Source organism: Acartia tonsa, chromosome 2, assembly GCF_053477335.1.
Source record: "Acartia tonsa isolate MP-2025a chromosome 2, ASM5347733v1, whole genome shotgun sequence".
Classification (NCBI taxonomy): domain Eukaryota; kingdom Metazoa; phylum Arthropoda; class Copepoda; order Calanoida; family Acartiidae; genus Acartia; species Acartia tonsa.
In genome coordinates, this window is record NC_137261.1 from 34,145,809 (window position 1) to 34,217,897 (window position 72,089).

The 72,089-nt window shown below is 33.5% G+C and overlaps 1 protein-coding gene across 1 annotated transcript; it reads right to left on the bottom strand.

Moving 5' to 3' along the window:
• Nucleotides 1-10,523: 10,523 nt before the first annotated feature.
• LOC145312324 (uncharacterized) lies at nucleotides 10,524-53,214 on the bottom strand. The gene is made up of 11 exons (XM_080151568.1): nucleotides 51,784-53,214; nucleotides 33,442-34,508; nucleotides 31,968-32,125; nucleotides 31,541-31,733; nucleotides 31,361-31,364; nucleotides 30,869-31,164; nucleotides 30,368-30,478; nucleotides 28,242-28,321; nucleotides 27,130-27,845; nucleotides 20,167-20,293; nucleotides 10,524-10,659 (listed from the first exon to the last, which is right to left on the bottom strand). The coding sequence occupies exons 1-11, from the start codon at nucleotides 51,851-51,853 to the stop codon at nucleotides 10,599-10,601; spliced, it is 2,883 nt and encodes a 960-aa protein (XP_080007694.1). The 5' UTR covers nucleotides 51,854-53,214; the 3' UTR covers nucleotides 10,524-10,598.
• Nucleotides 53,215-72,089: the final 18,875 nt, after the last annotated feature.

Sequence of the window (72,089 nt, forward strand, 5' to 3'; positions counted from 1 at the left end):
GTCCATTTGTTGGTTGATAAGGCTGACAATTCTTGCTCAAGTGGAATTGTACATTAAATTATCTTGTTGTATGGACGTAAAAAGCCTAGTTAATAATCATTTACAAACTTTTTTTAAAGGCTTCTTTTGATTTTGTTGTTGTTTTTTAAGATCAAAGTTAATGAAACATCTTGAGTAATTTAGGCCATGTTTAACAAAAAAATGTGACACAAGTTTCAAGTATTGTATCTTAAATTAAAATATAAATGACAGACTAGCAACTTAAATCATGAGATATGAGGATTTCAATTTTGTTATTTTGTTGAATATATTGTGATTTTCGTAGTGTTCATAACTGAACTGTGCATTGTCAATCATAGATAAACTTACTTCTTACTTAATTCTGCTCATCTCTTTTTATTTTTCATTATAATTATAATTAACAAAACCTAAACATATGCAACTTTTTATTGTACATATATATGGAAATGACCCCTACAATTCTTTATGCTAGGGTCAAAGCAACTAATGATCAATATGTGTTACGTAAAAGTACATTGAACAATATGAAGATAATTGACACAGCCAGTATTTTAGAAGTGGGGACAAAACACCTAATTTAAAAATATGTATGAATGTATAAGTATGAGTGCCTAATTAAAAATACCTAATTTTGAAATTAGCTTATGTTAAAAAAACCTTCGTTAAAAACACCTAATTTAAAAGCACCTGATTTATAAATGCCTAATTTAAAAATGCCTTATCAAAAATACCTATTTTAAAAATGTCTGATGTTAAAAACGCCTAATGTAAAAATACCCAATTTAAAAAAGTCTAATGTTAAAAATAGTTTATAGTTCACTGTCAGGGAGGGGGGGTTGCTCAAATTTTTAAAGTTAAAAAAAAATGTTAAAAAATGTTTTTTTTTGGGGGGGGGGGGGGGGAACTCAATTACCTTCCATTTTTAATTAAGTTTAAGAAAAAAAATTTTCTTCAGGGGGTAATTTTTTTGAGAGGCGATTTTCCTTCGGGGGGGGGGGGGGATAAGGTTTCCTCCTTCTAAATATTTATAAACCTTCCCAGGACCTATGAGAAGCTACATTTTAAAGCAAAACTACATCAGTTCATTAGTTAGCTAGATTCTTTTGTATAGACAATTTGACACATAGATCCTGTTACCTTATTTTAAGGACTAGCGGATTTGCCCCTAGAGGCCTGTAGGGCCACTTGAGGTTGTAAGGGTTGAATTCAACATCCCATATTTTATTTGAATTTTTGAAATTAAACTTTTTTTCTGAGGGGGGGGGGAGTTCACACAACCCAGATTTTAAATTTTAGTTTTAACCCTTACAGATCGGGGGGGGGGGTGGGCTCCAAGAGCCCCACCCCTCTAATTTTCAATCTCATTTTTTTTCTAGGTAAGATGGAGAGCTGTAACTTCATGACTTTTTAAGTTTAGTAATTATACGTCGGCAAGAGTTGATTTTATTAGGATATCTGGTCTGTGTCGGTCGTGGTGTCCGGTCAAAGTCGGTTGGGTAGCAAAAAAAATTAGAAGAAAAAATTCTAAATAGATCTTAACTTTTACATTATGACTTTTTTGTATAAGGTAGAAACCTTAAAATTTTTTTGGTGAATACTTAGATATCAATGACCTTCTGAGAAAAGTGGTGTTATGACCGTTTGACCGCTCCCTGACCGACTTTATGACCGATTTTTGTCCGGCTTTTACTACAGACATATATCATAAATATCGTGGCTTCTATTACAGCTAGAGACCTATAATTTTTTTTGGTAAATCCTTGAGCAATAATAAACAGATAAAAATATCAATTTGCGCCGCCAACCGCCGTTTTACCGCCGTAACCGCTGAAATTGGCGGTTTCCGTTATTTGCCGTTTTTCGGCGATGATCAGAAAAAGTAATTTTTTGTTATGAAAAATAAAAGTTCGTCCTAAAATTTGGTCTTCCTAGCTGCAAAATTGGCCGCTCTAGAGCTGTTTTAAAATTTAGCGGCTGGACGCTAAAAAGCGGCTAAGGAGTGGTCTGACCGCTATGGCTAGAAAAAGTAATTTTCTCTAAAAATACACATGAACCACCAGAAAAAAATTTTACGTCTTTATCTGTACCAGGAGCCGAGATAGAGGGGGGGGCTCTTGGAGCCCACCCTCCCCCCGATCTATAAAGGTGGGAATTGGGGCCCGATCTGTAAGGGTTAAAACAAAATTTTTTTGAGAGGGGTCATTTTTTTCTCTGGGTTATTTCTCTTGGAAAGGCGGTCCCCTCAACCAAAATAGTTATAAACCATCCCAGGACCTATGAGAAGCTACATTGCAAAGGAGAATCATATCAGTTCAGCAGTTAGCAAGATCCTTTGATAAAGACAGTCACAGATCCTATCACTTTATTATGAGGAAGACAACAACAGTTAAGATATGCTTAAAATTAGGTATTTTAAAGTTAGGTATTTTTAGTTAAGTGTTTTTAAAATTAGGGGTTTCATCACATTAGGCTTTTTTAAAATTAGGTATTTTTAAATATGGCATTTTTAAACTAGGTATTTTTGAATAGGTGTTTTGTCACATTAGACATTTATAAAATTAGGCATTTTTAAATTAGGTATTTTAAATTAGGTGTTTTGTCCCCACTCCGTATTTAAGGTGCCTAACATAGTGTGTGCATACGAGTGTGTGTGTGTGTGTGTGTGCGTGCAAACATGATGGTAAACCTCTGTGCTCTGCTCAATCAACTAAACTTTCACATGAAGCCATATTTGGCAAGTTTCACCAAATATCAATACACTCCCCCTTCTTTATTTTTGTTGGATCACAATATATTTTTAGTAACAAAGCTACTCTAAAATTCCAGATGTCTGTTTTTCGACGCCGCTTAGAGGGATAAACTTTACTTTCTTAGACGACAGATTTTTTTTGTGAAGCTTCTGTTCTTCATTTCATTTTCATATTCTGCTTTTTAAGATACTAGCGGCTTCGCCCCTAGCCTCTAGGGGCTTTGCCCCAAGAGATGGTAAAAAAAAGTGTGGAAACCTTCCACAAAGTTTACAAAAAAAAAAAAAAAAAAAAAATGCAGCCTGCGGCAGCCTGTAGCAGAGCAAAATAAAAAATAAGGGGGGGATTTTTTTGTTTTTGGGGGGGTTAGGGGTGTCCCACCCCCCAAGAAAATAGCTTAAAACCATCACAGGACCAATAGGTATATACCCTCAAGAGTAGAATCCGATCGGTTCAGTGGTTACCGAGATCTTAAGCTTCAGACGGACGGACAGACAGACAGACAGACATCGTACTACTTTGTATTATTGAAAAAGTCAATCAGTCGGTCTATCCGTTCTGCCAAAGATATTGAATCTTCTTCGAAATATCATTGACATTGCTAATGAAAAAATAAGTAAATTTTTCTTACCCATCACGAACTGCTAGAGTAATTTTCTTAATTTTTATTTATTAGCTTTGGTTTACATATAAATGTTGTCATCTTACTTGTTTTAATGTGACTTTTAACTAAAAGTTAAAACAATTAGGACAATTAGTGCAGCTGAACATCTAATAAAGACAAGGATGACATCACCCATAAAAGCGAAGCTTAATATAAGAAGGACAAGCGAACAATAAGTCTTGTAGAGTGTCAGCAACTGTCAAAACTAAATAAGCAGATCATGAATTTGGAAGACTAAACAAAATTAAACATAAATTTTTGACACAATTGCGTAAAAATACTGTACAAGTACATACTTTCATTTTTATGATTTAGGTATAGAGATGCTTTTCTTATTTTGTTGGACCTTGTTGTTCAGGGATTATTATAAAAAAACCCAGATGAATAGGATAATTATATCATACAAAAGTTGTTGCAAAAAAATCTAAATTAGCATGTTTAAAATGGACATACTGACTTTCTAGTAACGCTTCATACGCTTCCTGTAACGTAACTAATTGTTTAAGGAATCTTCAAGCTAAATTTTAAATCAACTGGAAAATCCAAACATGTATAAATTAACGAAAAGAACTTTACGTTATGGAAGGACGGACGTACGAACGAACCTTAAATATAAAAAAGCCTCGCTTTAAAAAATGGAAAGTATACATTAACGAACATGATAAATAAATAAACTATTGCTTTAGAATCCTGTAATATTATATTTATTGCTAGATGGTACTGACATCTTGAATAGCATACTAACAAAACTAAAAAGTTTAGATTAATAATCGTCCTTTGAGGTTAAATTTGATGTTAAAATTATACTGTCAACAAAAAATGACAACTTCCTTAAAAAACTTCCTTCTATTTATTAAAAAATTACTGATTGTCAAAAAGATTTTTATTTTCCCTAAAATTTCAATAGAAGAAATAAAAGTTTTATAAAAAAAAATATATATAAATTACTTAGAGTAAATAGGTCAAAACTCATAAAAGTTATTCTGAATTTAAATATCCTAGGCAAGAGAGACAATTGCAACTAGGTGGTTAGTATTGTTTACAGATAAAAAAAAAACAGATAATGAAATTTAATATACAATATGATTTTCTTTCATCCTAAACTTAAATATGTGTTTATGGTCGGAAACTTTTAGGCCAAGGACTAATAATGGGAGTGGTTCATGAATATTTAACTTTCCTTTTTTTTGGTAAAGCACTTTTTTCAATTCTATATTACAAAGAAGAACTGTGTCTGTCTGTCCGTCGGTATGTCTGAAATATCAGTCATCACTGAACAGAATTTAATAGGCCTGTACTGCATTGATTCCTAGATATTTTCATATTAATTGTGATATAAAAAGATTGAAATTGTTGCTGTCTATTACACTCCCTTACACCTACTGCTAGTTGGGTTTAAGGGTGACAAATTTCAGGGTGTGCTTAATGCACCCCCCGGCAAAACCTTGTGCACGTCACTGCTTCACTGTGTGACATCTTTTAACGTAAGTATAACCTTGAGTTGCCTGAAGCGTAAACTTATATTTTAATAAATATATTTGCCTTGAAGTATTTTTTATATTTCATCTAAAATCGTGCATCTGATTTATCTAAAACTAGCTTCTATCATTAAATTTTATGGTTGAAGAAAAAAAATTTAAAAACAAGGATGACAACTTAACTCATAGTTTATTACCACCAAGCTTTGTTTTATACATTGAAAATTACAGGGACCAAAATTTAAGATGGGGTACAAAATCACATGATGTTGGGAGGGGGGAGTTTATTTTTCACATGGTGTAGAATCTCACTCCTCAACTGGGATGGTGCCAAATAAGTCATTAAATTTTGGCTTTTCTAGCAGACAGAAAATTATTTGTTATTATTCCACCCTCTTCTTTTTCTAGGCACTGTTGAATCGAAACATGGACTCGAAAATGAATTCATCTTTTGAGAGATTAATTTTTTACATTCAAATATTCATTATTTATTTAATTATACATTTTATATCTGCGGAAAGATTTTTTTAAGATAAGATAAATATCTCAGAAAATATTTCTTATTGGCAATGTTTCATAATGGCATGGTTTAATAATCAATTTAAAATTAATCTAATAATTTTTACAATCTAAAATTTTTTAAAAAAAGATGACATTAAATATATTTGACATTTTGAACTAATACCCCAACATGTATAATTTTTTGCCGCGACAAAATATAAACGACGCCTTCCCCCTCACCCACTAATTCATTCCCCTTGCCTCTACCTCCCTTCTCCCTTTCTCCTCACAGGCAACAGCTAAAATTTCCTCCACCACAGTAGAATATTTTATTAGAGTTTTAATAATTATGTTCATTAATTAAATTACATATGTAAGATTTATTTTCAAAATAATGCTTTAGGAATTTGTATTCGAAAACATATTTTTTATTATGCCCAGCTATTTCTTTCTGTATTCCCCTCCTATTCAATTTACCCCACTCCTAATTTTCTCCCTTCCCTATTATCCCCTTATATTCCAACATTCCGTCTGACAAAAAGTTGCGAACTAAGAATAAATAAGTACATTTTTCCAATAATGTAAAAAAATGTGGTATTAAAATATTATTTGTAAGATATAAAAGAAACAAGGATGACAACATCCATAAGTAGTGAAGCCCAAAAATTCATGGATGGGAATACGGTTGTTTCTTAAAACGACAGGAAATTCAATTTTTATATCCTTAACTTGAAAAATTTGGAAAATCGGACTATATACATAAGAGAAATGGAAAAATAAGGAAAAAATTAAAAATAGCCAAAAACCTGCAAAAAGGCAGTTTGACTGTCATGGTTGTTCTCTTTAAAAGACAGGAAATTTAATTTTGATATCTATAACTGAAAAAATTTTGGAAATCAGACCATAAACACCAAAGATATAGAGAAAAATGTGAAAAATAGCCTAAAACCTGTTTAAAGGTAGTCTGACTGTCATAGTTGTTTTCTTTAAATGACAGAAAATTAAATTTTGATATCTATAACTGAAAAAATTTTGGAAATTGGACCATAAACACCAAAGATATAGAGAAAAATGTGAAAAATACAAAAATAGCCTAAAACCTGTTTAAAGGTAGTCTGACTGTCATAGTTGTTTTCTTTAAACAACAGGAAATTTAATTTTGATTTCTACAACTGAGAAAATTTTGGAAATCGGACCATAAACACCAAAGATATGCAGAAAAATGTGAAAATACAAAAATAGCCTAAAACCTGCTAAAAAGCAGTACGACCGCCATTGATGTTTTATAGTTAATTGTGCTCCTTACTAATAGGAATGTTGTCAAAAAATTTCAGCATTCTATCTTTTATAGGAGCTGAGTAAATCCCATTTCCCCCATAGCATTACAGACTGACTGACGGACAGACAAAGTGAATTATAGAGTAGCTTCCCTACTAAAAAGAAAGCTAGAAGGATTAAAAAGAGTAGATTATAAAAAAAATCTTAGAAAATTGTTCATATATTTTCCACTTTTAGTTGGCAACTGTATGTTTAATGCAAGACTATGTCCCAGCATGCCTGTCTGCCTGGCTAGCCTGGGCAAGAATATGACCTATGCCTGCCTGCTTGGCTACATTGGCTTTTTTTTACTATTGATACTTTCTTCATAGCTCATTTATAGAATGTTGATTTCCTTATCCGTATGTCGTGGGTTTGAGGCTCTCTGAGAGGGGCAGGGATTTTGTTGTTGTTCAAAATTAGGAGTTTCTGTGTAGTAAAAGTTGTCACAAATATTAAATAAGTCTAAACAAAATTGTAAGTAGTTGTTGCAAAACCTCTTGATACAAGATACTGTTTAAGGACATACTTACATTTTTAGGACTTCATTATAGAGATGCTTCGCATATAACATTGTACCTTGTGATAAAAAGGAATCAGTATTTCAAAAATCATACATAAATTTGTTCCCAAAAAAGTAAAAACTCATGCGTTTAGTCCGCTATCACTCCAGTCGGACAACAATTTTCATTGTCTGAGATATATCCAGCTGCCTATGGACATTCAGGGATCAATAAAAGAGTTGCTACGCTTCCTAAATCATAGCTAATTGTTATAGGAATAATTATGCAAAGTTTGAAATCGATAGGACAATTCTAAAAAATCATCATAATAGAGCTAACTGTCCGTGACAGACGTACGGACGGACCGACCCTAATTATATAATTACTAGCGAATTCGCCCCTAGCCTCTAGGGGCTTTGCCCCAAGAGTTTTAACCAAACCAATTTTTCGTATTTTAGATTTAAAAGAAAATTTTTAAAAAAAATTGGGGGGGGGGGAATAGTCGACCCCACTATTTAAATTTTAGTTTTAAAAAGAAAAAAAAATTCCTTGGTGGGGGGGTATTTTTCATTTTTTGGGGGGTTTGGGGGTGTCCCACCCCCCAAGAAAATAGTTATAAACTTTCCCGGAACCTATGAGAAGCTACCCTGCAAAGGAGAACCCGATCGGTTCAGCAATTAGCGAGATCCTTCACTACAAACAAACAGACAGACATCGTTCTACTTTGTATTATCTATATATAAGCTAACTATATTTAAGCAATATTTAAATAGTCACTCGTTTGGAGTTATTGATGAAACAAAACATCTGTTTTGCCTAACGCGAATTCGAGAAGGGAATGCGGTAACTCATTTGAAATTTTTTTTTGCATACAGAGGATCGCAAAACTGAGGAAATAACTAGTAGATATATAAAAGCTTCGCTTTTAAAAGCTTTTTGAGATGTAAGTATTTTTTCCAGAAGCTTTTTTCGTTAATTTAGGCATGTTGATTTGTCCTATCGATTTCAAAGTTTGCATGGTGATTCCTGTAGTACTTAGGTACGATTTAGAAAGCGTAGCAACTCTATAATCATAACCAAATTGTCCGTACGTCCATTTTAAACATATGATTTTTTTACTTTTTTAACAACAAAATTTTATGTGATGTAATCATACGATTGATCTGATTTTTGGTATATTGATTCCTGGGACAACAAAGTATAGTATTATTAGCGAAGCAACTCTATAATCAAGTCCTAAAAATGTAAGTATGTCCATAAACATAATCCTGTATAAAGCAGTTTTTCAACAAATCTACTTACAACTTTGCTTCGACTCTTATACATTTATATTCTGATTATTCAGTTCTGACACTATATAAGCTAGTGCATAAGGAAAAAGGATAAGAGGATGAATACTCACCCCTTTTTCATGGTAAAATACTACTTCCCCATCCCTAAATTTAGAAGCAGACGAAAATCAAAAACCGCCCAGGGCTTTTTGTAAGTCAATCATAAATAATAATGTGAATAAAAAGAAAAGCGATATTTAGCAAACAGCCGTGGGCGGTCAGAATCAGCTGAATGTTCATTATGAAAAAAATTTCCCCCTTTTTAGAAATAGAAGGATTCATCTTTCATGAACAAATTTTTTTAAATTAAAATAAAATTCTATGTAATTTTTAATTAAAACATTAAAACGAAAATATCTAATCTAATATTCTTGCCCTAAATATGGAAATAGTAAAAAGTAAAAAAATATTTTTTTTAACAATTTTTAATCCTCCCATTTGAAAAGTAGTGGAATAGCAATAAATTTTAGCGCGGCAACAGCGCTGAGTAGGCCTCTAGGCCCACTGCCTATTTTCATCTTCTAGTTGCTTCGATTCCTCTCTTTTATTTTTTTCTCTATGTATAAGTGTTAATGTCCGTTTGTCCTACTGTTTCAGTGCTTCGCTTTTATGGATGTTGCTATCCTTGTTTTTGTAAGTCTTACTGTATTAATGGTGCAAACTATGAAATTGGATTTAAGAAGAATCATATTTATAAACATACTAAAACTGAAATACTTGGTAAGATATAGTTGACTCCACGTGTTGAGTATACGTACATACAGTTATAATCCATATAGTCTATCATTAAATCAAAATGTTTGTAAGATTGCATGCAATTCAGATGAAACATACGCATCACAAGATACGCTTTTAAAACCTCACTTCACGAAAACAAAACTTACAGTTTAAGAAAATAATTTATAATTTGTATTTTTTTCCAAAATAGCAAGCATAAAATCAGAAATAAATTAAAAAGTTTAAAATTTTAACTTCAAGATCATCGGAGCAATGTACAACAAATTTATTTATCGCTGTAAACTTAATCTGTGTCTTCCTTGTTTCAACCCTTGACTTGTCTTTAGAAATAGTTATTTCTCGCAACGTATTATAAACGGCTTTCCGGGATATAGAATGTACAATTATAAGATTAAAACGAGTTTTTTAAGACCCGAGGTGCCGAAGGCACCGGCTAAAAAAACTGGTTTTAATCTTATGATTGTACATTTTTACATTCGTAAAAATCTGGATATAATACTATGCTAGACATAGCTTTTTCGTATGGATGAGAATTGGTTCCTATCCACCGGATTCGAATAAATACGAGAATAGTTATTTCTCGTATCGTATTATAAACGGCTTTCCGCGGATATAGAATGTACAATTATAAGATTAAAACTAGTTTTTTTAGCCCCGTGGTGCCGAAGCCACCGACTAAAAAAACTAGTTTTAATCTTATGATTGTACATTTCTATATTCGTAGAAAACTGGATATAATACGATGCTAGACATAGTTTTTTTTGTATTCATGAGAACCGGTTCCTATCCACCGGATTCAAATGAATACGAGAAAAATTATTACAATAGTGCAACCTTGACGAAAAACAACCAATATGGGATATTTGATTTGTGGACGTTCGCGTTTAACAATGATATTAATTTGGAATTAGACTCTATATAACTTTCAAGGGAGCCTATGCTGTTAACGTATCACACTATTTAGGGTTTTAGGCCAAGACGATATCATTATCAAGAAGAGAGCCAAATTGAAAAAGCTATTACAAATATCAGTTTGGCCAAGGTAAAACAATTAATGATATGAAATGGAAATCGTCTTTAGCATTAAATTGTTACAAAAGAGTAATCGTAGATTATATTTCTTCTTTTAGGAAAACACATAGGAGGGACGGCATAGGCAAAGAAAAGAGAAAACTGATAGCTAAGCTTTATGGAACACCTTGCGATATTAATAATGCATAGAATATTATTAATATTATATTAAGTAAAATAAATATTTACAAACTTATCACATGAAATTTGACTGTCGGATAAATACGTTAATCATCAGAGTTAGAATCCAAAATGTCCTCAAAGGAGCGAGATTTGGGTGTAGATAATCTAAAAAAAATAAATCTCAAACAAATACTATTTCAATTTGTGTTGAAAATGAAACAAGGTTGACAACAACCAGAAATGCATAGTTCCATAACAAAATCATACAATCCACCAAACTAACATTGACGTCTTTGATATTGAAGGAACTATGAGAAACTAAATATTTATATATTTTAATATGAACAAATATTATGATAAAATCTGTCGTAGAATTACTTAAATACAGGATGCTTAATACTGACATGCTTACACTTAAAGCAATGGCGCGCAAATGCATTGACACCTCTCAAAAACCTATCAGTTTTTGACAATGGGGTGTGAAAAACCACTCAAAAACCGTATTCTACAATCTTCTAATTTTAAGCCTTATATAGGTATACCTAAGGATTCTGAGATTGTACCAAAATGTGTGTCAATAATAGTGAGTGAACTCTTGAGGATTTTAAGAATAAGTAAACCAGAGATGAGTTTCAGAAGAAAAAATGCCGCGTGTACGAGTAATATTTAATAAAAAAACAAAGCTAGAAAAAATATTGAAAAATGTACATATTTTGATTTTTAGTTGACATCTTGATTTTTACAATTGTTATAATACAAGCGGCAATTTTTTCTTATGAAAACTCATCTCTGGCGTCTGATTTATGTAGCTACAATGCACCGCTACAATTTTTACTGACAATACCTTAGAAAAATTGTCACAGTAAAACATTAAGAGAATTTGCTAATATCTTGCTGATACAAAACGAATCAAAATCAATAATAAAGTCATTCCTTGCTTAAACTGTTTTTAACCTATTTTTAAAACGTATTTAAAAAATATACTATGTACCAGCAAAATCAGACTGCAAGGCCTAAATTTGAATTAAGTCCCCAATAAACTTTTTTGGGGGGATTTAAATATTAATTTTTACTGTTGCCGTGGTCATTTTTACCAAAGCAAAAGGTCTTTTTTTTTATTTGGGTAAAATTCGTAGCTTCATAAATATTGTATTCTGGTATAGAGTAAAATTAGACCTTATGATTTTACTATAAAAATTCACTAAAAAGTTCAATCTTTACAATATACCAATGAATTAACATTAATATGTTTGTGTTCGTTCACCTATTTTAAACACATAAAAATTGGCTGTAAAGGGTTAAATTTGATGACAAGATGACATGATGTCAACAAATGTTTATGCAATACAACAAAATTATTTTTGACACATATACAAATATGATATAAAATAAGATTATTCAAACTTATTTTTTAAAATATTTTTATGTGAAAACACTCTTTCGAAAAATTATAATAATTGAAATGAAACAAGATATCTTATTGGTTTGACTTTAGCATTATGTGTTTTATTGTATTATGTTAAATTTTTTACTGAAATTGATTGTTTTAGAAAAAAAATTATTTCCATCAGAGAAGAGTTTTTTATATTTTATTTTATCATATAAAATTGTTCTGTAAGAAACAATTTAACCCCAAACTAAAAGTTGCTTTTGCTCCCGTCAAAATGATCACAGCAACATATAAAATTAATTTTTAAATCCCCCCAAAAAAGTTTATTGGGGACTTAATTCAAATTTGGGCTCTGCAGTCTGATTCTACTGGTGTCATAGTATATTTTTGATATATGATTAAAAAATAGGTTAAAAACAGTTTAAATTAACCCACTTAACGTTGACAGAAATGAATATCTCTTTTTCTTCATTGGCTCGGAGAGTTTCATATCAGAAAAAAATACCACATAGTATATGATTTTGGAAATATTAATGGACCAACAACAAAATCAAGGGTTATTGCTTTGACTAAATAACTTTAAATGCAACACTGTGCGTTTGAAGGTGCTTTGACTTTTGTGTCAGAACCTAAATTGGGACATAGTGCATTTCAATTCCCTAGGTTATGTAACTTCATTTCACTTTTCAATAAAATCTAAAATGCAGCCGTTTTTAAAAAAAATTAGATTTGAAAAGAAGGCGTCTTAACTTTATTGCTTTTTATTTAGAATAGCTAGTCAGTATTTTTAATAAGTAATAGATGTAAAATGGTTCATAGAATTTAAATATGCAATCGTTTTTTTTTGCCAGTATGAACAAAAATAGTAAGATCTTTAATTTGACACCTTACTTTTTAAATTCTGTTGAGTTATTATTGAAAAAATCTATTTCTTAACCTTGGTTTAATCAAAACTTTAAACCTAAATATTTTCTCACACAGGCATAAAAAATATGTGTTTATATATGACTTTAGAATGAGAAAAATATTACGAATCCATTCTAAGCAAAATTGAAAAAGTTTTATAAAACTATAATAAAAAATATAAGTTTATTTTAAGAATCATAATTTTTGGCTTTAAAGGGTTGACTTGAACAAAACCTGAACAAATGTACATTAGGGCGGGTTCATATCGAAATTAGACAAATTTTTAAATAATAAAATTAATAAAAAATATACAAAGACAACATTCAAGTCCTTCCACTTATTATCTCCATTCATATTAGTGCTAGAGGGCTAAATATTTTTGTGCATTTCCCCAGTTATATAATGAATTTCCGACTATAAGTCAGTCAAAATCATATTTCGCTTCCTTACCCTTTATTTACCAACCTTTTACCAATGACCAGACATATAATTGTATAGCTAATTGTCAATGAGGGTAAAAAAATTATTGAATCAGAACTATGGCTTCATGGTGCTCCCAGGAAAGGCCTTGAGGAGTAGAATCAGGAACTTTTGTCTGTTTCGAAATATCTCGTTCCTAGCCTTAGAAATTACTAAAAACCAACCATTTTTTAAGGTTTATTGAGATATGTCCAATTTGTAGAGGTTTTGTGAGATTTTCTTAGGCTAGGAACAAGATTTTTTGTAACGGTCAAAAGTTCCTGATTCTACTCCTCAAGGCCTTTCCTGCGAGCACCATGAAGCCATAGTTCTGATTCAACAAATTTTTGACACTCATTGACAAATAGCTATACAATTGAAAGTCTGGTCGTCAGCGGTTTTAAGACTTAGGATAAATTTTAAATCATCCAGAGGTGTATTATACTCATAAAAATCATTTGCAGATCCCTGCTTTGGTCTCAGAAAAAAAATGTCCAAAATCATCCCATTCTAATGTACATACACTGTAACAGATATTTTTTAAACACAAGAAACAATAATGCATTTTTAGCTGCATTGTTTTGAAGTTTATAAACAGACTGAAGCATATTTGTTCATAATTTTTCATTCTTTACATGTTATGTAAGTATCACTATTTTTATTGTAGTATCTATTGTATGAACATTATCCTTCTTTTTGTCAATTCTATTGGTTAAGTTTTGAGGTGAAGCTTCCTGATATGTCAAGTTTTGAGATTTTTGATTGGCTAGTTTAATAGTTACAAATAAGTGTTGCCTGTAAAAATATAATATGTTAGGCCATTTTTATTTTTTAAAAGTTTTTACTTTTTTTCAATTTTGCTTAGAATGGATTCATAATATTTTTCTGATTCTAAAGGTATATATGAACCCATATTTTTTATGTCTGTGTGAGAAAATGAGCGAGCTATCACTTACACTGGTACTCAATTGACCAGTAATAGGGCATTTAAAATCCCTCCCCCCCATTTTAAAGGTTCAAGGTTAAAAATTGGGGTATTAACAATCTGAAAAGCGTTCATATGTGATGTGATTGTGCCAAAATAATCATATATGTTGGAAAAAATATCTTGAGTTTAAAATAAAAGATTGTTAAAATATTCAAATATGTTGAATTTAAAAAATAGATAAAATATTATTTTTTCTTTATCATTTAAGAGTTATTTAGCTGTCTTATGTGACGCTCTCCCTCACCTTATCGAATGTGTCTTTCATAATTATCCTCATAATAAAATATCCCTGCTACCCTTCACCAAAAAGAAAACCTCAAATTTCCAACTGTGTCGACTCTCCCCCCCCCCCCCCCCCACCCCCTCCATGGCAATAAATACATCATGCTTGGTGTTCATACATTACAATCTAAAAAAAAAATGGGAAATGATCATAGATAGAGTTATGAGAAAAAAGAGTCTAAAATATCTAAAATATATAATACTGTTATTCTTCTAATATTTGATTCAACAATATTGTAGAGTCCCCAATAGAATATAAATACTTAAATACTAAAAGCTAGAAGTAATGTTATTACTTTAAATATTTCTTATTCAAATTCTGTGGAAAATATAATTGACATGGGCATAATCGATTAACTCTAAGTCTATTAATGCTGTAATGAATTGACACTAATTATTAATATGATGAGCATTAGTAATATGATTAGGATGGATCTTGGACAAAGTAGCTTCGGACAAAGTAGCTTCAGACAAAGTAGCTTCAGGACAAAATAGCTTCTGGACAAAGTAGCTTCAGGACAAAGTAGCTTCCTAAGAAAAGTAGCCTCCACTGTTAATAAAGGTCATGGCCGCAGCGCTCGGCCCCCTGGCCTGCCTAGCCGCGGGCGCTCGGCCCCCTAGCCTATAACCTAACCTAACCTAACCAAAAAATTGTAAAAACATTATTAAAACTTGTAAAAACAATATTAAAAATTGTAAAAATCTATCAACCACTTTTTGCAAATCCACCAAATTCTAAACCACCTATGTATTATTAGTTGATGATATTTTTCTTAAATAAATTTTCTGAGGCTAACATAGGTTAGGTTAGGTTAGGTTATAGGCTAGGGAGCTGAGCGCCCGCGGCTAGGCAGGCCAGGGGGCCAAGCGCTGCGGCCATATTAGAGACTATTTTTCTTAGGAAGCTACTTTTCTTAAGTAAATGTCCTGAAGCTACTTGTCCATTAGGATTGCATACAGGTCAGCAAATATTCATCTACCGTTGTTATACATAATCATGAAACTAAATTAATTTAAAGTAATTAAATTAATTTTTTTTCAGTAAGAATAAAACATCAAAAAAGATTTTTTTCAAGTATTACAATTCCAAGTAAAGAATGGGGCTACTCCATAATTTCCTTTGAATTACAAATTACCCTTCTGTAGATTACAATTAGTGGCTGAAATGTGTGAACACTCAACTTAACTAGTGTAATAAACATATCAATGTCCATCCTCTCCCTGCATTATATAGTTTTTTACCTCTTTCCTCAACCTCCCCCCCCCCTCTCATGGCATATATAAAACTAACAACCCCTACACTCATTGTTTTGTTCTATAGAAACTCCTCAACCCCCTCCACTTAACACCTTTAACTTTTAACAAAATCTCCTCCCCCTTAAAATTCTTTGTGAGTTTAAGTCAGGGTTGTATATTCTGCACAAGATTTTACCACTGCTGCAAAATGTTTTTTTCCCATACTAGTTTTTTACATCAAGAAAATTGAAAAAATGGAGAAAAAAACTTTCAGAATTCTTAATTTTATTCATATTATTATATTATTCCACATATTCTTTTAGTTTTTTTTCACTAAGGAGGAGGAAAATGGACAAAAATGTTTTCAGTTCTCTTAATTTTTTTTTACATTTTTTCCCCCAACCTTATATTAATTATTCTTCCCCCCCATAGGCGTCCAAGGGGGGGGTAATGGGGCGATTACCCCCCCCATTTAAAATTTACCCCTACCCTGGGGGTGCCGTGGGCACCCCCAACCATTTAGGAGCGGGTATTTACCCCCCCCCAAACAATTTTGGGGGGTAAATACCCCCCCCGAAATAGAAAATCTCTAACAAAAAAAATTTTTGCGCGCTTCGTGCGCATTTTTAATACTAAATTTTTGATAAAATTTAACTTACCCCCCCAAAAAATTTTACTCCGGGGGTAAATTTTGGGGGGGGTAAACAAATTTTACCCCGGGGGTAAATTTTGGGGGGGTAAACTAATTTTACCCCAGGGGTAAATTTTGGGGGGGTAAACAAATTTTACCCCTGCCAACAGATTTCAGGGAGGGTATTTACCCCCCCCCAAGCAAATTTTACCCCCGGGGTAAAAATTTTGGGGGGGGTAAAAAAAATTTGCGTCGCGCTTCGTGCGCCATTTTACCCCCCAAAAAACCGAATTACCCCCTTAAAAAAATTTTACCCCCCCCAAAATAAAAAGCTTGGACGCCCCTGTTCCCCCCATTTTAGCAGGGTCAACCATGCAGAATTTATACCCATGGTTTAAGTTTAAACGTGAATGATTTACCTTGAAATTGATGGGAATCCCAAAATATTAACTTTAAACTCTATTACTGGATTTTTGAGGCGGGGCATTTAAATGTTAACCCGAGAAAATATTTAAGTTTAAAGTTTTGATTGAACCGAGGTTTAAAAAAATAGATTATTTCAATAATTACTCAACAGAATTTAAAAAGTAAGGTGTCAAATTAAAGATCTTACTATTTTTGTTCATACTGGCAATTTTTTCTTTTATTTTGTTGCGTTTTAGTACCTTAAAACCAATTTAGGTTCTGACACAAAAGTCAAAGCACCTTCATGCGCACTGTGGCAATAGGCTCCCAAACGGCTCGCAGTTTACCACGCATATCATTAGAACTGGAATTAAAAGGTTTAATCAATTACTAAAACAGAGCTCGATCTTTAAATCATTTTAATGGTGATTTAGATTAAGGTGCGCGAAATTTCAGCCAATCACTGCGCGGCATTTTTAAAAATCTAAATCACCATTAAAATGATTTAAAGATCGAGCTCAGGAAGTACACAGGACACCAAAACGCGCCAAAAAAATTAAAAATTATCGCGCATTTTGGTTTGCTGCGCCTTTCTTGTGAATTATTGATATTTAACTATTTCTACTTTCTTTTTGATCTTTCGATTTCGGTTTTAATGATGTGTGAATATTCAGCCGTTTGGGATCTAGCTGCAATTAAACAACAACTAAAATTACGTTAAGGTTTCCTGGTTGGTATAAGCTGTGTTGGACTAATATTTTTCAAAATCATATGCAATGGAAAAACAGGGTTTTGTTGCATAATTTTTTGAAAACTGATAAATATCTTTTTAATACAAAACTCTTTGAGCCAAAGAAAAAATAAGATATTGATTATTAATTTCTATCAATGATAATTGGGTAAAGTTAAGCAAAAGTTTTTGCTCAGTAAAAAAACACTTGTTACTTACAAACAATGTATATTTGAATATGCAATCAAATATTTTCTAATGTTTCAATGTTCGTGTGTCCTACAGTCTGATTTTATACTTCACTTTTATTGATGTTAACATGCCATCAGTGTTTCCTTGAAAAGAAGTTGTCTTAACTTTTTTGCTTTTTATTTAAGATAGCTAGTCGGTGTTTTTATAAGTAATAGAAATAAGAAATAAAAAATCAAGTCGGTTTTAAGGAACTAAAACGTAACAAAAAAAGAGAAAAAAATAGCCATAATGAACAAAAATAGTAAGATCTTTAATTTGACACCTTACTTTTTAAATTCTGTTGAGTAATTGATGAAAAAATCAATTTTTTTAACTTCGGTGAACGAAAACTTTGAACTGATTTATATCCTAATTGGCATAAAAATATGTATTTATATATACCTTTAGAATTAGAAAAATATTACAAATCCATTCTAAGCAAAAATTTTAAAAAATAAAATTTAAAAAATTGTATTATATTAAAAATGGCCAAAAATATTATACATTAAAGACAACCTTTACTTTCATTAGTCAGCTGTGGATTAATTTAGCCCAATCTCAATTTCTATTTTGCATTTGTTTTGTTTTGAAATTAATATTTAAAGAAACACTTTTTTACGATTTATTATCTTTATTATTTTGTAATTAAAGTATTTGATTTTTGTTCTAAATAATCATTAATAAGACATCTAAAATGAATAAAAATGGAAGTTGAAAGCTAGAAAAAAAAGTCTATATAAGTTACCTTTACATGGCAGAAAGAAATTGAGGCATAGCTTAAGTAAGTGTTGCCAGTAATTTGTAATATTTTGGCAATTTTCACATAATTTTTATCATAGTTTATTTACTATTTTTCAATTTCGCTTAGAATGGATTTGTAATATTTTTCTAATTCTAAAGGTATACAGGGTGAGTCAGAAAAAACTGAGATTTCGATTTTCAGAAACAACCAGAAGGAATACAGAAAAAATAATTATATGTCGTTGTTATCTGCACAAAAGCACATCAAACTTGTAAAAGGTGTTTTTCATCATCTCTAAAAATGCGGCCTCTATGATAGGTGTATGGTGTCAAAAAATGCCTTGTGTGAAAAATGTTGATCAAGAAAAATTAAAATAACTCATCTATTTTGTATAAAAAAGAATCTTAAAATTTCAATATTTATTTAGAAAAAAGGTCTAAGAAAAGTACTTTAATGAGTTTTAATGGTGAAATGCTTTTTGGCTCCTCACAAAAGCATTTTTAGAATACTGCAATTTGTCATTTTTTCATATTTCTTGATTGTGATGCATGTGGTTTAAAAGAATCTTCTATAATAACGTAGCTTATAGTAAAAAGGAAAAAAAACCTGTTTATTTGACAAAAAATCTCATAAGATAAAAAAGTTATCAAGGTTTGAATTTTTAAAAGAAAAATGCTTTTTAGAAACCCTACCCTATCTAAATGAAGTTATTATGATGGATTATAACACACAAGTATAATTTATCTGCAAAAGGGGGCGGAGATTTTGGAGATTAAATCCAGTCTTGCACCAAATATAGAGGAAATTCAGAAGAGGGGGGAGGAATTTAGATAACAAGATGAAATATTTCCGGTCATTAGCTGATTTTCCGGTCATGGGGTATTAAATCTTAACAATAGATTACAACAAAACGTTTGATTTATAATGTGATAATTTAATTTAAATAAATTGTATTTTTAAGATGTTAAATATTTACAATCTGTTGAATAAAAATTTTAATAATCAAAAAAATAAGTTTGTTTATCTTTTTAGAATGGTAGACATTTTTTATTATAAATAAATCTACCTAAAAAGTACAAAATAATGGCCGAAAAAGTCATCACACACACTTTTTGAAATCTTTATGCTCTAAAAAGCGCCGTTGTTTTCAGAGATATTCAAAAACACCTTTTCTAAGTTTAATGTATATTTTTATAGAGAACAAGAACCTATAATTGTTTTTTCCATATTCCTACTGGTTGTATCAGAAAATCGGAAAACTCAGTTTTTTCTGACTATATATATTATATATACATATTTTTATGCCTATTTCAGGATTTTAATCAGTTCAAAGTTTTTATTCATCAAGGTTAAAAAAATTGATTTTTTCAACAATTAAAAAAGTAAGGTGTCAAATTAAAGATCTTACTATTTTTGTTCATTATGGCTATTTTCTTCTTTTTTTTTGTTCCGTTTTAGTACCTTAAAAACGACTTAATTTTTTTTTTAAAACTTTAATTACTTCAAAAATAAGAGGTCTACAAAAAAAACGATTGCATATCTAAATTCTATGGACAATTTTACATCTACTACTTACTAAAAACACCGACTAGCTATCTTAAATAAAAAAACAAAAAAGTTAAGACGCCTTCTTTAAAGATTTTTGAATGAAAATAATTAAAATTTATCTTACCTGGATCTAGTTCTCCTACTTGCATGAATGATAACTGGGCCACTTCTTATTTTCTTGAAAACAGAAATTGCTTCATTATGACTAAATCCATGGAGACACTCACCATTCACTGACAATATTTCATCGCCTAAAAAGATTTAGAATAACAGTTCAACAACATGAGGGTTATACAATCTCTTACAAAATAATTACATTAATGGGATCAAGTCAAGCTGAGTATGCCAATAGCCTGTTTTGGCACACGCTACTTGACTTGGGGGGAATATTGGCATACTCTACTTGACTAGGGGGAAAATTGGCACACGCTGCTTTACTAGATGCTAGGGACGCACTGCTAGTTTATATATTTTACGTACATAAAGTAGTAAATTTGTAGGTTGAATTATTATAATATAAATCAGAAAATATGTTAAATTCATCTTTTTTTATTTTTTTGTCATGCTGCTTTGTTTGATAAACTATTGGCATACTATGTTTTACTTGGGGGAATATTGGCACGCTCTGTTTTACTTGTTGCCATTGGCACACTCAGCTTGACTTGATCCCATTAATGATGTAATTTGTACTCAGTTATTTTTTTTTAAATGAATTTTTTAATGTTACATAATGAGAATGACAATTGCTATGTAAAATTTTACAAAACTCTGTTGTATTTTGTATAAAAATTAGAAACTATTCAGAGCGAAGCTTTTCTACATTTATGGTAAGTTCGTACGTCTGTCTGATCGTTTTTTTATGAAGGTCAGAATTTTTCTATAGATTCTTGGAACAGATAATCCTGCAGCAATTAGGTGCAATTTAAAAAGCTTAGCATGCCCTAAAAAGGACTTAAATAATAAGAAGCATGAACAATTTTTTCCTAATCATAAAGATAATACTCAAATTTTTAAATCTTTAGTTATTTATTTTTGCTTTGGGACAAAATTAATCACTACAAATCTAAATTTACAACTCTACAGAATATAAATATTTTAAAGAATATAGATATTAAATAATTCACGTACGTTTAAAACGTAAAAATCTCTAAGAAAGATCAAGGAAGTAAAATATTCACACAAACTTAACAATTTTCTCAGCTTTAATAGCATAAGTAATTGTTTGATTGTTTCAAGCATCGACAAATTTGCTTTAGAATAAAATGCGTAAAATAAATACACTTTTTCTTTTACGATACTGTGATGATGAATGTATACACAAATCTACTAATAGAGAATTTCTAAACTTCAAAAAAGTTCGTACAAACATAATATTTCTATCGTGTATGTATGCTTATTTTATATGTTTATAACACTGTTTCGAAATTACCTATTTTACACTACACTGTTGGGAGGCCAGATGAAAAAAGTTTATTTTAGTGGTAGGCAAAAATGACTTTGCAATCAGTAAGTAGGTCTAATAACACCCTTTGCTAATTTTAAAATCCAACTATATATAATTTTTGAAAAATTTCAGTTTGAAAATTTCAAGTTCAAATTTCATCCCCTAAGAACACTCCATGATAAGAAAAATAAATATTAATACTTTTTAATTCTTTACAACTTTGTGTTTATGAAGTCGATCTAGCACCCTAACAAAAATGCAAATGCCAATGAAATTTAATGGAAATATGTAGAATGTTAACTTATTTAATCTCTGATAATTTCAGCTATCTTTCTTGAAAAGGAGCCAAGAAAATAACATTTCCGGCCAGTAGTTTTGCCAATAAAAATAAGAATGCTTCCCACTGTGGGCTACAATTGAATCAAGACAAAAGTAAGTGCCGAGCCCTGGGACCTATGCAGGGTGAAAATATACATAAATCCTTGATGATTCCAGGTGGAGACAAAATATTTTAGCGGGGTCTTTTGGTTTTTTTCAATTTAAAGTTCTGAAAAAAAATTGAAAAAAATATGAAAATCTTTAATAAAAAACAAACAAAAAATAATTTTTACTATTTTTTTTTATTTAAAGATACAAACAACTTATAAAAATACTATAAGCTTTAAAAAAATCACAATTTTCAAATTTAGACTTTCAATATAAAGATTTGTAGAAAAAACCTAACAACAAATTCTAACATATTTCTGATCAACATAGCAATAAAACGTCTTTTGCAAAATCTTTATCATCAAAAATAAATAGAACTTACTCAAGACTTTTTTTCATTTAAACTTATACTTTTCACATTAATTAACTTTAAAGATTGATTTTTTTAAAAAGAAAGGTTGCGTGATTTTTTTTATTCATAATTAATTACCTAATTTTGAGATTCAGATAAAAAACCTTACTGCTTTATATCATTGGATACTCTACTAGCAGCGGCTACGCCTCTAGAGGCATATTGGGACCCTTAGGTTGGGGGGGAAGACGAACGACCCCTTACAATTACAGTTTTTTTTAATGAAAAAGTTAAAAACATTTATTTTGGAGAGTTAATTCTCTTGGGATAGTGGTGGTACTCTTCCCCAAAATAGTAATAAACCTTACCAGGACATATAAGAAGCTACCATGTAAAGGAGAACCATATTGGTTCAGTGGTTAGTGAGATCCCTTGGTGCACAAAGACTCACATAGAATGTGTTACTTTATTATAAAGATACATATATACACAGAAACTCTTCAATCAGAGCATGTCTGTTTGTTCATCCGTCTGTATAAAAACATTACAGAGTATATTTATTTGGTACTAGCGGCTACGCCCCTAGAGGCCTTTAGGGGCACTTGAGAGGGGAAGAAGTGGTTGAATTCTACAACTAGATTTTTATTTTAGACTTAAAAAGAAAAAGTTGTTTTTTTGTGTGTGAAATGGGGTCCTTTTTTAGGGGTTGATTTCTCCTAGGATGGTGGAGGTACCCTCCCAAAATAAGTTATAAACCTTCCAAGAACCAATGAGAAGCTACATAGAAAAAAAAGAACCATTAATCATTGTTAATTACTATTAATTCAGGGATCTAAAGGGATAAGACAATGACCGCTAAATTGATTTACATTCCCAAATATGATACATGGATAACCCTTCTGTATGTTTCAATTAATGGTTGAAATGTTGGGCACTTAATTTAATAATCCAACCAAACAAAAATCGCAACAGGTCCCCTAAGTAGTTAAGCCAACGAATAACAAATTCCTATATTAAACTATGGGGACTAGTCTAATAAACAGCCCATTGTCCCATCTCGCTCTGATTAATATATTTTTGTATCTGTATGTTACACTTGCTATTTTCTTTATTTGTATTCTTGTAAACTTAAGAGCTTCACTAATTATGGATGTTGTCTTTTTCCCTTGTTAAATCCAATTTCCTAATTCTGGATATTCTTTGAGGTTGATAATTACAATTATATTTTATTAAATGGAAAAAGAACAATTTAATCATAATTCAAGATAAAAATTATTTTATCACTAGCGGTTTTGCCCCTAGAGGCATCTAGGGGCCCTTGATAAGTGGGGGGAAGTTGACCCCTCCCCTACTTTCAGTTTTAGTATGTAAAAGAAAAAGTTTTTTTTAAATGTTGGGTAGGAACTAATTTTTTCTAAACTCAAAACTTCTCAGGACCATGAAAAACTTGAACCAAGAAGAACTATATCAGTTAAGCGGTTACAAAGAATCTTCGGTACCGACAGACACCCTCACACACACACACACACACACAGAAACTGTTACTTTTATATAAGGATTAATAGACACTAAACTACTCCTTAATATGTTGATCCTATTGGCAGTCTAAAAGATAGGTCAATAAAGAAGAACCAAATTGGTCCAGCGGTTAGCAAGAACTTTAGGCACAGACAGAAAAAACACACGGACATCCTATCTTTTTTATACAGGGATATAAATTTTAAACGATAGGAAAATTTTTTTTTTTCCAGATGATATTTCTCTCCCTGCTTTAAAGCACTATTTTATGATACAAAATAGATTAATGTCTGATTGTCCATCTTTCTGATGCTTAAGAACTGATATGGTTCTTTTTTTACTTTACTATGTAGCTTCTCATTGGTCCTTGGAAGGTTTATAACCTTTTTTGAGAAAGAGAAGAGAAATCGCCCCTTAAAAAAGGACCACAACACACAAAAAAACTTTTTCTTTTTAAGCCTAAAATAAAAATATAGTTGTTGAATTGAATATAGCAAAATAAATATATTCTGTATTGTTTTTATACAGACGGATGAACAAACAGACATACTCTGATTGTAGAGTTTCTGTGTATATATGTATCTTTATAATAAAGTGACAGGTTCTATGTGAGTCTTTGTGAACTATGGTTCTCCTTTACATGGTAGCTTTTCATATGTCCTGGTAAGGTTTATAACTATTTTGGGGGGTACCACCACTATCCCAAGAGAATTAACTCTCCAAAATAAATGTTATTGACTTTTTCATTAAAAAAAACTGTAATTGTAAGGGGGGTTTGACTTCCCCCCCAACCCAAGGGCCTCATATGCCTCTAGAGGCGTAGCCGCTGCTAGAAGATTATCCATTATTATACAGTAGTAAAGTTTTTTATCTGAATCTCAAAATTAGGCAATTAATTATGAATAAAAAAATCACGCAACATTTCTTTAAAAAAAAATCAATCTTTAAAGTTAAATAATGTGAAAAGTATAAGTTTAAATGAAAAAAAGTCTTTAGTAAGTGCTATTTATTTTTGATGATAAAGATTTTGCAAAAGACGTTTTATTGCTATGTTGATCAGAAATATGTTAGAATTTGTTGTTAGGTTTTTTCTACAAATCTTTATATTGAAAGTCTAAATTTGAAAATTGTGATTTTTTTAAAGCTTATAGTATTTTTATAAGTTGTTTGTATCTTTAAATAAAAAAAATATTAAAAATTATTTTTTGTTTGTTTTTATTAAAGATTTTCATATTTTTTTCAATTTTTTTTCAGAACTTTAAATTGAAAAAAAAAACCAAAAGACCCCGCTAAAATATTTTGTCTCCACCTGGAATCATCAAGGATTTAAGTATATTTTCACCCTACATAGGTCCCAGGGCTCGGCACTTACTTTTGTCTTGATTCAATTGTAGCCCACAGTGTTCCCATTACCTGTTTTGTTATATCCAGCAACAGATTGCAACTTTTCCTCAGGAAGGGAGAGGCTATTGGTCTGTTTATTAGAATAGTCCCCAAAGTTTTATAAAAATATTTTTTTTGGCTTATCATGTTTGGGGACTTTAGTAGATTTTGGTTGATTGATTCATTAAGTTCAAACATTTCTAATTTTCATGTACAAAAGGGAAAATTTTGTGTATCATCATTGAAGATTGTTGATTCAATAAGTTGAGTGTTCAAACGTTTCAATCACAAATTTTAATCTACAAATGGGAAAACTTTGTAAAGCATCATTGGAAATGTACACCAATTTATCGACCATTGTCTTATCCCTTTAGATCCCTGACTTTTCCTCCATAGGTTTAAAAATGTATTGGTAATAATTCTAAAAGAAGTTGTATCAACTTTTTTTTTTTATAGCTAGCCGGTTCTTTTAGTAAGTAGTAGATGTAAAATTTTTCATAGAATTCAAATATGCAATCGGTTTTTTTGTAGACCTCTTATTTTTTAAGTAATTTAAGTTTTAAAAAAAAATAATTAAGTCGGTTTTAAGGTACTAAAACGCAACAAAATAAAAGAAGAAAATGGTCAGTAAGAACAAAAATAGTAAGATCTTTAATTTGACACCTTACTTTTAAAATTCTGTTGAGTAATTATTGAAAAAATCTATTTTTTTAACCTCAGTATAATAAAAACTTTAGACCTAAATATTTTCTCAAACAGACATAAAAAACATGGGTTCATATATACCATTAGAATCAGAAAAATATTACGAATCCATTGTAAGCAAAATTGAAAAAAATTAAAAAATTAAAAAATTACAGAAATGGCCAATTATTTTTTTTGTTCAGACAACACTATTGTCTTCCCTTTTTTATCCCCTCTTTACCCCCTCTTTACCCCCTTCCCATTTTTATACTCAATTGAAGAATTAAGACGTTGCCTGTACAACATAATATGATATTTTCATATAATTCCTTTTATTGTAGTTTATATACTATATTGTAAACTTTTTTTTTCAATTTTGCTTACAATGGATTCGTAATATTTTTCTGATTCTAATGGTATATATGAACCCATATTTTTTTATTTGTGAAATAATAAAATTAGATTCAAAGTTTTTATTCTCGTGGGTTTAAAAAAATCGATTTTTTCAATAATTACCTGACAGAATTGAAAAAGTAAGGTGTCAAATTAAAGATCTTACTATTTTTGTTCATAATGACCATTTTCTTTCTTTTTTTTGTTGCATTTTAGTACCTTAAAATCGACTTAATTTTTTTTTTTTTAAACTTAAATTACTTAAAAAATAAGAGGTCTACAAAAAAACCGATTGCATATCTGAATTCTATGAAAAATTTTACATCTACTACTTACTAAAAGAACCGGCTAGCTATAAATAAAATAGTTGATACACCTTCTTTAGTGGATTTTGGTTCATTGATTCATTAAGTTGAGTTTTCAAACGTTTTAACCACTAATTTTAATCTGCAAAAAGGGAAATTTTGTGTATAATCAATAGCGGAATAGTTATAACCCGCTACAAATAGTATAATTATATTCGAAATAAGTCACTCTGCGAAAACACGCTTTTTAAAATTTAAAGAATTCTAGTCTTGTTATTGGTTAATATACTAAATTCTTTTAAATTTTTATGTTAATTCATAGATATATCCTACATCTTTAATTTTTAATGAATTTTTATAAATAAAATCAAAATAGCTTATTTGTTATAAGTTTATCCATTTTTGATGAGAAATCTTTTAATGCACAAACCCTTTAATCTGTATATTTAAAGATGCTTAGAAATTTATTTTTTAATTGTTAAACAATTTTTTAGTGGTAATTTTAACTACGTTTCCTTGGGTTGTTCATATGAGAATGCACTAGGTGATGAGTTGTTATGTATGTAAAACTTTAAAATTTACCTTCCATCAGTTGACCATCTTGTGCAGCTTGACCAGATGGAAGAATTGTTTTCACAAAAATTCCTATGCTTCCCTTCGCAGAGTCTCTTCCTCCAACTATTGAAAAGCCAAGACTTTTCTTTCCTTGTCCTTTATTGAACACCACTGTATGATAAGAATAAATTTTGCATTTTCTAGGTAGAGTGCAATACCCATTTATTTCAGTGTCTATACATATAGCACTATCTCCAGTACTTGATGCTGATGTTGACACCTTTCTACTTGTGTTTGATGATATGTTACTGGAATTACTAGTATCCCCTGCAGAATCGGATAGTGTATTTGCTGAAGACTGGCCACGAGTATTATTTTCACTTTCATCTGAAATTTCATTATTATGAAAAGATTTTCTAGAAAAACTTCTTGTAACTTGTGGAGTATCTACATTAGTTTGTACTAATTCGAACATTTCCAATCTATTTCCAACTGAAATCACTGTCCTCAATGCCTCTTCTTGAACATCGAGACTAGGCTTTATTTCTATGACATCCTCATGGTTGTAATCTTGATCTATTTCAGGACCAATTCCTTGGGCTTGATTATTTCTAGAAATAACAGCATCTAAAATGTGATCAGTACATTCCATAAGAACAGGTCTAATATCTTTGACTTGAAGACCACGAAGACGTTTTCCATTGATATTTACAATTTCATCACCAATTCGTAACCGACCATCACTAAATAAAATCGGATCAAATTAAATCAGGTGAGCAGCAAATATACATTTTTTCAGTAAGAATGATACTAGTATACTTTATTTTAAAATTTATAGTTCCATAACAAACAAGTTACAGGTATATTTCAAAACTTATCATTCTTCCGTTGGAAAAGTTACAAATTTTACCATCCATTATTTTCATATGAAGGCAAAACTAAACAAATATTTTAAGATCAAATTTTTATGCCTTAAATTGAAAAAATAATTAGAAAACAGCTTAAAACCTTTGCAGGACCAAATGCTATATTCCTTGAAGTGAAATGTTTAATCAGTTTAACTATCACTGAAATCATATGGACTGACAAACATCGTTCTACTACTTTGCAATATAGTTTACATACAAAGAAAATGCTACCTTGCTGCTGTTCCTTCAGGGTAAATAGCCGTCACAAAATATCCATTAAAATTTACAGATTTTACTTTAAGCCGAACAATCTAAAAACAAATATTTATCTTAGTTTTACTGTTCAAAACATCAAATAAGGTCTATCTGCAAGAGAAACCAAAATAAGAGTTCTTTACACAGAAAGAATGCTAAAAAAATATTTTTGTGTAACTTTTTAAATAAAATTTTTTCATATCTAGATCAGTTAGGGAGTTGAATCCATTTTTATAGAAGCAGAAATATAATCTATGATTATGGTTTGGACCCTCTAAAACTGTAATCTACCCTTCCACTTTTCCTTCTCTTGGTGAAGATATCTTCACCAAGAAAGGGGAAAGTGGAATCTTACATTTCAAAAATCATATCGGCGTTGAAGATATCTTCACCAAGAGAAGGGAAAGTAGAATCTTACATTTCAAAAATCGTAGCGGCGTTGAAGATATCTTCACCAAGAGAGGGGAAAGTGGAAAGGTAGATTACAGTTTTAGAGGGTCCAAACCATAATCATAGATTATATTTCTGCTTCTATAAAAATGGATTCAACTCCCTAACTGTAGATGTATAATTTAAGATGTAATGATTAAAATTAAGAATCTATTTAACTTAGATACAACAGTCAGAAACATAACAGAGACCTATATGTCTATTTGTTAATTATGCAGGTGTGTTTCTCAATCGTTTCTATCAATAATTTTATATTTACCCACATACACCAACTATAGAATTGACGTTTCTAAAATTAAATCTAAAATTATTTAACTTTATGATGAAAATATATAAGCCTACAAAGGCAATAATGAAACTTCCGTTTTTAATGTATATTTCAAAAATACCAAAAACAATCAAATAAGAAAACAATTTACATTACATTTTTCATTTATAAACAATAAACACCCATAAATATATCTAAAACAAAAAATTGCAAGTTTAAAAAATAAGTTAGCTGCAAAAATTTGAACTTTATAATATAGAAATTAAGAGACTGGTCAAACCAAAATGGTTTCCAATTGGATAACACAATTTTTTTCAAGTCTCCTAATAGTTTGAATAGAATCCAATCAGACAATTTTAGGTGTCCAAATGGATTTCAAAAAAATGTGGGTTTTTTTATTTTAAAAATAATCATTTTTACTGTCGTAATTTAACAATCTAGGTACGATAAAGATTTAAAATAATTATGAAATTTGAAGAAAAAATAGGATCTAATTGGAACATTTTATCCGAGGGTCAGTAAAACAAGGATTACAACATCCATAAGTAGCGAAGCTCAAAATTATGGATTGATTGCAACTTTATTGCAGTTTCATAAAAAAAAAACATTAAACTAAAAAATCACGAAACCTTACAAGATTTATAACGTGAAACTTTTGTGGGGATATGTAAATTGTGAACTTATTTAATCTCTAAAAATATCAACCGTCTAACTCAAATAGGAGTAGAGAAAATTATGAAAACTTAAAAATCTGGGAATCGAACTAGCACCCCAGCCAATAAGCAAAGCTCGATAAAACTTGATAAATGCAGAATATGAAAATATTCAATCTATGAAAATTTATGCTGTCTATGTTGAATAGCAGTTGAGAAAATCATGAAAACTTTAAAATGTAGGAGTCGATCTAGCACCCCAACCAACTGACGAATTTTAATGAAACTTAATGAAAATATAAAGATAGTTAACATAATTAATCCCTGAAAATTTCAGCTTTTTATCATTTATAGGAGCCGAGAAAATCACGTTTCTTCTTTCTATCTCAGACGGATAGAGGGACGATCGGACATTTCGTATTATAGAGTAGCTTCGCTACTAAGAATTAGAAACTCTATATATAAGAAAAAATTGGGTCCAATTGGACTAAAAAGGTATCCAAGAGTCTAAGGACGTCCAAGGGGGGGGGGGGAGTTGTAAAATGTTGATTACATCCCCAATTTTTTTTTCATTTTAACCCCCCCCCCCCCCTATAAAATTTACCCCTAAATTTATTTAAAATACTCTATTTCCAATTGGATACAAAATAGTCTGATACCGTGACCACATATCTGCTCTACAAATTAAAAAATATGATGTCCAAATCTAAAGCTAGGAATAAAAAGCACACCTGAACACCTAATTCTCCATTTGCAACTCCTCTCAATTTAACAACTCTAAGCTCCTTGTGATGAAGGGTTGGTACTCCATTAATTTTTCTGTATAGTTCTAAATTGCAGCCCTACAATAAAAAATACAGTTTGTATATGTAGAATATTATGATGAAAATATTTTTTTTGTTTTTTTGTCAGTTAATTTCGATTTTTAATGAACCCATAACGTTCCTAATTTATGGAAAGCTTCTCATAGGTTCCCGAATGGGTTTAGGATTTTTTACTTTACTTTATTTTTAAGTCTTGAGATGGTTTGAGTTCATTTTTCTGCCCCTCCCAACCCTTACATACAAGGGGCGCACGCAGTCGCTATTATTGTATAGAAAGAGTCCGTGATTTAAAGAATATAATGCAAACCAACACCTGAGCGTTACACGAACCAAATAAAGAAAAGCTTGGGTTATGTAACTGAAACTATTAAACTGTTCTGTCTATCTCTGAATTTTAAGTTTATTTACCTGGTAAAGCTCAGCTGCAGGATCGTGTTCATTTGATTTAGAAATAAATTTACTAAATATTTCTCTTCTATCTAAGGAACTTGCCCGAGAATGTGTTCTGACAATTGCTTTTCCACGTCTTGGGTGTATATGCAAAGTGGATGAATGTCCAGTCGTTGCTTTTTCAAAAAATAAACTTTTAGATTGACTTTTGACATGCGATGGTGTACAATCATCTATTGATAATTTAAAGCTCGAACTATCATTAGTGAAAACTTCAGGAATTTTTGTTTTTTGTGTGTTTTCTTTGGTAAGATCTTATGATAGTAATTCAATATTCTTATTTTAAAACAAGAATAGTTTTCATGAAAACTGATGCCTTTTAAAAAGCCATTCTTCTAGCCCAACTATAGTCAAAGTTATCTGGTGTAAAATTTTATAGAAATCAAGGGCATCCATGATATATTTATGATATATTAAGAAATATTGGCTGTAAACTCTAAAAATACTTACTATTCTAACGAAAGAATGAAGGACAAACTTGTTGGAGACATACAAATGACAAGAAAGTATTGAAAACTAGATGACTTTTAAAAGTTAGTTAGGTACTTTAAATTCCAGAATAAAAATTCCAAATCTAGATAATTTTAGAATAGAAAGCTCAATTAGAATTTTAAAAGTATTTCAACGAATATTTTCCCTTAATTTGATATTTTTCCCTTCAGTTCGATCTATTTCATAAATAGAAAGTTTAATGAAAAATATTTTTAAAGAATATTTTCCTTTAGATTGATATATTTCTGAGTCTGCGTGTGAACTGTTTGACACTTGATCAGATAGTTCAGCAAGAATTCCAGAATCTTCATCATCATGAACACTGGCAGTACTAATGTAAATTAAAGAATTATTTAAAGAACTATTAAATAATAAGTTACAGGCTATGTGTATTCTAATTTCTACATTTTACACATTTTAAAGACTGCTATTCATGATTTCTTACTATCTATTTCTTCCTTAACTATTATATATTCTCAACCCATTTTTGCTTTATTGTGCATAACAAAATAAAAACTTTTAAAGTTGCTGCATCACTTAAAAAACAAAACGTTACAAACTTTACCTGTCGTTTGAGTATTGTATATGGATTGTAGCTTCAGTACTGATCATTTCTTTATTCTCCGATGCAACATCTTGTTCATCTTCATTTGCTTGGTAAATGATTTGTTCGGAATTAGAATATTCAGTATTAATTTCATCATCCATCACTTCATTGTGACACTGAATAATTAAATGTTTTATCAATAAAGAATGGTGTAAAATAATATAACTAGTAGCTTCGCCCTTAGCCTCTAGGGGCTTCGCTCTAAGATAAGATGGGAATTCCACCCCTCCATTGTTGTTTTCTGTGTTATAATATGCATAGTATTTAACACCTTTTTCTGTGACATCTGTAACATCACAAAAACAATAAAATTTATTTAATACTTTTTTACAACAGAGAAAATGCCGATTTTTAACAATTATAAAAAGCCAATGATTATTTTTGAGTGAAAATATTTTTGTCTTTTGGGGTGGGGGATAACTTTTTATCCCTCGTGGCTTCACCCAAAAAATAAAAAAATAAACAATTGGGGGATTTTTTATGTTGGGGTTGGTTGTGGTGTCTCATCCACCAAGAATATAGCCTAAAACAAGCATACACCAATAGTTATATTCTCTAAACCTTTATATTCCCTGAAGAATATAGCTCAATTGGTTTAGCGGTTACCGAGATCTTAAGCTTCAGACAGACAGACATCGTTCTACTTTGTATTAGATATATGATAGAAAGTTATATAGAAATGAACACAAGTATAAACAAAGAAAGAGATCCTCATAATCAAGAATTTATTATATGTTTCTCTGGCAAAAGATTATTTATTCAGAAAACAATTTACAACTCACAGTGCAAATGAAGGTGCTTTGACTTCTGTGTCAGAACCTAAATTGGGACATAGTGCATTTCATTACCCTAGGTTAGGTAACTTCATTTCACTTTTCAATAAAATCTAAAATGCAGCGGTTTTTCAGAAAATAAATTTGAAAATTTCAAGTTCAATTTTCACCCACTAGGAGTTACCGCATAATCATGACAAGAAAAGCAAAGATTATTTATTTTAAATTTTGAACAACTTCGCTTTTATAAAGTTCTTCATAAAACCACTCCTGAAGTGAGTTAATTAATGGCCATTTTTATCAATAGCTTTGCTAAGGTCACGGAAATTCAGCCTTAAATAAATCATATAGAGAGAGGTTTGATGACTGACTTTATAAAAGCAAAGTTGTTCAAAATTTTAAATAAATAATCTTTGCTTTTCTTGTCATGATTATGCGGTAACTCCTAGTGGGTGAAAATTGAAATTGAAATTTTTAAATCTAATTTTCTCAAAAAATGCTGCATTTTAGATTTTATTGAAAAGTGAAATTAAGTTACCTAATCTAGGGTAATGAAATGCACTATGTCCCAATTTAGGTTCTGACACTAAAGTCAAAGCACCTTCGAAGGCACTGTGAACTATCTTAAAAGTCTTGCGGAAGTATTGGAGAATGTTTACCTGAGTACTACTGGAGTCTATTGATCTTGACTGTTCCATATCATGGTGACTATCGGTTTTGATACAACTTGAATATATTTTTTGGTTTCTTTTGGTTGGTGTCATCTTTAAATACTTCATTGACACTGATTTTATTCTCTTTCTTATACTACTGTATGGTGTGGCAGCAAGATTGACAATAGAATTGCTTTGTCTTGTGGATGACATGGTTTTTACTGAATACATTGGCGATGATGGAGTCATTAGCGAAAATTGTCCATTACATCTTTCGATGAAATCGTCTTCTACAGAGCATGGACCAGTATTTAAACCTGGTCGTGATACCTGTGTACTCAATCCATCAATGCTGGAAACTTGAAGAGGTGTATCATCATCATTTTCAAAAAAGTTTGATCGCTGGTTTTTTGTTGGTATCAAACTTCCAATTCTTCCAATTCTTTTTAAAGGTGTCGTTTTTCCAGAACATCTGTATAAAATATTATATGTTGATGAATAGTTTGATTCTTCACCTTCATCTTTGACACAGTCTCCATCAAGGAGGTCTAATGTTGTAAAGCCATGTTTTTCAACCATCTCATGTGCTATACCTAATCTCTCAGCAAATCCATGGGGTCTTGTTACTGGTAGGGATAAATCTTTAAATCCCATACATTCAGAAGGATGTTCCTTGTGCCTATATACAGGCAAAGGTTTCTTCCTTTGATCTTCATGTTGTTGAAAATGGCAAAAATTTGGTCTTTTACTAGAATTCAACCACAGAGAATTAGAATATCTTTCTTGTTCGTGAAATTGTCTATCTCCATCTCTAATAATTGATATTGAATTAGGAGAGTTTGATACTAAACATTTGAAACCAGATCTTGTTTTAGTCAAAGGCGCTTTGATATTTTGATCAGGTCTAAATGCATCGAAGCTAAAATGGTTAAGATCCATTCTACCACGTCTTGGTTTGTCTTGGAACAAAACTCTCCTGTCCTCAAAATATCTTCCTGTTGCAGACATGGAGTCAAAATGATTTTCTAGTGAAGTTGTTCCTCTTGGGTGGCCGCTACGTCTGTCATCTTGACCTAGAGTTATACATCATGTCATTTGATATTTTCAAAAATAATATGGAAAAAATGAAAATAGAATATTTATATGTTTATATGCAGTTAAGTAGAGTAGATCAAGTAAAACAAACTTTAAAGATACTTTTATGCAGTGATAAAAGGATAGGACAACAAAAAATTAATTCAATCTCAGAGTTTTAGGATTATGATGAAATGCTTAGTTGAAAGAGCAAATAGCTCTACTCTAGCGCAACAACAAAGTTAGAATGTTTACCTCCTTTTAATAACGAACCAACTCAATAACTTATCTTTGTCTGTCCGTCCGTCAATCCGACAGTCCGTCTGTCTGTAACGCTAAAGGGGAAATTAAATTTACTCAGTTGCTATTAAAGCTAGCATTTGATTTTTCTTGGCATCATTCTGGAGCATATTTATGTATTTAACATCCATAGCAATCCGACTAATTTTAAACAGCTTTATGGCTGTAAGACTGGTTTCATCATTACCTATTCCCTCATATCATTGGTATTTTTTGTCTTATTTTCATTTTTTTCTTAAAAACAGCTGTTACAGTATAAAAATTACATTTACCAAAGTCTTAAGGGATTAGTGTGTTCATAGATAAAAGTACATTTATTTATAAATTTAGACATATTTTTAATTTTCTCGGCTATTATAAAGGATTGATTGCTGAAAATTTTGTGAAGATACCCTTTTCCAAAAAGCATCCAGTTTTTAACTTACTTTAGCTGTGTATTCATAAGTCTTGCTATAAAAAACATATGCATATCTTTTATAAGGGTTTTATTATTTTCTATCTTCTATTCTTATGTCCTTCTTTCTCTCTTTTCTACCACCACTGAACATTTGCTCTATCATTTAATTTGTTTGTCAATTTTTGATTTTTGCATCGTTTATTATTGTAAAATTTTAAATTACAAAGTAAACAAGATTTGTTTTCATAAAAACCGATTCTCTTTTGGAATAAATACAGACATTGTCCTTTCCTGTAAAGACACAAGGACGTCCAAGGGGGGGTAAAGGGTAGATTACCCCCCGTAGGCACCCTTAATTTTTTTTTACATTTGACATTCCCTCCATATAGAATTTACCCCTAACCATTTAGGAGGGGGTATTTACCCTCCTCCCCCCCCCAAACATTTTTTTGGGGGGCGGATGGGGTAAATATTTCCCCACATCCCAAATAAATAATCCCTAAAAAAAATTTCAGCGCACTTCGCGCACGTTTTTTTTGTTCCAATATCAAGATTTTTTACCACCACCCAAAATCAAGAAGATAATTGAAGTCCCTCAACAGATTATGACGTCATACGATAGAATAGCCAATGAAAGGCCAGTACACACTGTAATTGACTAATGGTAAAATTTATGCTGGTCTCTCATTGGTTATTTTAATGTATGTTGACTCGTTGAGGGACTTTAATCATCTTCAAAATCAATAGACCATATAGTTTCACCAGATTAAAACAGTTCTGAACCATGATAAAAAAAAACATGTCTATTCAAAGAAGTAAAATTTTCCAATTATTAGGGAAAAAATTTTTAAATCAAAATTAATTGTCTAGCTTCCATAAAATAAATAATCAACTTAATCAAACATTTCAGTAAATATCAAAATCTTTTTTTCTAGAGGCAATTTATCTTGGCAGGCTGCCAAGATCGAGGTACCCTCCCCAAAACTAGTTAAAAACCTTACCAGGACCTATTTGATGCTACACTTTAAAGGAGAATCATATGATTGTGAGTTGATTATTGTGTTTGTAATTTTACCCACCCCCCTCCCACCCCCAATAAAAAAAAGATTGGACTTCCTTGAAAGACAAACCTTAAAAATATTAGGTGAGATAATATTAATGAAAAACACTCTTGGCCTCTTAAATAATCTCAAAATTAATATAGCTAATCCAAAATCTTTGTAACTGTCTCTGCAATGTCCGCAGTATCCTAGAACTCAGATGGACGGACGGACAGACGGACATATGAACGAACGGGTTGCGGATGTCCCAACTAATAAAATACCTCAATCACGCCCTAAATATGACCTTAAATATGACTAAATGAAAAACTCTGTAAGACAATTCTAAATACAAGAAGCATTATTCTAGCATTACAATAGTCAAAGTCAGAGTTTTTTTATTTTACTCAGACGGATAGACATAGAATCGGATGGGAGGCAGACTTAATAGTGCCTTAGATTGACTAAGCTTGGTTAGACGATTCTAACTACTCCATGACAACTTAGGTCCAAACCAGGGAGTAAGGGAGGGGACAATGGATCGAATATTCAATTTTTAAGAGTCTCAGACTTTGGGTACTGGCTTAAAGGGAATGTGCAAGAATTCAGCAGTTTCTGACTAACTAGCGCATCAATGCCCCGTTAACTAGCTGAGTTAGTTTTGAATAAAGCAGACAGAAAAATTTTTCCTAAGATGACTGGTTTTAACAAATATTTTCCCCAAGAAAATGTCATTTCATGTATAGAAACTCTACTGTGACATTTATGTATTAAACGATCTAAGAACCCCTTGAATTTAGGTAGCAGTTAAAAATATATGAGAAGGGTTGACGAAGTTCTAAGGGTGATTTTTCTAGTGATTAATTACAGAATGTTTACTACATTGTTATGTACTGGTAATTTAATTTTCAAGTAAATGATTTTTTTCTTAGAACTAATTTTGTTCTCAATTATATTACCATGATCCCTTTATAAATTTGGTCCAATATTTTGGATAAATCTGATTTTCATTGCTTTTCAGTGAAAACTCTTAAATTGAATTGGGCCAAAAAAACTGGAATTATTCATATGAATTGGATTTTACAGTTAACTTTCATGTAATTACTAGCAAATTTCCCAAGTGGTTCTTAGTATAGGTGGATACAAGAAAAAAGTAAGGGACTTAGCCAAAAAATGGACTGTACAAAAATACCAAAAAAATAATACAATAGTACTTTTGTATATTTTGTATAATGTTCATAATACAAAAAAAGATATAGTTTAAATTTTTGCTGCTAGGTGTCTCTCACTTTTTAGAAAAACTTTTTTTTTGGGGGGGGGGGGTTTCCAATATATGTATGGTTTTTAAAAAATCAAATAAGTAAATATTATTTAAATTGGTTTCCCATTTCATTTTTTTTTCAGTATTTTAAAATATTTTATTTCAAATAATTACAAAATCTAAACTATAGACACCAGTATACCAAACTTAATCAACTTCAGTATAGCATGGAAAGGATCATAGCCTAGCTATGATAACAGTTAAAACATGAGAATCTTTTCACTTGGCATCCATTATAGAAGTAAAAGATGAGAATCTCTCATGTACTCTTATCATAATGAATAGTTAAAAACATGGAAATATCTCCCTTAACTCTATAATATTTTTGAGAAAATATAAGTTTTCAAACCCTTGAAGAATAACATTTGTACTTTTGTATGATTATCATAAAACAAACAAAAATTCTATCTTTACAATGTATAACCTGGGAATTTTAAAAAAAAATTCTCGTATACATTTTTTGCTTCTCGTACTAATTTCAATTTGTGTTAATTTTTTACGCCTCGTACTAATTTTCTAACCTACACGGCCGAAAAAAACTATACAGTTTTAGTATATAATATATGTCTCTCGTACTAACAAAATTTCTCGTAAGAATTCTTGCATAACGATGGTATACTATTGTAGATCCCACAAATTTTTTATACTATAGTATAACAAAATTGATACAATTTTAGAGTAAGGCAATGTATACTATTGTAAACAAAAAGTTATACTAAAACAAGGATGACAACATCCATAAGTAGCGAAGCCAAAAAATTCATGGATGGGAATACGGTTGTTTTCTTAAAACGACAGGAAAGTTAATTTTTATCTCCTTAACTTACCAAATTTGGAAAATCGGACATGTACAAGAGAAATGGAAAAATAAGGAAAAATTAAAAATAGCTAAAAACCTGCATAAAGGCAGTCTGACTGTCATGATTGTTTTCTTTAAACGACAGGAAATTTAATTTTGATATCTATAACTGATTTTTTTTTGGAAATCGGACCATAAACACCAAAGATATGAAAAAAAAGTGAAAAATACAAAAATAGCCTAAAACCTGTTTAAAGGTAGTCTGACCGTCATAGTTGTTTTCTTTAAAATACAGGAAATTTAATTTTGATTTCTATAACTGAAAAAATTTGGAAATCGGACCATAAACACCAAAGATATGGAGAAAAAATGTGAAAAATACAAAAATAGCCTAAAACCTGCTAAAAAGCGGTCCGACCGCCATTGATGTTTTATAGTTAATTGTGCTCCTTATTAATAGGAATGTTGTCAAAAAACTTCAGCATTCTATCTTTTATAGGAGCTGAGTAAATCCCATTTCCCCCATAGCGTTACGGACTGACTGACGGACAAAGTGAATTATAGAGTAGCTTCGCTACTAAAAAGGATTGTCTCAACCATGACACTTTGGTTGAGTGTGACTTCCGAATTAGCGGGAAGTTCTAGAGATCTTGTTGACGTACACACAAACCCCCACTACCAGGAACCATCAAGTTTCAACAGCAGGTTTGATTATAGATTTATTGAGGCAACTATTTCAAAGTCCTGAAATTACAAAATCAATTAATACAAAATTCCAGTTTTTATAACCACGTAATCTTATTTGCTTTTTAAATCATTTTTTTCTACGGTTAAGAATCTTAGGAAACTTTGGCTTTAAAGGAAAATTATTTGGTTTAATAAATCATTGTTAAATGCAAAAATAAAAGCACATAAAAAATTACTAAAACATAATAATTAATCATAATAAAGTTTCATGTTTAGCTGGCTAAAGCCTTTTAAACTAAATATAATCGTCCTATACACCATTCAAGTTAAATAAAATTTACAAATTCTACCTGAAGTTCTTGTGGTTTAAAGCCCCTGGTATACTAGGGTCGTTCACGCACTATGAGACCAATGATAGGCCCAACTTTGTTCTCCGAAATCTTCACACACTCACATATCATTCAAAAGTAACGAACGTGGACGCATCAAAATATAAACAATCCATGCCGCGTCTCTTTAGAAAAGGAAAGTCAAACAAGACGACATTTGCGCTTAATTTGGGATAATGAATAAGGAATTAATTTCGATCTTGATAAACACAAAGCTTCCTCAAAAAGAGGTTAAGACAAGGATCCACGTATACAAAGGACCAGAATTAGAAGAATTATCTTTTCTCGTATTTATTCGAATCCGGTGGATAGGAACCGGTTCTCATCCATACGAAAAAACTATGTCTAGCATCGTACTATATCCAGTTTTCTACGAATATAGAAATGTACAATCAAAAAATTAAAAACAGTTTTTTTAGCCGGTGCCTTCGGCACCACGGGGCTATAAAAACTAGTTTTAATCTTATAATTGTACATTCTATATCCGCGGAAAGCCGTTTATAATACGATACGAGAAATAACTTTTCTCGTATTCATTCGAATCCGTTGGATAGGAACCGGTTCTCAGCATGGTATTATATCCAGAATTCTACGAATATAAAATTGTACAATAATAAGATTAAAATCAGATTTTTTAGCCGGTGCCTTTGGCACCTCGGGGCTAAAAAACTAGTTTTAATCTTATAATTGTACATTCTATATCCGCGGAAAGCCGTTTATAATACGATGCGAGAAATAACTATTCTCTATTCTTGATGATTTGAGTACTTGAGATATTCTCATTCTATACTTCCAAATTTGAAGTTAAGTGAAGATTCTCATGCTTGAATGCTATCATGGCTTGACTATATTCCTTACTAAAATTGATTAAGTTGCCTCTATAGTTTAGATTTTGTAATTACTTAAATAAAAATATTTTAAAACATTGAGAAAAAAAACCAATTATATGGGAAACATATTAAAAAGAATTACTAATTTCATTTTTAAACAAACTTAGTATTGTTTGTTGGCTTAACAACTTTGGGTACTTTGATTGATTTTTCATTGGTTTATGATCACTAACTCATTTATTTGTTAGATTGTTCTTCCAGTAGGAGGGGAGGGGTGGGGTAAAGGGGGTGGATAAAGGTGTTTGTTCTTTTAGCCAGCTACAAGTTTTACTTTGTTAAAGTACATGATAATCTGGTGTAAAATCCATGTTATAATAATCCATTTTTATAATATTGAGAGGCTTCCCATGTTGGTCTTAGTATAGGTAGAATTTTTTTTGTTTTATGAAAATTATTCAAAACATAAACAAGGATGACAACATCCATAAGTAGCGAAGCATAAACAATTAAATAAGAATTTAGATATTAGTTGACAAAAGCATGTATATTAGGAAAAAATCACGAAACCTTTTCAACATTTGTTTTAAATTTCTTAATATTTATTTATATTTCAGTACTATGACTAACAGACTGACGGTCAAAGTAAATTACATACTGGATGCTCAGAACAACGGGAAATTTTATTTTTATATTTTTAACTACAAAAATTTAAAAAAACGGACCATAAACACCAAAGATATGAAGAAAAATGTGAAAATATAAAAATAGCCAAAAACCTGCAAAAAGGCAGTCTGACCGCCATTGATGTGTTCTTGAAACGAAAGGAAATTTAATTTTGATATCTATAACTGAAAAACTCTGGAAATTGGGCCACAAACACCAAAGGTATAGAGAAAAATGTGAAAAATACAAAAATAGCCTAAAACCTGCTTAAAGGCAGTCTGACCATCATAGTTGTTTTCTTGAAACGACAGGAAATTTAATTTTGATTCTATAACTGAAAAATTTTGGAAATCGGACCATAAACACCAAAGATATAGAGAAAAATGTGAAAAATACAATTATAGCCTAAAACCTGCTAAAAAGCGGTCCTTTCGCCATTGATGTTTTATAGTTCATTGTGCTCCTTGATAATGGGAATGTTGTCAAAAAGTTCAGCCTTTTATCTTTTATAGGAGCCGAGAAAATCACGTTTCCCCCAAACTAAGACGGACAGACGGACATACGGACAGACGGACAGACGGACATTTCAAGTCTTGGGATTTATAGGTAGGCCCAGAATAAGTAAAATAGGACAATTATATGGCATGTTTTCAAATTTTTTTTACAGATATAAACAACAATAACATACTTTTCAAAAAACTTTTGATTTTGTGTTAATATCATTATTCTAAAGGTAGTTATGTTGATGTGAAGTTTGTACTCTCTCTCTCTCTCCCTCTGTTTTTTTTTCTTTGACCTATCCTTAAATTGCTCATTGTTTTTATAAATCTTTAGTTTCAACCAACTTACAAGTGGAGCTTTTCTATAATTAGAGTCAGTCCATACATCCGTCTGTCTGTTTTATGCAACTGATATTTCTTATTGTTAATTTAGTCTTTTAGAATTGTCCAATCAATTTAAAACTTTACATGGTAATTTTCTTTAACCATTTGGTACAATTTAGAAAGCATTTAAAACATGTTTTTTTAATTTGTTGATCTAAAGTTTTCATATGATATTATTATATATGTATATGATATTTGAATAATGATTTCTGGAATGATTAGGCACTATCATAAAGAAAAGCAGTTCTAGAATCATGTCTTAAAATATGAGTCCATAAAAAGCATTTTGTAATCCAGTATTTTTGAGAGATATTTTTAAAGAATTGTTGGTTAGTCTCCTAGACACTGTTCAATAGTAATTTTATACATTTAAATGTATAGTTGTCTTGTCTGTTTTTTTAGCTTTGCTTTTATGAATATTGCAATCCTTGTTTTTCATACTATATCTATAATACAAAGTAGAAGGATGTCTGTCCGTCTGTCTGTCTGTACGTCTGTCTGTCCGTCTGAAGCTTAAGATCTCAGTAACCGCTGAACCGATTGGGCTCTACTTTTCAGGGATTATACCTACTGGTCCTGTGATGGTTTTAAGCTATTTTCTTGGGGGTTTGGACACCCCCAACCCCCCCAAAAACAAAAATTCCCCCATTTCTTTTTTTTATTTTTTTATTATTGGTTCTTTATTTTTTTGTTTTGCAGGAGATTTCCTTGGTCCTTTTACGAATTTCACCTTAATTTTTTTTTATCAGCTCTTGGGGCAAAGCCCCTAGAGGCTAGGGGCGAAGCCGCTAGTATATATCTAAACTACTATATCTCATATCAACAAGGATGATAATATTCATAACTAGTGTAACACTAAAAGAAGTGACTAATAAAGCAGATTTTCAGTGGTCATAAAAAGTAAAAGAATCAGATAAGATAAGTGATGATCAATCATGGGCTATGAGGGTGTGTTATACAATTTTTCGGCGTTGCTACAAAAGACCAACTCTACAAAAGACCAACTAGACGGTTCTACAAAAGAACAACGCCTACAAAAGACCAACTCTACAAAAGACCAACGCCTACAAGAGACTAACATTCAAAAAATCGTAATGCTAGAAGTTCATAGCCGCAGAGCTCGGCCCCCTAGCCTGTCTAGCCGCGGGCGGTCGGCCCCCTTGTCTATAACCTAACCTAACCTAACCTATATGTATGAATGTTTAATGTACATTAATTTATTTATAGTTTAAAATATCGTTGATTTTACAAAAAGTGGTTGGTAGATTTTTTTCAAATTTTTAATATTTTTTACAATATTTAGGTAAGGTTAGGTTAGGTTATAGGCAAGGGGACCGAGCGCCCTTGGCTAGGCAGGCCAGGGGGCCGAGCGCTGCTTAATTATGTAATACATTATTAATAAATTTAATTTTTATATAACAATATATAGGTGTTGGTCTTTTGTAGGCGTTGGTCTTTTGTAGCAACGCCTTTAGTCATCCTTCCAAAAAATTGAATCATAAAAAAACTAATACAGAGCATTTAGAAAATATTTTTTCTTTTCAGTAAAAATTTGCTAGAACTCAAACTCTGTGTATGATAGATAAAAATATAGTTATTTTAAATCATTTTCTTTTAAAATTATATAGAACACAGTAAAAGTGCTGGACTGATTATGACGTAAAAAAAAATTGCAAATAAGAGGCCACGATAAATTTTACCATTAGTCAATAATGGCCTCTCATTGGCTATTTTTTTTGTTACGTCATAATCAGTCAGACACTTTTACTGTGTTTATTATATATCTTAAAATATTCCAACTTGAACCCTAGAACCAAAGATATCAATATTTTATACTTAAACATTTCTGTTGTATCACTCTGTAAGAATTAACAAGAACAGCATTGTTCAAACCGTGCATTATAAGGTTTTTGCAAAAATTATAAAAGTACCCAAAATTAAATCTATTATGGACCACAATTTGTCAGAAATAAAATTTTTGTAAGAAAACATGAAATTTAGCAAATTTAATTGCTAAAATAAACGTATTTATAAGTCATCTTCATTTAATGACTCCTTTAACCCTTAAATGTCCATTAAAACCACGAGAACGGCAAAAATCGTTAAAAATCACTCCATTGCATGGAGGCAAAAAAAGGCTAAAAGAAAGATCTGCCTCTTAAAGTTTAAAAACATTGCAGAGAGGATCATTGGCTTTAAAATTACTTCTTCCCCCTCTAACAAGAGAAAATTTGAAATATCGCTCGATTATTTAATACCTTGGGATTTAAATATCCATTTATGCTCAATTTTGTTTGCTTAAATAACATTCTATTGCTTCAAAAAGGTGATGTTAGCAAATTATTTCTTTAATAAAATGATAAAACGTTTTTTCATTTAATTTTCATTTATTTTACTGTTGTTTTTTGTTTAATATTAAAATTAAAAATAAAAAAAAATCTTCCAAAGAAAATTTTAAAAATCTTTTAAGTTTTTCAAGAAAATGTTTCAATTTAAGGAAATAATATTTAGTTTAACTAAAACTACCGACATATGTAAAGCTGAATTATGCCGAAGATTAGTCAATTAAAAGAAAGTTACTTAGGTAATATTTTCCTTTTATTTTTTTTATTCAAATATAATTAATGGACAATTGTACTGGTTACAATACCCAATTAAAAATTATGTCTTTTTCAGATGAATTCGACCAGAAGGAATCATTTTCCTAGTTTATAAGAAACTAATAGAGTTATTATTACTTATAATTTGATTTTTCCATAACTTTTGGGAATAAAAAATCTCTAGATCCTTCAGAAATGGTTGTAGATATACGCAGCTTAAAATATCTGCTTGTTAAACTATAAAGTATTACTTAGATTAAGCCTGCTTTGCAGAGAAAACAATTAAATACAATAAATGGTAACTTTAAAAAAATAATTTATTTTCCACAATCCTAATTGGAATTATTATTATTATATTACATTTAATAAAGAAATCTTTTTTTCTTAGATATAACAAACCAACCTAGTATTCGCAAGGCAGCCAAATCTACAGATTACTTTTAACAATGTTCGATTATTACCCAGCAGACATCACAGTCTATCCATTGTAGATTAAATAAAATTAAATGAAAATTAAATGGTTCTCACGTTAAAGAAATTTTCCCATTGGTCAAAAAAATGAATTTAAATGAAAAATATATGTGTCATTTAAATCCAAAAAATGGTTCACACATTCAAAAAACTTTCCCACGCTTGAAATTATTGAAAAAACCTAATTAAATGGATATTTAAACAAATGAAACATCGCGTTTGTTGCAATGGAATGAGTTATTTAAAAGAAGCCTGCAAGAAATACCACGCTTTAACTGCTGAAAGACTGCCACAAGTAGACCCAATACCCCAAATTTGAAGCCTTCAGCTTTTATAACAAAAATGAAAATGACATTTTATGTACAATAAAATTTTTGAAAGAATTTCAATGCTAATGTTAGAAATTTTGAAATTAAACTACGTGGCCTAGAAACAAAATTATAAGCTTATTTTTGTCATAAATTTAGGTTTTCAGTAACTAATTATATTTTTACAATATAAATACCCATTTTTACAGTCAAAATCATTAAAAAAAATTAAGTTTAACTTGCATTGTACCGAGTGTACTGTAGCCAATCAGAAGGCTGAATCAGCTAAGCAACCAATCACAGCTGAGCTTGTATTAGTTTCCCCCTTTGTTTTTACTATGATTTTTGTTTACAAATGCAATTTAAATCGAATTTTTTCATAGATTTTGACTATGAAATGTGGTGTTTTTATTATAAAAATGTAATCAGTTACTGGCAATCTAAGTTTCTGACAAAGATAAGGTTATAATTTAATATTGTTTTTTCTTTTATGAGCATTGGAAATCTTTCAAAATTTTCATTGTACATAAAATGCTATTTTAAAATGCCTAGAACTTTTTTGTTATTGAAGCTGAAGGCTTTAAATTTGGTGTATTGGGTCTACTTGTGGCAGTCTTTCAGCAGTAAAAGCGTGGTATTTCTTGCGGGCCTCATTTAAGCAAACAAAATTTAGCATAAATGGATATGCTATCGCTCAATCATTAAATACCAAAACAAAAAATTCAAACTTGAATATCTTTTTCCACAGATTGAATTTCAAAAATTGGTCTGACAGTTTTTCCAAAGTCGGGAAGATCTATCGAATAGAAAAGGTTTGAAACCGATAGAACATTTCTGTATACTAAAACATATTTTTTCTCCTGTTTTTTTCACACAGTTCCAAAAAATGAAATTCAATGAAAATTAAATAGTTCTCATGGTCAAAAAATTTTCCCATGGGTCAAAAATATGAAATTAAATGAAATATTTACTTAAACCAAATATCGCCTTTTTGCAATGGAATTTAAAATGCTCAATTACTCAAAAATGGCCAGGAGGGCGCACATAGTGAAAACTGTTTTATACACAATACATGTTGCAAATTGATATTATTATTGCAAAACCCGCAACCTCCTGGCCGTTTTTGGATAAAAAAGAAAAAACTGATTTTTTGGGGTTAAAATCTTTATAGTTTTGGTTAAATTTTCTAACAAAATGTCAATTTACACCCCCAAAAAAATATTTTTTTAATTTTTTCTTAAATTAGACATTTGTACAGTTATCTGAAATGTACCTCAACCAAAAAATATTTTCATAAGATGAGCACATATGTATTTTTTGTTGCTTTGAAAAAATTGGTTAAAAAAATCTGGAAAATCATAAAAACTGACAAGAAGTTTTTCATTACCTTTTTTTAAAAATGGCATAAATCCTCAGAAAATTAATACATTTTAAAAATTTCTTTTCTAGCTGTCTACTTACAGCCATTATTAATTTCTAGGATAGATAAATGTCTTTTAGAATTAGACAAAATTTTGTCAAATAAAATTTTTTTTTTTGATATTTAAAAAAACAATTTATTAATATTTTAAGTCCTTTTTTTTAGAACTTATCAAAATTTATTTTATTGTACATTTTTTGTTGTTCAATTGTATACATTTCTAAAATTTTGTTACAAAATTGGAACTTAAAAAACATTTTTGAAATGAATCAAAAAATTATACAATAAATACTATTCATTTTTAGTTTTAAAATTTGGACTTAACCATACACCCTGTTCCAGAAAAGCCAAAAAATGACAAAAAATCATAGAGAGTGTATATTTTAAAATTTTGATGAAATTTTATTTAAATAGCAATATGTATCCATATATCTTTCAATATAATGGCGAAATTTTAAATATCTCCATCCTGGCTGGCACAGGATGCCAGCAAACCTGGCAGGGTCATACAGGTAAAGAGCAAAAATATTTTGTTTGTATCAAACTAAGCATTTTAAGTTACCAAAAACTAAAATATCCTATACTAGTACATACCAATATGAAATTTATGTGTTTAAGTAAATTTCAGGGTCCAGGTATGATCCTGCAGGTCCTGATCCTTCAGAAATCTTTAAACAGGTCTTGAGACCGCAATTTTTGACCTATAGACTTCAAATTTTAAACATAAGCTTTTCTAACAAGTATGTATGACCTACTGAAATTATATGAAAATCTAATTTTCTAATCTAAAGTTTACATACAAATAAGCCTATTTCTTATTTATGTTCTGTGTGTATATGTAGGGATGGAGGAGACAATGGGCTGTTTATTATAATAGTCATTAAAGTCACCAAATAGCGTTTTCTTATTTGTAGGCATAACAATTTGTGGGACTTTTATTGAATTTTGATTGGTTGGTTTATTAGTTGAGTGTCCAAACATTTCAATCACTAATTGTAATTTATAGAAGGGGCAATTTTGTGTATTAGCATTGAGAATGTACATAATTTCTTGGCCATTGTCTAATCCCTATATATCTCTGATATGTAAGACTTTCATTTTATTTTCAATTTACTTGAAAGCACAGTTATGGAATTTCGACCATAAAGATTTTTTTTATCCAATCTTGACAAGAGAGGTATTTTTGTAGAGAGGAATATATATAGGAAATGCCTATGTAAATTAGAAAATCCGCAGAAATCATATTTGCAAGTTATTTGCAAAAATCTGCAATGTTAATTTGCAAAATTAATTTCATGCCTTAAATGACAGATTTAGAAAAAAAACTTTTTATGAAAGATGTTTATCTATAAGTTTTATGATAAAAAAAGTTATAGGAACAAAAAATATGTTTTTCTTGATGTAAACACAATAATTGGCATAAAATCTATCATCCTAAATGTAAAAATCAGATATAGAATCCTTTTTAGAGTTAATATAGTGAAAAAAGTAACCAAGACATTTTTGCAAAGTATGAAAATCTTTTTGATTTTGGTATACATATCAGATAAATGTATATAAAATTAGTGATCAAAAACTATAAAACATGTTATAACTTTTTTCAACACTGTCATTGATTAAATTACACTTTGAGGTTTAAGAATTACCAAAGTAGTGCATAAAAACTCTTTTTATGAAGTAATCAAACAAAATAAATGCCAAAAAAACAACTACAAAATGGTCTATTGCATTATAAAAAATGCCTAATTGTTGATTTTATTTTATTTTGTTTAATAACTTCATAAAAAGAATTTTTATGTGCTACTTTGGTAATGAGTAAACCTAAAAGTGCATTTTAATCAATGATACAGTTAAAAAAGTTATAACTTGTTTTTTAGTTTTTGATCACTAATTTTATATACATTTAATTGATATGTATATCAAAATTAAAAATAACTATTTTCTTTAGATTTTCATACTTTGCAAAAATGTCTTGGTTACTTTTAGCATTATATTTGCTCTAAAAAGGATTTTAAATCTGATTTTTACATTTAGGATGATAGATTTTATGTTAATTATTGTGTTTACATCGAGAAAAATTATTTTTTTTTGTTCCTTTACCTTCTTTTATCATAAAATGTTAGAAACTGCTTTTTTTCAGATATAAGGTACTTTCTATATAAATAAATTCCTCTTTCTTTTAGCTTTATGGTCGAGATTCTATAACTGTGAAAGGAAGCATTTTCTATCTTAAACAATACAAATTCTACTTGTCTTTTTTTAATAAGTATGAAAGCACCTTTGGAAAAAGGTTGCTTAATATAAGGGTGAAATGAGTAAATAATGCTATCGAATCAAATAAGAATATGTATTTAAACTAGGAAACCACATAAAATTTTCTAAACTTCTAGCTTTGATGGGTTCAGATGTGGATATAAGTGGGACACCCCCCCCCCTAGATATACCACACTTTTCTGGAATCTTGCCAAAACAAGTATCAACTGTTGGGAATATCAAAGTATGACTCCATGCAAAATTTGAGCCGGATCCGGCCAAAACCGGCCGTGAATTTTATGAAAAACCGGTTTTTTCCGGTTTTTAGGGGGTATCTGTATATCGATTCAGCTGGAGCAAAACCGGTTAGAGGTACAAAAAATTTTACTTCACATGAAATTTAGCCAATGCAATTGCCTACAAAAATGTACTTCATCATCAACTTGATTGGACAACTCTTTCCCCTCCTAAATCTCCATTAAAACCTCGGAAACGGCAAAAATCGCCAAAAATCAAGCCTTCGGCGGCAAATAATGGCTAAACGGTTAGCCGGAGGCGAATGAAACATAAATAAATAAATGTCTGCCTCAAAAAGTTGTTCAACATCAAAGAGATGCTTGAAGTCTCTAAAACGACTCCTTCCCCTCCTTTAAAGGGAAAAACTGAAAAAACGTGATTTTCAAAAGTATGCCCACTTCGTGGGTGTGGGGGGCACTGAACCCGTCACCCCAGGGTCACCAAATATAAAGTCTAGGCGGCCCACAATGCTGAATTTTCACCAAGTGAAAGTATTGTGTCATTATCTCTTATGAGAAAAAAGTTATTAATTAATTAAAATTTCAAATTGTGATTTTTTGATGGATTTCTTTGAGGAAATGACAGGCTGGTCAATTTTTAGGCCATTTTTTTCTGTTTTTGGCCCGCCACGCCCAAACGGTTTGAGATAATCTCACGGGACCTTTTGCCCGACCTAAGCCTGGTTATTTGTAAGGCATAAGAAAAAAAAATCCCGGATTGGATGAAGCACGACGTCACTGCGCGCAGTCAAAAATCGCTGGTCGGCTCATTTTGCCCCCTCAAACCCTCACCTCGTGCCATTTTTCTGTGTAAAGATTATAATTATAATCTTTTGCGTAAGTCTGTTTTTTTCCCTAGACCTCACAAATAACCAGACTTAGGTTGGGCAAAAGGTCCCGTGAGATTATCTCAAACCATTTGGGCGTGACGGCCCAAAAACCGCAAAAAATGGCCTAAAAATTGACCGGCCTGTCATTTCATCAAAGAAATCCATCAAAAAATCACAATTTGAAATTTTAATTAATTAATAACTTTTTTCTCATAAGAGATAATGACACAAGACTTTCACTTGGTGAAAATTCAGCATTGTGGGCCGCCTAGACTTTATATTTGGTGACCCTGGGGTGACGGGTTCAGTGCCCCCCACACCCACGAAGTGGGCATACTTTTGAAAATCACGTTTTTTCAGTTTTTCCCCTTAAAGGAGGGGAAGGAGTCGTTTTAGAGACTTTAAGCATCTATTTGATGTTGAACAACTTTTTAAGGCGGACATTTCTTTATTTATGTTTCATTTGCCTCCGGCTGACCGTTTAGCCATTATTTGCCGCCGAATGCTTGATTTTTGGTGATTTTTGCCGTTTCCGAGGTTTTAATGGAGATTTAGGAGGGGAAAGAGTTGTCCAATCAAGTTGATGATGAAGTACATTTTTGTAGGCAATTGCATTGGCTAAATTTCATGTGAAGTAAAATTTTTTGTACCTCTAACCGGTTTTGCTCCAGCTGAATCGATATACAGATACCCCCTAAAAACCGGAAAAAAACGGTTTTTCATAAAATTCCCGGCCGGTTTTGGCCGGATCCGGCTCAAATTTTGCATGGAGTCATCCTTTGATATTCCCAACAGTTGATATTTGACTTGGCAAGATCCCAGAAAAGTGTGGTATATCTACCCCCCCCCCCCCCCCTTAAAAAAAGGTAGAATGGTTCATATAAGAGCCTAGACATTTAGGGATAATCTTTATTTAAAACTATTCTTTACTTTTAGTTTAATTGAATATGTGTTGGAAATAAATAGAAAAATAAATTACTTTTATATCTTAAAAAATTGTTTTTTTTTGATACTATCTTCAGGGCTTAAGAAAACAAACTTCGCATAATTTCGCATAAACAGGGTAAAGTTCTCTGATATCATACATACATCTAATATCACCATGTAAGAGGATTTGCTTTCGCTCTTTTGTGCTTAAGAGATCTGGAACCAAACGTAAAATTTTCATTGTCTATTTTACAGAAATCGGGTATGCTAAGTAAACCATCTACAATTACAACAAAAAATGAAGATTTGACTTCTTTTAAAGGCTAAACGTATAAATTATTACATACTGAATCCAAACATATATGTATAATACTTAAAAATAGCCTTAAAAATAAAGGGTCCACACTGATTTGAAATGTAGTTTACATTAAAAATAGTTGTTTAAAATGATTAAAAGGAACTTAATTCCATACATCTGGTATAATTACACATAAAATTCTTATTTTTCATAGTAAAGAGCTAATTCTTTCGGCTTTATTTCCAAAAACCTGTGTATATTACTAAACAATTGTTTAAATGGGTATTTTCCAAAAATATACAAAAAAATAAATATTTTACTTAATAAAAACACATAAAAGTACTATTGTAGACAAAATTGATACAACATGTACGAGAAAAAATAGGGGACTTCGCCAAAAAAAATTAGACAAAATTACAAAAAAATAATGCAATATTACTTTTTTATGTTTTGTATAATTTTCATACTGGCTGGGTTACTCCAAGCAAAAATTTAAAAATTTTATTGACCTTTAATAGTGGCTATCCCAATTACATATACATATACAAATATATGACATACCTTTTCCATAGAAATTAAATTCTGCCCGTTTCAGTCTTGATGGGTTATATGTATGATATGCAGAATTCATCTTTTACTCATTTATCACTTTTAATTATGTACATTTTAGTTATTTCACTATCTTGGTGTTCAGTAGTTTTGATAACAAAAAGAACTAGATAAATATTTTTATGTTACACCAAGATTACATAATTATTTCAATATTATATCACTTGGTTAAATACACGGAAGTTTGGATCTTGAACATGATATGTAGCGGATATAGGTACAGTTTACACCTTCCTGTGTGCAATCTTCATGCAGGAACATTCAGTTAACATTATCACATATGCAATTAAGTGTAAAATAAACCAAAATATTTTTTATAACAACTTATGTTTTCGTAGTTTCAAGATTTCAGGAAATATTCTAATTATATTAATTTTATTGTTAATCTTAATTTTTAGGTCATCTGAATTGTTAAATTAATCGTTACTGCGGCTAAAATAAAATTAATTTAGCTGAAATAAATTGTTAAAGCTAGGAGCTAGCATCAGCTGCAACATTTAATGGCTGCGTAAAAAAAGTGAAGGAGACAAAATAAGTGTGGTAGCCGGAGCCCTATGTTATTCAAACATAAAAAAACAAGATGAATCAAATACAATTTAAAAATAACTTATTCATAGAGTAATTGTCTTTCAATGTTAAATATGTTGGTCGATTCAATTGACCAAGAAAAAAAAAAGTATGACAACATTTATAAGTAGTGGAACAATCTAGAATTATGAAAGAAAAAGTGTCAAAGAGTAGATGCTCGTTGTCAAAGGAAAACTGTAAAATAAGTTCTGAACACATAACATTACAAGCAACAGAGACTACATAATTTTACAAACAGAATTTACATCTTTAACACAGACGGTCACAGTAATTTGTGGTGGAGACCGCGACCGTGGCTCAACACGTAGCGCATCCGTTCGTCGTCGGAAAGGTGATAGGTTCGAATCTCGATCCGACACCGCGTCATAACTGAAGACGTTAAAAATGGTTCCTACTGCTGCTATGTCAGATGCGCGACATAAATAGTTAGAGTAGGGGGAATGCCTTGGCCCAAAACAGGCGCAACTCATTACCATGCACAGTTAGGACTTCTCAGACAAAGGTCGTGCAATCAAAGGGTTGGTTGTCTGATGGGTGTTGATACCCTAGGCGATTGAGCGCGTTACTCTGGACTTTAAAACGCAGAGTATGTTCAAAGGTGACGTGGGGAGGACTTGTGCCCGAAGCGTCACCACGCCCCTAGAGTCAATATTAAAAAAAAGTTGTAGTGGAGATGCACAATTGTAATGTAATTCTTTACACAACATTTTAGCAGTAGGTATATTGCATTGTTTATCAACTATAAAAATTTAATACATACAGACTGACATACAGAAATGATTATAAATAGATCATTACTAATCAGCAAAATCTTAACAAAAAGAACAGCCCATATCTTTCATAACACGGATGACAACATCCCTGAGAAGCGAATCTGGAAAACAAAGGGATTAACAAACGAACAAAGTGAACCAAACAAATGTTCAGTGGTTATTCAGAAAAAGAGAAATTAGGACGTTAAAAAACAAGATATAAGAATGATAAAATCATGAAACCTTCATGAAAGTTATTTATATGTCTTTTTTTTGCATGACCCTTAGACCCTTTGGAAATGAAACCTTTAAAGGAAAAAATCAACAATAGATCTCCAATAGCAGCAGAGAAAATAAAACAAATTTATGAACATTTAAAATAAACCTACTTGCCTTTCATCTATGAACACAAAAAAACGATGGAAAAATTAATTTTAAAATACTACTACCAATAAAAATTCAGACCAAAAACACCAATGATATGTGGAAATTAGTAAAAAAGCTGCTTCAAAGCAGTCGGAATGGATTTTCTATACTTAAACTGTTTTTAACCTATTTTTGAATGGGGGGTCAAAAATATACTAGGACACCTATAGAATCAGAATGCAGAGCCCAAATTTGAATTAAGTCCCCAATAAACTTTTTTGGGGGGATTTAAAAATTAATTTTTAGTGTTGCTGTAATCATTTTGACCGAAGCAAAAGCTCTCTTTTTACTTCGGGTAATATTGTGGCTTACAGAACATTTTTATATAATTCACTTTATATTGATACAATAAAAAAAACATTACTTTGTTCATTGGAAATAATTTTTTTTCGAAAACAATTAATTTCATTGAAAAATCTAACATTTACAATAAAACAAATAATTCTGAAATCTAACCAATAAGAAGTCTTGTTTTATATAATTCTTTACAATTCAAAAAAAGAGTGTTTTCACAAAGTGACGTATTTCCAATGTAGTTAAATATTTTTTATTTAATTAAAATGAAAAGAATGAAAACCATACACATAAAAGATACATACTTTTTAAAATTATTTTAAAAGATAAGTTTGAATAATCTTATTTTATAACACATTTGTATATGTATTTGTATTGCATAAACATTTGTTGTCATTTAACCCTTTACAGCCATTTTTTATGTTTTTAAAATAAGTGAGAGAACACAAACATGTTAATGTTAATTCGTTGATATATTATAAAGAATTAACTTTTTTGTGAATTTTTATAGTAAAATCGTAAGGCCTAATTTTACTCTATACCAGAATACAATATTTATGAAGCAAAACACTCTAAAAGCTACGAATTTTACCCAAATAAAAAAAAGACCTTTTGCTTCGGTCAAAATGATCACGGCAACAGTAAAAATTAATATTTAAATCCCCCCAAAAAAGTTTATTGGGGACTTAATTCAAATTTAGGCTCTGCAGTCTCATTCTACTGGTGTCTTAGTATATTTTTTATATACGTTTTAAAAATAGGTTAAAAACAGTTTAAATATGATCCATAATAATGTGATGGTTGATAAGAAAAATCAGAAGTTAAGTTGTTAAATCAGCTGAGTAAATTTGACTGACGGGCAGATAGAGTAAAATTATGAAGTAGCTTTGCTACCAACAATTAAGAAAACGATTCGCTATGCAAATTTGATATCCATTAGAGCATAACAGAGAGATCAAAGAACCAAGTAATCTAACAGAACTATCCTTCTAAAAATTGATACAGAAACAAAACTTTTCCTGTCGAAATGTAAATACTCACAATTAGATTATCTACTATTTGTGAAGAGGATTTTCACAGAAAAGACACATAAATATTGAAAATGAAACCAATGAATAAAAGAAATGAAAAATTAAAATCCTAATAAAAATTAATGTGGGTCATTATTCTTAATTTTATTAATAAGAAATTTGCTATAAATTCAATCTCTATATGATGTTTTTGGCATACTTGTGAATAAATACACGTATTTGGTGTGTAACTAAAAGTCTATACCAATAATACAGTTATTCTACCTTCACTTGTCACTTAAATCGAAAAAGGCTTTCTGTTATGAAAAAAAATTAAGAAAAATTAAAATGTAGATAATGCATAAAGAAAAGTTTTTTAAAGATCTAACGTGGTAAAGTTAACATTCCTCACACATAACTTGAATCACAAATAAAGCAATCAATATCTGTGCTGTACGCGCTGACAAGGTCTTAAACTAACTGAAGTGAAGATTAGGCCTTCCATCAAATCTACCTGCCTGCCTAGTATTGGTGGCGAAGAAGAAAAGCAATGAAAAAATTTAACAAGTTAAATTTCATATCTTGATGAATGTATAATTTAATGCCTTTCATTAAAAGTATTTAATTCAAAAATAAATAGATGTTTTGATTAGCAAAAATGTTTTCCTGCATGTCTTAAGAACTGATTGTTCTCATTTGCAGTGCAACTTCTTATAGGTTCTAGGAGTAAAGATTTTGGCGCCACCAAAAGATTTTTATACATTTCAAAAAGTAAAAAAAAACTTATTTTTGTTTTGTTGTTTTATTTTGAAATAAAATGCCATGATGCTTTTTTCTTTGTTTTAAAAACTTAGTGGATTTGGAGGGGACATTAAGCAAAAGGTAGCATGCGAGTTTGCCATCGATATCGTAGCAGAGTAGCATAATGCTGCTCTCTATTCGGTTCTTTCTAAAGTATAGAATCCTCTCAACTCTTAGTTCTCACTTCTTCTATTTTTATCCTATTTCTCACTCTCTATCTCTCTCTCTCTCTTTAGGAGAAATAGCACCTGTAAATAAAAAATTACCCCACCCCCCCCCCCCCTCCCGAAAAACCTTAATTAGTTTTACTATTATATACTAAGTTACTATTATTACACTGGTATTTTTACTAATTTTTTTTGCTTTCCCATATACTTTCGGATACAGATACCGTAGACGCTAGAGTCGCGTCCGCCAGTAAAAAGTCTCCTATATAAGTCAAAATTTTTATAGAAATAATAGTATACTGGTGAAAAATTGGTTTTCTATACTAAGGTGGATACTTAAAAAACAAGGATGACAACATCCATAAAGGCGAAGCTCTGAAACGATAGGACATACGGACATTTACACTTGTATAGTGTCAGAACTGAATAATCAGAATATAAATGAATAAGAGTCAAAGCAAAATTGTGAGTAAATTTGTTGAAAAACTTTTTGATACAGGATAATGTCTATGGACATACTTACATTTTTAGGACTTGATTACAGAGTTGCTTTGCTTATAATATTGTACTTTGTTGTCCCATGAATCAGTATACCAAAAATCAGAACATTCGGATAATTAGATCACATAAAAAATTTTTGTTAAAAAAGTTAAAAATCAACATGTTTAAAATTGACATACGGATATTCTGGTAATGATCATAGAGTTGCTACGCTTTCTAACTCGTACCTAACTACTACAGGAATCACCATGCAAAGTTTGAAATGGATAAGACAATTCTAACACGCCTAAATTAACGAAAAAAAACTATCTGTCTCAGACGTACGGACGTACGGACCGACCCTAATTATAGAAAAGCTTTGCTTTTAAAAATAGGGTCGCTGCATCGCTGGTGGGGTAAAATTGTTGGAAAAATTCTCCCAAATCACATAAAAATCTACAAAAAGTAAATAAAATCTTATAATTATAACCCTTCTATGATTTTATTTATTTTTGCAAATTTTTTTATGTGATTCTGTAGGTTTAAAAAAAAAAAATTTGCCTCACCAGCGTTGCAGCGACTCTAAAGAATCCACCTCTGGTTTGAGTTTAGATTGCTATAATGGTGCTCCCAATCTTGCCTATCAAAATACATTTACACTGCATGTTATATTTCGCGCAAAGACGCTCTAAAACAAGGATGACATCATCCATATGTAGCGAAGCTCAAAAATTATGGACGGATATCCTGAAAAAATTAACTATAGAGCAGTTTCATAAAGAACATTAAACTAAAAAAATCACGAAACCTTGTAAGATTTATACGTGAAAATCTAGGAATCGATTTAGCACCTTAACCAATAAGCAAATCTTAATGAAACTTTGTTGATATATGTAAATTGTTTACTTGTTTAAAACTTAAAAATGTAGGATTCGATCTAGCACCCCAAATAATTGATAAATCTTATTAAAACTTGGTGAAAACAAGGATGACAACACCCATAAAAGCGAAGTGTCAGAACTGAATAATCAAAACATAAATGTATAAGAGTCGAAGCAAAATTGTAAGTAAATTTGTTGAAAAACTGCTTGATACAGGATAATGTTTATGGACTTGATTATAGAGTTGCTTCGTTTATAGCATACTTTGTTGTCTTAGGAATCGTCATACTAAAAAAAAGATCAATCGGATGATTAGATCACATAAAATTTGTTATTAAAAAAGTAAAAAAAAAAACATATTTAAATTGGACGTACGGACATTCTGTTAATGATTATAGAGTTGCTACGCTTTCTAAATCGTACCTAACTACTAAAAAGTTTTATTCCTCACTTAGTCCGTTATTCTATCTATAGTGTTTTGAAATAAATAAAATTACTGTAGGGGAAATGTTTATTTTTCCTTCTGCTATTTAATATAGAAGAATGATATTTTTTGGAGACTAATGCACTTCTGTCCGCCTATCCGTCGATCAATCAGTACTGCACATAAACACAATTTTATTTTCTGATATCAAAGACTGCTGATATTTTGTGTGAGGATTTGGATGACCACTGCACTGATCATCATTCGTCTGTCTGTCGGTTATGCTGCTTTTCCTTCTTGTTGCTTTTGTGTTTTTACTTTTAGAATTAGGAACTTTGATACTTATGTATATTATCATGAAAATGCATTTTGAAAAATTTGATTCGCAAAAACTGTGTGGGAATATGAATCCCAATAGATGGAGGTATAGATTCTTCTTCTACTTCTACAAGACTTTAATAATGATACTGAGGCTGGTATACTTGATTGCAATCAGCCCCAACCTAAAGCATCTGTAAGTTCTTGTTCCAGATATGGTTGAATAAAACAGCAATATTTGATTTATATTTGATCTAAGTAAGTTAATTTTTTTGGATAGTGTCTGAATACAAAGCAATTTGATTGTTTTAGTTCTTCAGACATCCAGAAGTTCATTTCCTTGTCCTCAATGTTAGGTACCACAAATTCACTGAAGATCACAATCATGTAAACATTACCACAGCACAGCAAAAGCAAGTATTGTAGTTAAAGAACCCTTTTCTAATGTAGTTTTTTCAAAAGGTTTTCATGATACAACTTTTAAAGGTAAAGCTTTCATTAATAAATATAAATTTCTAGGAGATCCAGAAATTAATTAGGTAATAAAGCTGAGGTTTAGGTTAATTTCGAACTGTACATTGATTGTAAACAAAGCTTTAAAAAAGTAATTAATACTAGTTTAAGCTGAAGACCAGCTGACATCTGATGAGAGCCTGGTTGATTATTTAAAACATGCATTCAGGCAAACTGGATTCTCAGTCACTGTAATAGGCTAAAAAAATTCCAGGTTTTTGAAAATACCCATTTTAGCGGTTTGCACAGCCTTAAAGTCACATGTCTTGGTATACTGGAAAAAGTTAAAATCAAATTTTCTAATGGGCCCTTTTTAAGAAAATCCGCGAAATATTTTTTTTTCCATTTTCGTCTAAAATCCTCTAAAACTAAGGTAAAAAAGTTAGGGTAGGCATTTTAAAACTGTTATTGCTCAGCCCATATTTATCCTAAAAAATTGTTAGACATACCAATGGAAAGCTTATCTCTTCTAGTTTTCAAAATGATTTAATTGTGCACCCCCCTTCCCCCCACCCCAATTCTCTAGCTAAATATTGCAACCTGAATACAAACCTTGGGTACCAGAATAAAAAAACTTGGGTACCAGGATGAAAAATCTTGGGTAACAGAATGAAAAATCTTGGGTACCAGAGTAAATATTGTTAACCCTTCCCCATCCTATTGCAAAATACACAACCTGAATAGAAAACCTTGGATAACACTGTGCAAATTGTTTACCCTTCCCCATCCTATAGCAAAATACATAACCTGAATAGAAAACCTTGGATAACAGGATGAAAATCCTTGGGTACCAGAATGAGGAGGGGGAGTTGAATTTGATAGCCATTTTTTTTATTTTAGATTTGAAAAGAAAAAGTAAAAAAATTGTATGGGTAGGGGTGTTTTTATTGAAGGAGGAGGATTTTTTCTAGGTGCGATTTCTCTTGGGGGGTGGTGGTACCCTCATCAAAAATAGTTATAAACCTTTCCAGGACCTATGAGAAGCTACCCACTAATGGAGAACCTGATCGGTCCTACGGTTACCGAGATCCTTGGGTACAAACATACAAACACACAGACAGACATCCTGTTACATTATTATAAGGATAAATTATTAGACATTATCTGAATTGAAAGTTAGGATGCATGCATGGTATCTCGATAAGTAAATCTTCTAATCCATATCTTTGACAAGAAATCTGTTCCAGCACTTTTGAAACAAAGAGTGCACATCTTCTAGGGCCTGTTCAGAAAATTGACCTAAGGTCAATGAACTGTACCCATGTGCACATTGGGTTGTTTATTACACTAGTTCTAAAATTTTTATATAATGAGGTTTTTATTCATCATAATATTCAACCACTAATTATAATATAAATAAGAGGTAATTGTGGTAATACGGCAACAGACGGACGGGCAGTTTACAGAATTGCTACGCAGTGACTTATCATAACAAGCCTTCTGCACTAATCCCATTATATCACCATTTACCTCATGACCGCCGGTGACCCCGCTGTCCAGCGGTCAAACTGGCCTGGCTAAATATGGGGAGGGGCACGGACACGCAGCTATCACGCGCCCCTCACGCAATTATACAACCGGGAGGCGCTGCCTCCCCTTTTACCACAGCTACCCCCACAGACTGTTTACCGCCGTGGGCTAAGCCCTTGTGTCCCACACCCCCTTCAAACCTAGCCTATTGTTATAATCTGTTGTATATATATAGTAAACATCCATTGTAAATATTATTCAGTTAAATATATAATTTCTGTATGACTAAATCCTGCTAGTTTGTTTGGTAAAATACTTCAAGGCTAGGGCTCGTTGGATTCGAACTCGCAACCGGTGAGCTGAAACGCTTCGGCTTACCACATCTTGGTGTCAGCGTGTTTCAATCGAGCCCTACAGAAATTAGCCTATTCTACCTCTGATTGGACCCTTTTGCAAGTAAGGGGACAGTCAGCTGCCAACCCGTGAGACGGCCTTTTTAGGTCGATTTTCCATCATTTGAACGCATTATGTAGGCCTCTGGCCTACGGCAAGCAGATTTAGCCTGCTAAAAGCGCCAGTTTACGGCGTTTTTTTCCGTACCGTGTAGGAGTAGCGCTAGGTGCGCAGCCACGGTTATCGGATAATTTAGCTCAGACGGCTACAAAACTGAGTCTAAATTGGCAAGTGTAGCTGGGACAAGCCCCAGGACACCCAGGCCAAACCTACAAGACGGACAGCTAAGTGCTGGTCTCCCTGAGAAGGCAATGTGTGGCTGCGAAGCTTCAGCACACAAGTAAGGCCTACCACTGCGACGGATAGCAGAATTTGAGCCAAAGGCACGGCAGGACGGGACATTCCCTGCCGCTGCCTCCCAGGATTCGAACCCGAGGCGCTGCAGGAAGGGCCATTCCCTGCCACCATCTTTCGGGATTCGAACCAGCGGCGCTGCAGGACGGGACATTCCCTGCCGCTGCCATCCATCTGACCCTTGCAGGACGGACATTCCCCTGCTGCCAGTGCTTCCAGAATCACACCTAGAGCTCCTAGTGATAACTACACATAAGTGTGTATAAATGTCAACCAAGTTATAAAAAGAAATATAAAATTGTTGACCCAGTGATAATTGATAAGCTCTAGTGATTCGAAGCTACAGTTTAAGCCACCACCAGCGGTCTACACACCATGGTAAGCGATACTACCATAGCTGCGGTTCGGCCACCGCCGAAGTTTCTGCCGACCCCAGCCGAGCGGGAGGCCCCCCTGTCTCAAGGGCAGGACCTCCACTTCCCCTGCCATGTCAGGGTGAGGTTTCCTACTCCTGACCCTACCCAGCACGTACAGGTTGATGCCATGGTCGATTCTGGCAACCGTGTACCAGGGTCTGCCGTCATTTCTGAACACCTCATGCACGCAATGGGCGTGCAACGCATGTTGGTTCCAGACAATACCCAAATCCTGACTGCTAACGAGGACGGTCAGCCTCTCCAGGTAATCGGAAAATTATATGAATTATATATGGCAGTTTCACACACTCTTATACTCCATCTGTATCACATGACTGTGGTACGGAATCTCTCACACCCTCTGAACCTAGGAGGGTATTTTCTCAAGGAGTTCGGAACTAGGCTCTGTTTCGACATGCAACCCCCCTGCTTGTGGGTGCGTGGGGAGTTCATCCCACTCCGTGGCGTCCCCATCGACCGGGAGACAGCCGAGAGAGAGTTGAGTTACGAGGGGCCTCTGCCAGGCCCACTGCCAGAGCAGCCGCATGTAGTTGAGAAAGGCACGCACTGGGTGGATGCGGCGCTAAACGCCCATAGGGGGACCAACCTGCTAGCCATGGGGTTGCCCCCAGTGCCCAAGGTGCCTCTAGAGAACCTGCCAACGACAATTCCCGAGATTGCCAGCCCTCCAGAGCCGATCTTCTCCGCCGACACCTTCATAAACGGCCAGCCGTGTCCACCTGGCCCCCTCTACCTGGGGCCCCCAGCAACTCAACCGGCCAAGTCCGAGTCCAGGCCCGTCAAGTCGCGGTCTGATGCACCCAGAGCCACGCTCAACCCCCAGGAATCAGCCTCTCCCGGCGCCGTGCCCGTCAAGTCGTGGCCGGACGCCTCCGGAGCCACGCATGGCTCCGATGCCTCAGCCTCTCCTAGCGCCGAGCCCGTCAAGTCGCGGCCGAACGCCCACGGAGCCCAGGCTGGTCCCAGCGCCCCGGCCTCTCCCAGCGCCGAGCCCGTCAAATCGTGGCCGGACGCCCTCGGAGCCACGCCTGGCTCCGACACCTCAGCCCCTCCTGACGCCTAGCCCGTCAAGTCGCGGCCGGTGGCTCCCAGAGCCGAAGCTGACCCCGTGCCAGCCACGTACAGGCTAAGCGCGGTCACCCCAACTGATGGCCAACCACCCCACCTCCGTACGGCCAAGAGGGTGGTCTTGCCTGGCCGCGGTGTCATGGCTGTCCCTGTTGAACTAGTGGGGCACCGTACCAAGGATGCCATCCAACTATCTGCCCCAGAACAGAGGTTTGGGGAGGATCTTGTCATCCCAGAAGGCCTGTATGCCCACAGGCCTGGCTCCGCCAGCGTGTTCCGAGTGCTGGTGGTAAATGAAGGGGAGATGCCTCTCCTGCTGGACGCCGGCCTCCCCGTGGCTTGGGAGCTGGTCAAGCCTGACATTTTGGAGGTTTCTGACAAGCCTCCCCCTCGTATTCATTCGTTCCAAGAGCCTGTTGAGCCCCCAGATATGCAGGAGCTGTGGGCAGCCCTTGAGATGGAGGAGAACGAATTTCTGCGCAAGGACCCCCTGCTCAAGAAGGAGGTCTGGACCATGTTATCCGAGTACAGGGACGTCTTCTCAAACTCTACCCCCGGCTGCACTGACGTAGTAGAGTTACAGCTGTGTCTCAAATCAGGGACCCAGCCGATCCGCCAGAGATTTAGGGATCTGAACCCGCGGCAGGAGGCTGAGCTGGAGAAGCAACTGGACACCTGGCTGCAAGAGGGAGTCATAGAGCCTTCAGACTCCGCCTGGAGCAGCCCCCTGGTGCCCATCAAGAAGAAGGACGGGAGCACCCGCTGGGCAGTCGACTACAGAGCCCTCAACAAGTGCCTCGAGCTGGACAGCTACCCCTTGCCCAGGATCCAGCAGCTGGTAGAACGAGCGGGAGGACACCGCGTCTACAGTGCCTTAGACGCGGTGGCTGCGTACTACACCATCCGAGTGTCCGAGGACAGCCGGCCCTGCACCGCCTTCACCACCCCTAGGGGCTTGTACCAATGGAAAAGGATGCCCTTTGGCCTCGCTACAGCACCGTCTGTCTACTCCAGATTTATTGCAGGCGTCCTGAACCCATTAGGCACGGCCAACCTCCAGTCATATCTTGATGACGTCCTGACCTTTCACCAGGATACCTGGGCCCACCTGGCTAGGCTCCGGGAAGTCTTGGAAGCCCACCGCAGGGGAGGAATCCGCCTCAAGCCAGCCAAGACCAAGCTGTTTCGAGCCAAGGTGGGCTATCTGGGCCACACCCTCAGCCGTGAGGGGATAGCCATGCAAGAGGATTATATTGACCGCATTCTTGACTGGCCGGCCCCCATCACCCCCAAGGACTTGCTGGCGCTCCTGGGGTTCTTTGGCTACTACCGCCTGTTCATCCCAGAGTATGCTGACCTCACCTACAAGATGAATCGGCAGAAAACGGCCAAGACACTGACCTGGACGGCTGAGATGGAAGCCCAGCTGCTACAGCTCAAGGACAAGTTTTGCCAAGCCCCCATCCGAGCGCCGCCCAGGTTTGACTTACCGGCTGTGTTCCAGCTCACCACAGACTTCAGCAGCCGCGCCATCTCTGCCATCCTCAGCCAATGCCAGGACGGCAAGGAGAGGCTGATTGCCGCCGTGGGGCGCAAGACAACCGACCCCGAGACTCTCTACCCGTCCTGGAAGGGAGAGATGGCCGCCATCATGTATGGAATTCGGAAATTCCACGGCATCTTGTCCTACCGTAGTTTCCAGATCAACACTGATTCCTCAGCCTTGTTACAGATGAAGTCGCTGAACACATCCACAGGGATGGTGGCCCGCTGGCAGGAGGAGCTAGCGGCCCTAGATTTCACTGTCTGCCACCGTCCTGGCACCCAGAACACCAATGCTGACGCCCTCAGCCGCCGGGAGGACGATAATATGCCGACAGCCACCGCCGAAGAATTAGCAGAGCAAGCTGAGTACATCCACACCCTTTGCCAGCTAGGGGAGCCCGCAGCTGGCAGGCCCTCTGCAGCACGGCTGGACCCGGCTAGAGTTCTAGAGGCACAGACACAGGACCCCCTCTTGCTCCGTGTCCGCCAGTGGGTGGCCGATGGCAAAGCCCCAACTAAGGCTGAGCTGCGCGGCAGGACGCGTTTTTTCTGGCCCATGGGACCCCCATGGCCGGGCACTTTGGAATGGACGCTACTATTGCCCGCGTCGCCATGCATTTCTGGTGGCCCAACCTGTCCCGTGACGTCCGCCTGATGGTTCAGACTTGCCCTGAGTGTGTACAGAAGGTTACCAAGGAAAGGTTGAAGTTAGGGATACACGTGCCATCCCGCCAGGGGTATCCACAGCAAGTCCTGTTTATTGACCTGGTGGGGCCTCTGCCAGAGACCCCAGCCGGGAACCGCTACATCCTCACCTGTCAGGATGGGTTTAGCCGGTTTGTCAGCCTCTACGCCATCCCCAACAAGCGCACTCTCACGGTGGCTGAAGCCCTTCTGCACCTCCACCTGGCCACGTTCGGATGTCCCCTGAAGATCCACTCCGACAACGGGATGGAGTTTACTGGCCAGGTATTCAAGGAACTGGCCTCCAAGCTTGAGATTGGCCTGACACATCCACCGCCCTACAACCCGCAGTCCAACCGGGTGGAGAGGTTCCATCGGACGCTCAACACAGGCATGCGGCTGTTCCTAGACAGAGACGACAACAACTGGGAGCCACACTTGCCTGCCATTGCCTTCGCCTACAATACCAAGGCCTGCAGATCCACGGGCGTGACCTCGTTCCTGGCCTACTTTGGGAGAGAGGCCAAGCTTCCGGTGGACATGGTGCTCCGGCTGCCAGACACTGAGTATGCCTCGGTCCCAGCCAACGTCCAAGCTCTCCTGCAACGCTACCATGCCGTGTATGACGCAATCCAGCAGCGAGAGGAGGGAACCATCCGGAGGAGCGAGCCGCCTACAAAGGCACGGCCAAGTACGAAGTTGGAGACCTGGTCTGGTATCTGGCCCCCCGCCTGGTGCCAGGGAAGTCAGCCAAGATTACCAAGAGATGGACTGGCCCTTGGAAGATAGTGCGACAAGCCACAGACGTCCATTATGTCATCAAACCTGCCTCTCCAACAGCCAAGATCTCGGAGATCACCACACATGTAGGCCGACTGCGCAAGTACACTGGAGATGTAACTGCCCATCAGATTCCAACAGACATCCAAGGCGACCTGGACGGCGACGAGGACGCCACCGAGCTGCCCGCCGGAGCTGCGGCGCTGCCAGCTAGTGACCCAGGACAGTTCCCAGTATACCAGCCAGCAGCCGCCGCCCCACAGCCTAGCGGCCAGGATCGCGACCCTGTAGAAGAAAACCTGCAGCACCAACCCAACGAACCACCGCCGCCGCCGCCAGCTCCAGAGCTACCTAGGGATGCCATCTGGAACCCTGATACTGACATGGAGAACCTGCTGGCCAGCAGCGAGCCTGCAGGAGGAGAAGCGGCCACTGAGATGGAAGAGGCGGCCCCAGAGGATGAAGCTGAAGCGATGTGTCCCCTGCTGATGACAGCCGTCCCCATCCGAGTGGGAGCTAGGAGGCCAAGCAACCTGGACCAGGCAGGCGCCCCCATGGAATTTTACGCGCCTTCCTCCATCGTTATTCCCCCCTTGGGAGCCTCCAGAGTTAGCCTAGGCCTCCGTGTCCAGCTACCCGCCGAGGCAGAACTAGTCCTGCAAACAAGGCAAAACTTCCAACGACGGGGCCTGGCCGTCGCCAACCCACGGCTGGAAGCCAACCGGGAGTTGACAATGCTGATATCCAACCACAGCCAGACAGAGCAGCAAGTGTCCCGCGGAGCCTGTATAGCCAGAGCTGTCCTCCACCGAGCTGTGCCCCAGGAAGATGTTGTCGTGCGCAGACAGAGGCTGCCGTATCCCCAGGTTCAAGGCCTGGTGGCTCGGGAGCCCCGCAGCCCTTGAAGGGGAGGTTGTGGTAATACGGCAACAGATGGACGGGCAGTTTACAGAATTGCTACGCAGTGACTTATCATAACAAGCATTCTGCACTAATCCCATTATATCACCATTTACCTCATGACCGCCGGTGACCCCGCTGTCCAGCGGTCAAACTGGCCTGGCTAAATATGGGGAGGGGCACGGACACGCAGCTATCGCGCGCCCCTCACGCAATTATACAACCGGGAGGCGCTGCCTCCCCTTTTACCACAGCTACCCCCACAGACTGTCTACCGCCGTGGGCTAAGCCCTTGTGTCCCACACCCCCTTCAAACCTAACCTATTGTTATAATCTGTTGTATATATATAGTAAACATCCATTGTAAATATTATTCAGTTAAATATATAATTTCTGTATGACTAAATCCTGCTAGTTTGTTTGGTAGAATACTTCAAGGCTAGGGCTCGTTGGATTCGAACTCGCAACCGGTGAGCTGAAACGCTTCGGCTTACCACATAATCATCAATGAGATCCCTCGAGTCTTGGCCTTTCAATCAATTTAGACCAGTCTGGTACCTAAGACTTTTCATTCTGTTACCCATGGTTTTTCATCCTGGTACCCAAAGTTTTTCATCCAGGTACCCAAGGTTTTTTATTCTGATACCCAAGGTTTTTATTCAGGTTGCAATATTTAGCTGAGCTAGAGAAATGGGGGGGGGGAGGGGTTTCACAATTAGACCCAAGGTTTTTTATTCTGATACCCAAGGTTTTTATTCAGGTTGCAATATTTAGCTGAGCTAGAGAAATGGGGGGAGGGGGAGGGGGTGCACAATTAAACCATGCACATGTACATGTTAATGTAATTGATGATACTTTTTACATTTAGCAACATAGATACAAAACCATACAATGCACGTTAAAATGTTTATCATTTTGAAAACTAGAAGAGATAAGCTTTCCATTGATATGCCTAACATTTTTTAAAGATAAATATGGGCTGAGCAATAACAGTTTTAAAAAGCCTACCCTAACTATTTTTACTTTATTTTTAGAGGTTTTTTAACCGAAAATGGGAAAAAAATATTTCACGGATTTTCTCAAAAAGGGCCCATTAGAAAATTTGATTTTAACTTTTTCCAGTATACCAAGACATGTGACTTTAAGGCTGTGCAAACCGCTTAAATGGGTATTTACAAAAACCTGGAATTTTTTTTAGCCTACCCATGGATGATTTAGAGAGTGTGTTTCTAGATTATCTCTATGCCTTGTATATTCGGTGAATTTGATGTTTTTCACCTTAAATCTTAAAAAATGAAATATCTGCCAAGAAGGAGCAGCTAGGATTTCGTTCTCAATGGATTCTACTTGTCTCTTGGTCCTATTTGAAGGCTGCATTGTCCGTTTTGATGGTAATTTTTTTATCCTTTAAATGGTTAAAGCAGGGTGTGTTAACTAAAGCATATTTTTCTTGTGAATTAGTCATATATTTCCTAAAATCAGCCTGTTATGTATTACCTTGTAGATTTTTTTCTGTTAACTTTGCGGATTTTTCATCACTATACCATAAATGGTCAGTAGTGGGCTGCCAAATACTTTTTATTTTACTAAGATAGCTCAAATATCAGAGGAGTAATAAGCGTTTTTTAAAAAGCAGTTTCTGACGAACACCCTGTATATTAAACTAGCAGTTACTCCCCCTCTAGGATTGGGAATGGATACATTTTTTTCTTGGACAAAGGGGGGGGGGGGAAGCGACCAACCCCCATTTTAATTTTAGTTTTAAAAAGAAAAGAAAAAATCAAAAAGAGGTTATTTTTTCTAAGGGCGAATTTTCTTGAGAGTGTGGTGGTAACCTCCTAAAAGAGTTAGAAACCTCCCCTGGGCCTATAAAAAGCTACATGGTAAAGAAAAACCAAGAAAGAATTATAAGAATAAGCAAAATGTACATTTGGTTAGATATTTTTCACATATTTTAAGCTATTCTTAAAAAGTTTTTTATGTTTATTGTCCACTTATTTAGAAACAAGGATGGAAACATCCATAATTAGCCACGAAGTAAGGGGAGAGAACAATGGGCAATTAATTCAATTTAAGAGATCTTGCTAAAAGGCCATGAAATCCAGATTTATTCAGAAAATTTGAAGAAAATTGTAAAGGGTATGTTAATCAAATCAAGAAAAACTATAAAATAAGAAAAAAGTTTTAATAAGAAAAGCACTCATTTGAAAATTAGATTACCAGCACATCAGACTGACGTAACCATTCTGTAATTAATTACTAGAAAAATCTCCCTGGAACTCGTTCACCCCATATTTCTAAATTATAAAATACCACCATATACAAGAATTGAATTTAAAAGTTCTTAGATTGTTTATTACACAAATATTACAATAAAGTTTTTATCTATGAAATGATATTCTATTGGAGAAAAAAAATTTTAAAACCAGCTGTCTTGACCATTTAGCAATTTTGGTCAAGCATTGACTTCAAAGACAACAGAAGTCTTAAGATCTTAGTGAGGCAAACATCCGTCCATGACCAGGACCATATCAGCAGGTAGGTATATAGATATATTGACAGAAGTCTATTATAACATTCCTGAAAATACAAAATTAATTAGTTATGTTAAAACTTAAATATACATCAAGAATATTTTATTAACATCAGATTATTAGGTTTTTACGGTCAGGACTTTGGTATATTTAAATAAGTTATAAAGCTCTATCATTAAATGTTTGGATTAACTTGAATACAAAAGAAGTAAAAATTATTAAATGTTCATATCATTTGTGGGTTAAGCAACTTTGGGTACTTTTATAAAAGAATATTACTTGGCTTAATAAATCATATAATAATACACTGTAATAGGCATATAAAAATAGATAACATAAGTTTATGAAATCATAAATGAAATTATTTTACTTTGCTGGCTTATAAAATGCCATTTAGAAAACCCATCAATTTTCCTTATATTCCACACTTTTCATTCAAGGGAATCCATTTGCTCACCTGAAGTGTTTTATGGTAAAGCCCCTGGACAACTATCAGACTGTTCCACTCTCTGTGACACACTAGAAAGCTCACTATATGTCTGAAATGTCTTATCTCTCCTATATTTTCTTTCAAAGTGTTTACACACACATAAATGCCGCGCTACATTCTCTAGCCTCATGTCAAATAATGACGACTTTTAGGATAAGGAAACAAGGAATAATGTTAGGAAGTAATTATGTGCTTGAAAAACAGAGCTTCCTTGAAAAGAGGATGAGACACCTGCCGTCTGCTAGAAAATAAGTTTATTGATACGCGTCTGCTATATTCAAAACTAACTCAGTTAGTTAGTGACAATTATGCGCTAGTACCCAAAGTCAGTCAGAACCTGCTTAATTCTTGCACATTCTCTTTAAGCCAGTACCCAAAGTCTGAGACTCCTAAAAATTGAATATTCGATCCATTGTCCCCTCCCTTACTCCCTGATAAGGACACACAGAAAACTGTCCCGAATTTGTATTAATTTTGAGGAACAAGACTCCAGTGACGTCATATTTTTCTTTCCCGAAAAAGGGAAGGGGGGAAGAAAATCTCTTCAAAAGAGATGGAGAAAACCCCCTTTTCTCCCATCTCTTTTTTCTTCCCCCCTTCCCTTTTTTTTCTTTCCCCCTTCCCTTTTTCGGGAAAGAAAAATATGACGTAACTGGAGTCTTGTTCCTCAAAATTAATACAAATTCGGGACAGTTTTCTGTGTGTCCTGATAAGTAGCGCAGCACAAAAAAATCATGGATAAGATTAAGGACAATGATATTTAAAGAACATTTTTAAAATGAAAAACATATTATAACTCTAAAGATATGGGGAAATTTTTAGAAAACAAAAAAGGTTACTTTTCCTTTCATCAACAGACACAAAAAACCCTGAGAACAAAAGAAAAATTTTATGTTACCCTTTTAACAAAATTAGGCATTTTTAAATTAAACTGCGAACCAAAAAAAAAAGCAAATCCGAATTTTCAGAATGGCAGCTTTGTTATTCATTTGGGACGAATTTACTGTAAATATAATATGTAGATGTATCTTTTTGTTACCAAGTTTCCACCGTTGATTTATTATTAATTTATAAAAATTACCCTGAAAAGTATACAAAAATGCTTTTTAATGTGTTAAAAAAAATCCATTTTAAAATCTTGATTTTGAGGATGATGTCCTTTCAGATGCTCCTATTGGAGATGATGGTAAGCTAAATGTTATCTAAGTACATGCCCATTACAGCAACTTGTCTATCAACCTATGTACCATTATCTGTAGTCATAGCAATCTCCAATGGAGCCTCCCGACGACAGTATTTAGTATTTACCTTATGCATTGGAGTAATTAACATTGCAATTTTTTCTTTTTTAATACTGCTTGGCTGGAGGATGCTATGAATACAAACATTGGACCATAGTTCAATATATAAGTTGTCATCATGGTCACTTTGATAACATTTGGCTCACCATCACTACCCATCATATTATAGGCCATCATCCTCAAAATCAAGATTTTAAAATAGTTTTTTTTAACACATTTAAAATCATTTTTGTGTACTTTTGAGAATAATATGTATTTAGCTTCATCCATAAGACTGGAGGTCAGCAACTGTCCTCTAAAGTGATAGGGGTTGAATTTTTTTTCTCTAACATTTCTTATTTTAACCCATTAGTGACGAACCGGCTTTTAACGCCCAGTTCCAGAAAATGCCGAAAAAAAACGGTTCTCAGTTTTAGGATTGCATCATTCTCAGTATGAATCCCCCCTCTACTACCCTGGTTTTCATTTCCCCCTGGAGCAGACAGTTTTGCTTACTTCCGTTTGCCGGTATAGCTCAACAAAATTTGAAAACCAAGAAAAACGAGGTGATTTTAAAATACCCCTCCTAACTTTTTTGTTTATGAAGTAAAGTTAGTGATTTTTTTCATGAAATTTAAAGTTTATTGGCAACTACATTCATTTGTGAAATCGTTTTATTCAAATTATTATTTTTTATATGATTTTTTTATCGTTTAATTATGTTCTATATAACTCCGGTTCGGCGTGAGTAAAAATACCCGCTAGTTTTATTGCCCTGCTCGGCATGAGTAAAGATACCCGTCCACATATATTAGCAAAAGTTTTAAAACTTCCTCGAAATGGGCTTTTTTAACCGAAAAGGGCGGTACCTATAGCCAAAATCTCAAATGTGATATAATTTGTTTTGTATGTTAGTTGTAGCTCTATCAATTACATGAGGTTATGTAGTTTTCAATTACGGATCGTATCGTAGTTTTAAAAAGTGTTCATCTCACTTTGGGCGTTCAAAAATTACATTTTTAATTTTTTGGGCCAAATAACCGGGTATTTAGGTCGAAACCGGGCTTGAATGCCGGGGGAAAGCACCAAAAAACGCCAAAAACGGTTATTAATGCCGAACGGTTTCTTTACTCGCGCCGAACCGGGTTTTATTGCAACTTTCCTGTGCACGCCACTAGAGCAAAACAAAAAAATTGGAATTCCGTTTTTACCTGAACAAAGCTTCCCTGAAATTTTCAGCTCGATCGGTCCATAAAAGTGGCGCTCGGCACTAATGGGTTAAAAAATCATTAATTTCTACCCTATACTACATTTCATGATAATTAATGCATAAATCCCTTTAAAAATTGTTAATTTATCAGAATCAATCTTTAAAAGAGGAGAAAAGTGCAAAAAAAATCGTTTTTCCATTGATTTGGTTTGGATTTGCATATCTTTTAGGTTCACCAGTTTGGAGCTGATTAATAAAAAATTAACGGTGGAAACTTGTAACCAAAAGATGCATCTACATTTTATATTTACAGTAAAATCATCCTAAATGAATATTAAAGCTGCTATTCTGCAAATTCAGATTTGCCTATTTTTTTTGGTTTGCAGTTTAGTTATTTAT

Bases quoted from the DNA above. Each gene is read 5' to 3' on its own strand.
- LOC145312324 (XM_080151568.1), bottom strand. From the start codon at position 51,853: ATGAATTCTGCATATCATACATATAACCCATCAAGACTGAAACGGGCA. The intron at 20,294-27,129 runs GTAAATTTTAAA...AAATCTTTTTAG, and splicing joins AGATGGTCAACTGATGGAAG to GCGATGAAATATTGTCAGTG. The intron at 10,660-20,166 runs GTAAGATAAATT...TATTTTTTTTAG, and splicing joins AGTAGGAGAACTAGATCCAG to ATTATCTACACCCAAATCTC.